At 31.7% G+C, this 72,089-nt stretch overlaps 1 protein-coding gene across 3 annotated transcripts; it reads right to left on the bottom strand.

Moving 5' to 3' along the window:
- Window positions 27,130-57,668, bottom strand: LOC109352736. Of its 3 annotated transcripts, XM_019594924.1 has the most exons (3): window positions 57,625-57,657; window positions 46,113-46,241; window positions 27,130-27,793 (listed from the first exon to the last, which is right to left on the bottom strand). In XM_019594924.1, coding segments are annotated over exons 1-3 (621 nt in total). In that variant the 5' UTR covers window positions 57,626-57,657; the 3' UTR covers window positions 27,130-27,302. The 3 variants fall into 3 exon arrangements, with proteins under 3 accessions (XP_019450469.1, XP_019450468.1, XP_019450470.1); XM_019594923.1 differs by lacking the exon at window positions 57,625-57,657 and having other exon boundaries at window positions 46,113-46,275; XM_019594925.1 differs by lacking the exons at window positions 27,130-27,793; window positions 46,113-46,241 and adding an exon at window positions 56,863-57,512 and having other exon boundaries at window positions 57,625-57,668.

Below are 72,089 nucleotides of genomic sequence, written 5' to 3'. Positions count from 1 at the left end.
TTTGTCTTCATAAGTATTCTTCTTTTTCTTCTTTTTGGTGATGTTGGTGTCTTCATCAAAACTGTGCCAAGTTTAGGAGCAAAGATCTTCTTCACAATATCGGCCCTATCATATGAAGAGTTCTTTCGGGTTTCACAATGTCAAAGTGCCAAAGAAATGTGGGACACTGTACAAGTAACTCACGAAGGCACTAGTAAAGTCAAGCGTGCCATGATGAATGCCCTGACACATGAGTACGAGCTTTTTTGTATGTTGCCAAGTGAATCTATCTGCGACATGCAAAAGAGATTAACACACATAGTTAACCATTTAGTTTCTCTAGATAAATGTTTTACGAAAGAAGAATTAACTAATAAAGTTTTGCGTTGTCATGATAGGAGATGACAACCTAAAGTAACAGCCCTAATGGAATCCAAGGATCTTGACTCCATGCCTTTGGAAACTTTATTTGGAAAGATTTAAGAGCACGATATGGAGCTTGGTCACTTGACAATGCATGAGGAATCAGATCGCAAAAAGAAAAACAAATCTCTCAAAGAAACACCGTCTCAACCTATTGAGGAGAAAGAAGATGACGAATCTGATTCAGACATTGATGATGAAACATTGATCCTTCTCGTATGAAAATTCGGGAAATTCTTAAAGAAAAGAGGCTTTAAACGTTTTTAGAATTGCATGATTAATTAAAGAAATTAGCTAGGATTAGTTTTGATAGAAATCAGTTAATCCTTCTAAATGAGCAGAAAATAGTTTTGTTACAAAAAGAATTAGATGAGCGAAAACTTGAAAATGAAACTTTAGATCTAATATTCTCTTGTAATGCATGCAATTGCTCTAATGATAATTTATGTCAATCAAATGTGTATGAATCTTGCGAGACTTTGAAAATGAGAATTTGAAGCTTAATGAAAAACTCGCAAAACTCACAGAGAGGCAAATCAATTAGACATTATGCTTAGTCAAACTAGAAATGTTGGTGACCATACTGGACTAGGGTATATTCCTCCTATGCGTAGGAGAAGACCATATAGGAGACCTGTAACTCGGCCTAATAAGAGATTTTAGAATAAGAAAGTTCCTACATGTTTCTATTGTGGCACATATGGTCACACTTCCTAGCCTTGCTATATTAGGAAGTATGGTATACCTAGTGGTGTATATGTCTTGACGAAAAAGGGAGATGACTCCCTGGTTACTAATAGAAAAGATCCCAATATAAATTGGATACCTGAAAAAAGCAAGTGATTTGTTTTGCAAGTATGTCTATGAGAACATCGACAACATTAGTATCTTGATAGTGGATGCTCAAGACATATGTCAGGAGATAGATCAAAATTCCTATATCTATCCTTGGAAGAAAAAGGGTTTGTCACGTGTGGAGACAACAACAAAGGAAAGATACTTGGTACTGGAACAATTGGCAACACAACTCAGGCAGTAATCGAGAATGTGCTATATGTTGAAGGCCTGGAGCACAACCTATTCAGTATAAGCCAACTTTGCAACAAAGGTAATCATGTATCTTTTGACTCTGATTGTTGCATAATCCGTGAAAATTTATCTAATAAGGAAAAATTTGTCGGACATCGTATTAATAACATTTATCTAGTTAACCTGGAAGATGTCACGACATTATTTTCAAAATGTTTTGTTTCTAAAGAAAATGATATCTGACTTTGGCATAGACGTGTCGCTCATATTCATGTAAAACATCTAGATAAACTTTCTAGAAATATTTTGGTTGAGGGTCTACCAAAACTTGATTTTAAAACTCATGAAACTTGTGATACTTGTAAAAAATGAAAACAAGTTAAAAAATCTTTTAGTAAAAAGAATGTAATATCCACAACAAGACCTCTGGAGTATCTCTATATGGACTTGTTTGGACCTTCTCAAATAATGAGTTTTGGTGGTAGCTTTTATGCTTTGGACCTTCTCTATTTATTTTAAATAATGGAAAAAGAGCGCTAGGAAAATTTGACTCAAAAGCTGATGAGAGTGTATTTTTAGGGTATTCATTGCATAGTAAAGCTTATCGAGTGTTTAATAAATATTCCATGCAAGTAGAAGAGTTTGTACATGTTCATTTTAATGAATCTTCTCCAAAAGAGAAGAGAAAGATATTTTCTGATGATGTTGCAGGTGTTTTAGAAGAAGCATACTCTAAGGACATGGACTAGGACAAAGAAGAACAAGCAGAGCAAATTGACCAAGATGAGCATCAGTACATGCCAATCGAATGGAAGACTAAGAAAGATCATCCACTTGACAAAGTTATAGGTGATATCTCTACGGGGGTGGTAACCCGTAGTTCTTTATGTAATTTCTGTAACTTCGTTGCTTTCGTATCTCAAATCGAGCCAAAGACCATCGATGAGGCCTTTGAGGATGTGCACTGGAGTATAGCTATGAAAGAAGAGCTAAACTAGTTCGAGCGCAATAATGTATGGGACTTGGTCCCTAAGCCAAAAGAACATCTAGTGAATGGTACTAGATGGGTCTTCCGAAATAAACTAGAGGAATCTGGATTGATCATTAGAAATAAGACAACCAGGAGGAAGGCATCGATTATGATGAGACTTACGCTCATATAGCCAGATTAGAGGCCATTAGGATGTTATTATCCTTTGCATCAATTATGAACTTTAACCTCTTTCAAATAGATGTTAAGATTGCCTTTATGAATGGCTACATTCAAGAGGAGGTGTATTTTGATCAACCTCCCGACTTTGAAAATTTTGAATATCTGAACTATGTATATAAGCTCAAGAAGGCTCTCTATGGCCTGAAACAGGCTCCCAGAGCTTGGTATGACAGATTGTGCTCTTTCCTTTTGGAAAAAAAGAGGTTCGTAAGGGGTATGGTTGATACTATCCTCTTTATCCATAGATTAGATGATCATGTATTATTAGTTCAAATATACGTTGATGATATAATTTTCGAATCTACTAATGACATTCTTTGTAAAGAATTTTCTGAGATGATGCAGGGAGAATTTGAGATGTCGATGATGGGTGAGCTGACTTTCTTCCTTGGGCTAAAAATTAAGCAAATGGAAAGTGACATCTTCATTCATCAATCAAAATATTGCAAAGAGTTACTCAAAAAGTTCGACATGAAAAAATGTAAAGAAACGTCTACACCTATGGTGTCTGCTTGCTATCTAGACAAAGACGGAAAGGGAAAGGCTATTGAGGTAACAAAGTATCGAAGGATAATTGGCTCTTTATTATACTTGAATGTGACTCACCCCAATATTATGTTTAGTGTTTGCATGTGTGCTAGATTTCAAGCATCTCCTAAAGATTCACATTATAGTGATGTTAAACGCATCATGAGATATTTAAAAGGAATAATAAATATCGGATTATGGTATCCTAGGGATGCCTCATTATCCTTGGTATGGTATTCTGATTCTGACTTTGCTAGATGTAAGCTGGATCAGAAGAGCACTAGTGGGACTTGTCACGTACTAGGTAGTTCCTTAGTTGCATGGCATAGTAAAAAGCAAGCCTATGTTGCTTTGTCCACCACTGAAACGGAATACATTGTCACTGGTGTGTGTTGCGCTCAAATCCTATGGATGAAGCAACAACTTAAGGACTTTAGTGTTAAACTAGAAAAGATCCCCATTAAATGTGATAATACAAGTGTCATAAACCTATCCAAGAATCCCGTTTTGCCTTCGAGAACCAAGCATATAGAAATTAGACATCATTTCTTGCGTGATCATGTTCAAAAAGGCGATTGTGTGCTTGAATTTATTGAAATTACTAAGCAATTAGCTGATATTTTCACCAAGCCCCTCTAACGAGATGTTTTCTATGTTCTTCGAAGAGAACTTGGAATCCTTGATAAAAATAGCTTGATTAAAATCGTCTAACTCTTTATTATGTGGTTCACATGCTAAATGTCTAATATGCTTCAAAATGAATACTTGTTGAATGCATTTCATTCCTAATACGACTCATGATCTAGTATAATTTGCTTCATATATGTTAGAAATCTTTGCATGCTTCTAACACTCAAAAATCCTCATGATTCTATAAATCTGATGCATGTTAATCGATTAACCATAATTCCTAATCGATTAAAATGAGTTCTAGGAGCCAACATTTATTTTTCACAAAATTTAATCGATTAATGTTCCATCTTAATCGATTACCTGGGCTCATCTTTCTGAAAATCTAGAATTTCAATTATGATTAATCGATTAAATATTGCTCTTAATCGATTAACGACAACAGATATAATAGAACCATAAGCGCTTTTGGCATTTTTTTCAAACCCTCTCTATCCCCTTTCTCTCAAAATCTCAGAGGCAACAACATAATCTGAGTTCTTAGCCAAAAATAAGAATAAACCTCACCCTTCACCCACATTGCACTTCATTTCATCTCTTCTCCTCTCAATATTTTCCAAAAAACCCCAATTTCCTAATTCCAAACCCTAAGGTTGGGTTTCCCAAAAATCCTTCTTCAACTTGGTGTTTACAATCAAAATGGAAAGAGGCCTGTCAAAAAGGATTAAGACAACTGCTCAACGCCCACGAAGGACTCCCATTCCTACACCACCGAATTCGAATGTGAGCCAAGACCGTGGAGACCCTTACTACTCTCTCATACTGCTGGAGAATCGATTGCCAAAGTTTCAAGGGAGGAAACCAACTTACATCAGGTATGCCGATTTAATCTAGATGGCGGAACAAAATTTTGAGTTTCCGCAAGATGTGAAAGCTCAAGGAGCTGTCACCTTTTTGGAATTAAAGGGAAATATTTACCCTCCCTTAGCTAGAGAATTTTATGCCAACTTCATATACAAGGATGGCAAGTATTGGTCTATGGTTTCTGAAAAGTTGTTTGAGCTGAGTAAAGATATTTTCATGAAAGATGGAGGTTTATCCACTAATGGTGCTAACATTAGTAATTGTGACTGGATCAAGAATTCATTCGATGCTACTAAGGTTTACAAGGCTTGTTTGAGAGGTCCCCATCTGTATATCCAAGGAGAATTGACAAAAGTTGAGTCACTATCTGTGGAAAATAGAATATTGCACTATCTGATAGCGTACATCTTAGTTCAGAGAAACACGAATCATGCACAACCCAATATGAATGATTTAAGGTTTATGTATGTTGTGAAGGAAAATGTTATGATTAATTGGCCTGGGGAGATTCTGAAGGTCACGTATAGTGTGTCAACATCACAATCTGAGATGCTTCCCTATAGCATATTCATTTCGAGGATCATCGATAATCTGCATATTGATGTGTCTGATACCATCGTCATGGAGTCTTCTGATAAAGATCTCCTGGTTGGTGAAAGTATGACCCACAAGATGGATATTTACAAGTATGGAAATACCAAGAAGATTATAACACTATTATGGATTTGGACTTATCTGTAGATGAGAATCAAGCAGAAACAGATCAGCCTAAAGCAGGAACTCAGGGGGAGTCATTTGGAACAGCACCGCAGGTACCACCCTTTGGATTAGCTCAGTTGGATACAATGGAGTAAAGGCTGAATAATAGAATGGATCTACATTTTCAGACGTTGAAGGACTCGTATCATACAGATTTGGAGCAATTTGAGGAACGTCAGGTCGCCTACATTGATAATCACTATCAGTCTATGAGGAGGTTTATTCAAAACACTGTTGAAGCGCATAATGATAGGTTTTGTGCAGAATTTGAGAAGCTGAGAGTCCTCATTCAGGGAGATAATAGTCTTACCATTCCTGATGACAGAGACCTTCCTCCGTATCCATAGATTAGAAGACCTTAGACCCTAGTTTGTCTTTGGTTTAGTTCTTCTATTGGCTCATTTTCATGTATTTTGTTGGTTTGTACTCTTGAGACATTTTGTTTCTTTGCTTTTTGTTTGAGTTGTAATAGTTTCCATCTACTCTTGTTGAACACTTATTACTTGGTACGCATGATATCATATTGCACTTTAATCGTTGTTGCTTTCATTAATTGATTAAAGATTTGATTTCATTATATAACTCTTCTTATTTTTGACTAGATTTGATTTCTTTTTTTTTTACTAGATTACTTTAACTTTGAAAGTGCAAGTGTCAAAGTGTTGCACTATTAAATTGTCTATGTTTTGATGAAGACAAGGATTCATTGAAAGCTTGAAGATGACTCAACAAATCAACATGACATGGACTCAAGAAATCTCATATCTAGACTAAGTCTTACAAAAGTCATTTTTAGAGTTTTAACATATAACTGAAAAACTGAATTCAGTTATTCTCAACAATTCTCAACAGCTCGTTAATCGATTAAAAGGGCACTTAATCGATTAATTGGGTCTCATAAAGCTTTTCTATATAAACTATATTTTTAGGTCTTGCACCATACACCATATCATTCATTTTAGAATTGCTAAGTTGCATATTTTTCGTGCTCATTTGCGTCATTTTAGGCAGAGAGAAATGCATAGTGAGATAGTGAGAGATAGTATCATGTTTAGGGTTTTATTATGATCTAAATTGCATGTGATTAATGTGTTAATATTTGCTAACTCCTTTATATGACTCTTGCATTTGTTTAGAAAAATTCTAGGATAGAAATTCTCTATTTTCTCATATCAATTAACTCATACATATTCATGCTTACTTGTGCGTCTTGTATAGGGTTTTTAGTTGAGATTTAATTGTGATATTTTGAGCTACATTGTGCTTGATAATACTTTGTTTTTGTACTGTTTTTGTGATGTAATAAGGGAAATCGTCTCTTGGTGTTGTACCACCAAAGAGACTCAGTGAGTCTTCACCAAGACTTAGAGCTCTTGAGTTTAGAACGTTTCTTGACTGGGGCTAGATTGTAAGCAAGATTTTCTTAGGCGATTAGGTGAGTCAAACCAACAAATTGGGTTTTTGGATTCAAGAAGGGAGCATCTAAGTTTGTATATTGGAAGTGTGCATGTAAAAACACATTTGTTTCAATATTAGTGAAGAAAATCTCCCGAGATCAGAATGGGAGGCCTAGATGTAGTTTGCAAGTGGACCCGCAAACGAACCAGGATAAAATTCCTTGTTGCAGGCTTTTCCTATCCTTAATCTCTTTAATTTCAAGTTGTAATTTTGCTTAATTTTAGCTTATAATTTGTATACTGTAAAATTGCCATATTAAGTTTAATTATGTTCAAGTATATTTGCTTTATCTGTATTTGATTATCTTCGAGTGGCTGAGCAATAAACCACTTTGCAACTTGCTGTTTTCTGTGAGTTAATCGATTAAGACAGAATGTTAATCGATTAACTAGGACTTTTTCCATAATAGGGTTTCGGTGCAAAAAGCGGTAATTGGTAACCCCGACATCTATTCAACTAGGGGTGTTTGCAATCCATTTGGATCAGTTTTGAAGCAAAAACTCATACAATCTAAACGCGTAATTAGTATACGGTCCGGTCCGGTCCATTTATATTAAGATGTCCGATCCAATCTGGTCCAAATATTATATGCGATTTCGGTCCGGTTTGGATCAGTCTTTTTTTAGATATTAACATATAAATCCCTTCAATTTTAGCCTACAACACCAACAAGGTTGTAACCAGAACAATGAAGCCAAGTTTGATTCTTTTAATAGCAAGATTAGAAACATCAATATAGTCTAATGATCTAATCATTTTTAACAATTCCATAATCTAGTAGAATTCATAACAGCAACAATCCAGCAGAAATAATAACAGCAGAAGTCTAGCAGAAATAATAACAGCAGAAATAGTAAGAACAACAGTAACAGTAACAACAGCCTTAACAGTAACAACAAGACAACAACAACGATATGAGCACCTGCAATATAATTTTAAACAATTAGATAGTGCTCACCAATCACCAATGATTAATAACAATAAAAATTTCAGAGCAATAAATTGATAATAATGCTCCTAATCAGAGTCGGCATCAGAATCTTCTTCATTTGGTTGTGGGATTGGTTCAAGTTCTAAAAAAATATCAAATTAATCAATATGATTTTAAAAAATAGCAACATATACATGTGTTGTAGAAAACAAATAAATAAAATACATTTCTCAAGATTTTCTAAGTCTTCTAATAATTCTTCAACATCTGTTGCAATTGAGGAGGACCGAAACCAATTTTGTGCACATACTAAAGCTTCAACTGTTTTGGGAGAAAGAGAGCTCCTATAACAATTAATAACTCTACCTCCTGTGCTAAAAGCTGACCCTGAAGTGACTGTTGACACAGGCATGGCCAATATATCTCTAGCTATTTGTGCAAGAATTAGATATTTCGTGAAGTTCATCTTCCACCAATTCAATATATCAAAATTTGGACTTTTCTTCTCCAAACCCTCCATGAGATACAAATCTACCTCGTTTTTATTCATTGTCTCATGAAGATTCATGTCTTTCTCAAATTCCATAGCGACTGAAACTTCATTGGGTGCATCAGAGTCTAACATTTCAATTTCTTGAGTGGCTTGTGCAGAATTTTCTTGGCCTTCACTAAGGAACAACTTATACTTATCAAACATCTTGTATAATGTATCCTTTATCTTTTCACACAAAACTACGGCATCATCCTTATCATGAATCCTCTCCAAACCCCACTTAACAAAGTGAAACTTGTTTCGAGGATCAAGTATGACAGCATTAAAGATCATAACATTCATCTTTTTTATGTCTCCCCAATATTTATTATATTTTGCTTTCATTTTTATAGCCATGGTACCAAGCAATGGGTCATGACTCCCAATCCATTTCTCTAGTCTCATCATTTAACACAATGCTCATTAAAATATAGATAAGAAGTCACATAAGTTGATCATGACATTTTCATAATGATATCATAAAATATTTTCAGGAATTTAGTAAAGTAATTGCCATTATTCCAATCATCATTCTTTGGGACACCGCCTTGCATCGAAGCAAAATCATTATCTCTCTCACCTAGTCTCTTAAAACCCTTTTGAAACTTTAATGCACTTTCAAGCATAGATAGGTGGAGTTCCACCTAGTAGGAACATCCAATTGCACAGAACACACATCTTGTATCCTAGTTTCTTTAATGCAGATTTTAAACCTATCCAATCGACTAGGAGATGCACGAACATATCTAACTGCACTCCTAATTTTGCTTATTGAATCATGCAAGTCTTTCAACCCATCAGTGACAACGAGATTGATAATATGTGCACAACATCTAACATGCAAATGTTCTCCCTTTAATGAATGTGAATTTCAATCCTCCATTATATCTTTCAAGTATGAGATTGCAACATCATTTGAGGAAGCATTATCTACTATTATAGTGCAAATTCTGCCTATCAACCAACTCTCTAGACATTTTTCAATTTTTCTACCAATTGTCTCTCCCTTGTGATTCTTAATTGTACAAAAATTAAGAATCCTTTTATTGAATTTCCAATTCTCATCAATGAAATGTGTAGTAAGGCATAGATAATTCAAATTTTGCACTGAAGTCCAACAATCAGTTTTTAAACTCACACCTTGGCTTGATTGACGAAACATACTTTTCACCTTATGTTTCTCATTCATGTAAAGACTCCAACATTCCCTAGCAATTGTAATCCTACCCAGAATTGACAGCTTGGGCTGCACAATACTCATAAAGTAACGAAATCCCTCCCCCTCAACAAACTTAAAAGGTAACTCATGTACAATGATCATCCTAGCTAGAGCTTTTCTACATGCATCCACATACTAGAGCTTTTCTACCTACATCCACATCAAAACCAACACCAACAAGAGTACTATCAATCTCATTATTGTCTTCTTTTTTTAATGGTTAAAGGGAAATGATCTTTTGACTAATATCAATATGGTCTTTGGGAATTTTCTTACACTGAGTTAACAAATGGTTATTAAGATTTTTTGTTCCATTTCTATGTGAATCACATGCATAAGTTTTCCCACACCAATTACATTTGGCTCTTGGTTTAAATGAATCATTATATTTTGTAAAATGATCCCAAGTCCAAGATCTTTGTCTAGAAGATTTTTTGTTACCTTCATTTTCAGCAATAGAATCATGACCGTCAAACTCAGATGTAGATTTCCTTTTATTGTTACGCCTAGAAGCCTTCTCTTTGTTCAAGTCATCTTCCCTCACATTATCAGGTTCATTAGTAGACTTATTCGAGTCAAATTTTGTCACTACCTTTTCACAACTTCCATTATTTTCATCCTACAAGAGCACAAGACATAAACACATAAATATTACCATAAATGGTTACATTCTTTTAATATAGTTCATGCACAGACCATACTTCATATTCATTGTGCTATTGCAGATATAATGATGAGTGAATATTAAACTATTAAGACATCAAGTTTTATTGAAGACACATCATAAATGGTTACAAAGTTTTATTGCAGACGCATCATAAGTTTTATTGAAAGTACCAGTAGTTAGAAATAAGCAAAATTAGGAATAATAGGCATTGCCTATTCTCACCATAAATGGTTAGAAATATAGATCAAATTTAGAGTAAATCAAGAATACATAAATATTACCATCACAATCACAATGTAGTGGCAAATTTGTCACAACAGCTAAACACATTGCACCAAAATTATTGCAATATAGTGCAACTAGTATTCTGATTGTAAATTCACTATACTGCACTTAAAACCTGTCACAAACAGAGGCTGAATCAGTTTCACACATTACACCAAATGTATCCATGTGACACAATAGTATTTAGAGTTCTATAAATAATAAACTAGCAGTTCATATGGTATTAAGACACCAAGAACATAAACTTTTATAATATTAATGTAGAATCATAACTTTAAACAGCAAATGTAGTACTCTATTAAATTCACATATAGGAAGCAAGCAAATGATGAAACAAATGAAACCAAAAAGGACCAACCTAAAAAAGAAGCATGTATAAAATTCCTATTAAGGTCATGGGCAAACATTTATCTTTATCAAGGTCATGTTAACATTCTTACTTGGAAATCCCTGTGGAAACTATCAACCAACTAAATTAAGTTCTGTTACATTGTTAATGTAACTAACAAAGATAAACATTGGTAGTTTATACATCATATTGTCCATCTTAGAGATTTCATATTTATTACTAAAGTATAAACATTGGTAGTTTAATGATTGCATAAAGTTCTTGCTTGGTTTCTGTTATTTTTTTGCTTTACTGTATTTTTCTAAGTTGTTTTGCTTTATTGCCCATAACAATAAGAAAAGAGAATCTAATAAAGACTTTGAGTAACTAATGCCCAAAGATAATGAATCCATGGACAATAAAACAACACTCATAATTAATAAGTAATATGCATGCAACTCTATAGAAGTTAGATCCTTTAACAAGGAGAACCAACCTAACAAAGAATCTTGTTTTCCCTTTTTTGTTCACTCTTTGAATTACTAATAACACACTAATTAGTAATTAATATACCATATAAAGAGTCAATCATATTTCATACAAGATTATCAAATATAAAATTGATCATATCTTCTTCATCATCACAAATAGAAAGAACAAAAGGGGGAGAGTAAAATCCAACTTGAGAGAAATGCACCTAACCAAAACGAAGAAAGTGTCGGTTTGATGGAAGAGGGCATGGTGAAGGAGGGTGTGGAGGAGAGGAGAGTGTGGAGGAGAGGAGGGTGTGGAGAAGGAGGGTGTGGAATGAGGAATTAAGGATTAGGGATTTAGGATTTTAGGGTATCTGCGTTTTGTTGTGCTTATGTGAAATACTTTAGTTAACTTAATAATATCGGTCTGGATCCTGGACGTGAAACCAAAGACCGGACCGGACCGATCGTTCCTTAAAAAATAAATCCAATACGATCCAAATACATTCGATTTTTGCGGTTTCGGTCTACTTTGGATCGATTTGTGGTTTTTGTTTTGGACCGGTCTGGATTTGAACACCCCTATATTCAATCCCCCTTCTAGGTGTGTTCTTTCCACTAATACCTAACAAAGAGAATCTTTAACAACTTGATTAACATACCAACTAACTAAATAGCACGTTTTACATGTGTTAAACATGATGAAACTCATAAGCATAATGATAACTTGGGCTGCAAGTAACAACAAGCCTACTAATCCTAAGCCTTGAATTCTGACCATAGTGTTTGGCTGATTCTTAGCCTGGACCTTGACTTGATGTGTTCTTTGTGTAGCCTTGCCCTAATGCAGACTTGAGTAGCCTAATGTGTGGTTTGATGTATGTGTGTGCCTAGTTTAGTCATGGCCTGGTGCTGATGTGCCCTGGCCTGGTGCTGATGCATCTGATGCGCCCTGACCTGGTGCTGATGCATCTGATGCACCCTGGCCTGGTGCTTGTGCTGCGCATAATCAGATTCTGCCAAGTACAAGATGTGAACCAAACTTGATGCATCAATTTTCCTATCAGTTTTGTCATTGACCCTAATCATGGACAACTTTGCTCATTGATTCCAAGCATGGCTGCTACTACCATAGGCACACCATAATTGAGGTTGAGCACATCATCATTTGTCTTGGCTAGCATAACATTGTTACTGCTCCTAACCATGCTTTGTTTGATCATTTTTGTATTTGTGTTAAGCATAGTACTTCTAGGTAAATCACTTACAATATCGTTAATAGTGTGATGAAGATAAGAATGTGTATTGTGATTATCAATTAATAATTAAATATTAATATTTAGTTTGTTGAACAATAGTCTTTTTTTAGACCAATTATTATTCACATGAAAAATATAATTTTATAATTATTACATATTTATCGTCACATGTATGTTATTATTTGGTCAAATTGTATCTTCATTTAGGTTGATTACACTTCGCATAAACAGTCACATACTAACATTTATGCAATTTTAATCAAATCAATTTCTATAGTAGAGATTACTTTGACAACATATTGTATCATTTAATTTAACCAATAAATTACTACACAAAAATGAATAATATGAGTTCATTATAAAATATATCGAGGTTAACAAATCTAATATGATAATATAAATCCAAATTATATATAAAGTAACTAAATGTACCATATATACATATAAAGCAAGTAACTAAATGTACCATATATACATATAAAGCAATATCTATATATATATATAGCTTCAGTAAAGTAGATATATTAAGAACATATGTAAATCACACTGAACCTACGATAAGAAGGCAAATTAACCATGTTGTAAAAACCGAATCGTATCGACTGGTTCGATAAGAATACCGGCGAACCGGATCTTTACCTTGTATGACATAGACATTATATCAATCAAGCACCGAAACCAGTTAAAATCAGGGCAAACTACTGAACCGGCAGAAATTTGATTTAATTAGCACGTTTATACATGTAAAAGCAATGAGCCAAAAAACAGTGATGTTTAGGACTTTAGGCAGCCTAGGTTTTGAAGTGAGAACACGGTTTCTCACCTTCTCTTCTCTTCACACTGCACTAGCTTCCTTCTCTTCCTCCAACATCTCTGTTCTTCTCCTCTAGGATCTCGGTTGCATGCTTTCTTCTTCACTTCTTATCCTCTAACATCTCTGTTCCAGTCCAGTTCTCTGCCACCGGTTGTTCCAGTCCAGTCCAGAAGCGTTCGATCTTCCAAGCGCACCTTCTTCTTTCGGTTCTAGTCTTTGTTCAGTCTAAGTGTGTCTTCTTCCGATCTCATTTAGGGGTGAAAACCTAATTTACTAATTTAGGGAATTTGAGATTTTTAGTACTAATAAAAACAGGTTTGTTTAGGTTTCTGTGAAATTTCTAGCACTAGCAAGAACATGTCTGTTGAGTGAGATTTATAGCTGTAATTTACTAGTCAAGGTAACAATGAAATATATGATTTCTTATTGTTTCTAAAACATATGAACAGAACACTAATAAGAACAGAGAAGGTTCTTAATTTGCTGACGTTGGGATCGGAAAATAGTTCTTAATTTGTAGAAAGTTTTTTATTTTTAAGGTTTATAATTTGTTTTTTAATTTGAGTTATAATTTTAATAACTAATTTATTTGATTGTTAATTTCTACAAAACTGATACATAAATATAAGCATATATATATATATATATATATATATATATAAATTAAATTATTATATCATTTTATCAGTATATTGATGGGTTTAATAACCGGTACATTATTAACAATTACCCAAATTAATAAAAATTTATGTGTGTGAGTCATCAAGAAAGGTAGACATTATATGTGTCTTATAATATATAAAAAAGAGAAAAAATGTGTACTATAACAATGTAAGAGTTCTATACACTATGAGTCAATTACACACCATTCATTTTAAATATCATTAACTATTTAGAAAATATAATACAATTATTGATGAATAATTTATTGATTGTGTATAAATCTGTATACTGAAAATACACACTTTATAAAATATTTCACCATTAAATAAAGTAAATGCAATATCTATATGCATAATACAACTTTATGAGTATACACTGATCAATAAATAATGCATCAACGAAATTCTAAATCAATCACTGGACAAACAACAAATATGATGAATGGAACATATCTACATTTTATAGCATGTAAACCGTATACATGGCAAGCGTAAAAAACTTGGAATAATAAGTTCTCATCATCACATTAACTTCATGATACAATTTCTTGTGGGTTATGAACAAAAAGCATCATCCATATGATTACATTATGTTATTATGTATATACAATTATGACACTAAAGAAAACATTATGGCGGATATAATCAATTTAAAATTCCCAATCTTTATAATTGTATAGCGGAAGCATAAAATTTACAAATTAAAATTAAGATTCATACAAAACTTGGAAAAATATTTTTTTTATGGTGAATCATAAAATTTAGAATTTATGATTTGATACCACTTATTAAATTTTCCTTACCTAGGATCATAAATCTCATGATTCTCACACATAATATAAAGTGATGTCAACTCTATGACGGATTTCATAGCAAAGACAAGTGCTCTTTCATGGTCAGGTCTTCTGGTTTGGTGTCTGCTCCTACTGGCGCGCCAGATTTATTGGTCTTTGATACTTCTTCTTAGTTTTGCTTTTACCTTTCCCCTGTACCAAAAAATATAAAACAATGATACAAAATAATACTTGAATAAATGTTTCTCAGATCTATTCATTTTGTATGCATTTGAAGAGAGTTTTGGTATGATGGTCTTCCTCAACCAAATCTTGAATTCTTTTTGGGACCTTCTTTTTCTCTCTAGTCGAGAAAGGTGAAAACAGCTTGTGATTTGGTGTCTTGGAGACCATAATCATTCCTTATGTATTAACTTATAAGGTTCTCATTATCCCTATAGGCCAACAATTTGGGTATTTATTCATTAAGTTCATATCCGTAATCAATTTTAGAAGTCTTATGAGTTGTCATAATTAAATCATTTGTTTTATAACTCAAAATAAATAACCAATTTAATTATATTAAATATATAATCACCTTAATTAGAAATTACGAATTTCTATCATCAACCTACGGAAAAAAATTGTAGCAAAGGTACCAAGATCTCCCATAAATTACTATACAATTTAGTTTATAGTCTTTTTTTGGGTATAAGTTTAATCTCGAGTAAGTTACATTGACATCCATGAGTTTTAGTGTAATTACATAAATCACTCATCCTACTTTTAAACCTACACAAACCACTCCTAGTTATATATTCCACTCAATACCCCTGTAAGATAGATAAATGTATTTTCTTAACAAAATAGTGACAAGTGTAATTAAGTCAAACAAAATATGGTATATTATGAAGACAAATCTAATTAATATAAGAGTCAATATATATTAATTAATTTTATTTCGTTACAAACTGCATCAATAATTCTAAGGAGATATTTAAATCTCTTACACTGTATGTAACTAACCAAAATAATTAATAGACATGAACTCTTATCCTATTTGGACTTGTCTTTACAATATACATATTTTGTTTAACATAATTATAATGTTACAATTTTTTGTTTAAGAAATTACATTTATATCTCATATAGAGGTAATGAGTATAATGTGTGTATATAATTTGGGTAATTTATGTATGTTTAAAAAGGGAACAGTATTTTGTATAATTTCACTAAAACTTGAAGATATTAGTGTAATTTCCTCTTCAAATCTATAGTCTATACCTACATATTGAACACTAAGACAAAATATATTATGATTTTAAATTTCTATTTAATTTTTATGATATAATTAATAGCATGAAGTATACACACATCATTACAGGAAAAATCACCTATTTCTAAAAGAAAGTCAAAGCAATGAGTATCAAACTACTTAAAATACACAATTCTTTGACAACTATAAATTTTTTTTATCATCAAAAATATTTTTATTAAATTAAGAAAGGAATACAAAAGAATGAGCAACAAAAAACAAGAGCAATTACAAGGCGATATTGAGGCAAGCTATGGGATTACCTATCCAATCAGAGTAATTAATTGAATTTTTTCCCTTATGTCCATTGATCCAAAACCATGATTTGACCCTTGTTGAATCAAGGATTTGTTGATGAGAAGGCTTTACCAAATTAAAAATATTGTCATTTCTAGATAACCAAATTGCTCAAATTGTAGCTAGCTAGATGACACTTCAAAGTTTTCAGCATTTTCTATCTTTCCCAATGCTCATGTGAATGATAAAATGGTCAATGGGTGTAAGAGCAAGAGCAATCTTGAAATCCAGTCAATTGTAGATAAGTTGCCAAACTGAATAAGTGAGATTGCACAAAGAGAAAAGATGCTCGGAGGATTTGGGGTGCTCATTACAAAAGAAACAAAGAGGTCCTCCGCTATGAGCAAGTGAGATCCCCCTCCTAATAAGTTGATCATTTGTTGCAAGTCTATCCTGGAAAAATCTCCAAGCAAGAGTAGTGACCTTCAAATGAGCTATGGATTTCCAAAGGAGATGGAAATGGTGATTGTTGAATTCATATGGTTGATGTCAATGGGTGAGAAAGTTGTAAGAAGATTTGACTGAGTACTACTTGGATTTGTCATGCCTCCACTCATAGGAATTAGGTGTGTTAACCTGAAGCTCTGAACAATTAAGTTCCTGCAAAAAGATATTAGTTACTTTATGTTCCCAAGTAAAGAGTTGTCTTCGCCAAGTTAAATTCCACTCCCATTTCCCCTCCAACCATCTACAAAACTCATTGATATTAACATCCCAAAGCGATTATAAAGCCTCCAACCCTGGTAAAAGAATTTCCAACTCCAACCAGTTATCATGCCAGAAACTAGTAGGAGACCCATCCCCAACACAACGGACGACACCCTCCCTAAACCAATGAATATTAGCAGTCCCCATTGAAGATAATAAACCTAAATCCTTAACCCAAGAAGAAGTATTAAGAGAGAAAGTTATCAATCGGTACCTTGACAAGTTATTAATACCCTAACCATACTTAGACCTCAAAACTTTGCACAAAAAATTATCCCTGTCGGTAATGAAACGCCAATTTCATTTCCCAAGAATGACAAGGTTAAAAGAGTGGATGTCTTTAACTCCTAACCCCCCTCCCATCAAATTTAGACTTGTACATATTCTCCCATTTGACCCAATTAATCATCCTTTTACTAGCATCACCTCCCCAAAGAAAGTCTCTTTGAATTTTTTGAATAGAACGAGCAACTACAAGAGGAGCCTTATAGAAGGACAAGTAGTACACAGAGAGAGCAGACAAGAAAACATTGATCAAAATAACCCGCCCACCAAAGGAAATCTGAGTCATATTACAAGAAGAAAGTTTATTGTGAATTCTATCAATGAAAGGTTTCCAAGTTTCACGACGTTTGTGGTTAACTCCCACTAGGATTCCCGATTAAGAGAAAGAGTGGGTAGAGAGCTTACAATAGATAGTATCATCCATCCTCCTCATTGTGTCCACCTCAACATTTATCCCAATCAATTTGCTCTTAGTGAAATTAATTTTCAGGCTAGAGGAGAGCTCAAACAATCTCAAAATACTTTTCATAGCCCAAACATTTTGATCAGATACGTCACCAATTAATATCGCATCATCAGCAAATTGAAGGAAAGAGACGTTAACATTGTCCAGACCCACCTTATAAGGAGTGAAAAAACCTTCCAATGTGGCTTATCTCATGAGTCCAGAAAGGCCTTCAGCCACAATTAGGAAGAGAAAATGGGATAAAGGAGTCCCTTGATGCAAACCACATTGAAGATGGATCTCCTCAGTAGCGCTACCATTGACAAGAATTGAAGTTTGGCAAAAACCTAACCGAGACATCATGTGATCAAGGAAGCTCCAAGAGACAGAGTCAAACACTTTTTCAAAATCAATTTTGAATAACCTATAAGGATGACCATTTTTCTTAGCATCATGGATGATTTCATTGAGCACAACTGCACCATCCAGAATGTGTCTGCCTTTAAGAAAAGCAGATTGAGTATTGCTAATAATCTTGCCCAAAATTTTCTGTAAGCGATTAGCGAGCAACTTCGCAAGAATTTTATAAAGGCAGCCAATTAGAAAGATCAGTCTACAGTCACCCGTACACTGAGGGCCGTCTTTTTCGGAATTAAGCATATAAAGGATGAGTTAACACCCACTATGCCAGAATTGGTATTTAACAATGACCATTCAACAACACTTATATGTTGAACGCTGTTAAATGTAATCCGTAAGAGAATTAACAATGCTTATTTAAGCAAGCGCTGTTAAATGTGTTATCTTTAATAACGCTTATAGAAAAAAGTGCTGTTAAAGACCATAATTGATATATTTAACAGCACTTCTTCAATAAGCATTGTTAAATATAACACTTTTAATAGCGCTTTCTTCAATAAGCATTGTTAAAAGTGTTATCTTTAATATCGCTTATTGAAGCAAACATTGTTAAAGGTCATACTTCATATATTTAACAACACTTCTTCGATAAGCGTTGTTAAATGTGTTATCTTTAACAATGCTTATTGAAGCAAACGATGTTAAAGTTTCATATATTTAACAGCACTTCTTCAATAAGCGTTGTTAAAAGCTTGTTTTAGTGATGGGAATCTGTTCAAATTCAAAAACAAAACCTCACACAATAATACATATCACTCAGTTTATTATTTCTCTTACCTTTCTTCTTCTCCATAAGTTACATTTTTTTCTCTTTTGTTTTTAGTTTCTCTCTTCAACCAAGTTATCGATTTTTGGTTATTCTTTTCTTCAAGCATAAGGTAAATCGTTATCTTATTTTAACTCATTTATTTTTCTCTTCACTAATAGTATGATCTTTATTTGTTGTGAAGTTATGCAGCTATTGTGAAGTTACCGATTTTTGGTTTCTCTCGTCAAGCATATGGTAAATCATTATCTTATTTTAGCTCATTTATTTCTCTCTTTACTAATAGTGTGATCTTTATTTATTGTGACGTTATACAGCTATGGTGTTCTAGGTTTTTGGCATTGGTGAATATTGGAAGAGAAAGAATGAACAATTTGCGTAAGATCCCATTACTCATATATTATTTTATAACATTGGAATCTGTTAAGGTTGAATGTAGTTGAAATCGTTGGTGATTTAACAAATCTATTGCAAATGTGGTGGAGTTGGACATGTTTGTCATGTATTTGATAGAACTTCTTGGAGATATATTGTCTTATTTAGAAAGTAGAATTTAACAGCATTTGCTTCAGTGAGCACTGTTAAATGTCTACTTTCTAGAGCGCTACAAAAAATGTTGTTGAATATAACCTTATGTACTACTACGTTCACATAGAAAGCGCCACAAAAGCGTTGTTAAATAACAATTTTAAGCGTTGTTGTTTTATTATTCTGGGGTAGTGACCTTTAGTAATTTTTTCATTAACATGGAACTCAGTGACCATAGAAATCATATTATCCTTCATAATTTTCCAAGTTTGCTGTGAGAGCAACATTGTCTGAACTACTTAATTGATTGAAAGGAACACCAAGAAGAGTTAGGCTCTTCCTGTTGGTTTCAGTGAATAAATGATGGAAGTGATTACGAACTCCTTGTTAGACTTCGTAGGCATCCTCAATCCATTGACTGTGCATCCTAAGCCCTTGCAAAGTGTTATTCATTAATAAGCTTATGAAAATACTTAGAATTAGTATCTCCTTCCTTAAACCATCTGGATCTAGATTGAAATTAACTAAGAGCAGCCAGTATTTAAATTTATATACTTTTTATCATATAACTAACAACAGCCAGTATTTACACATCATTACAGTAAAAATCACAGATTTCTAAAACCTAAAAGTCAAAGCAGTGAGTATCAAACTACTTAAAATACACAATTCTTTAACAAATATAATTATAAATTTAAGCAGTTCCAGTTATCTGAATGTCCATTTTGTTAAAAAACTTATATCAGACTTTTGCTTTTTATGAGAAAACTAATAGTTCATTATAACATGCTTACAGAATTTGCAGTGACAATTAATAAACCCATTATTTAACCCAACCAGATAATCATTTTAGTAACGCCAATAAACCTTCACAACCACGCAGAATCAAAGTTTAGAAGCAAAAAACTGAAAGCAACACACCTAAGCTTACATGCAATCACATATAATGTCATGCATGAGGGATAAATTATACATATTTTTTCAATCAGCCTTATTTATTTAATGCCTTTTCCTACCTAATTTAATAATTATCTATAAATTCTCTTACAAATTTTAATTCATTTTCTTAATTTCTTAGCAACCATGCAAGAAAGAAAAGAAGGAATTGAAAGAGCAAAAAGAGAAGAAAATATTGAACTTTCATTATTGAAATTGTATCTAACAAAGGCAAAGTGTAGAGACTTTATACAATGGAAAAATTGGTAGTTGCTTGAAACTCAAGCTACCATTTAAAGTCAAACTAATCCTAACTACCATAACCGAAAACTATCTAATAATGAATCATTTTCATCTTTAACATCCCCTCAAACTGGAGAGTGGATACCATTAACTCTCAGCTTGGATATAAGGTAGCAAACTTGAAAAGTCAGATCTGAAGTTTGGAAGAACCACCAAAGTGTTGAAAGAATGATTCTTTCTTTTCTTTAAGAATAACGTTCAAGTAGAATACCATCTTGGTTTCTTGGCATGATAAAATATGAGCAATTTTGCTCAAAAATAACAAGAGAAAAGTGAGATGAAATATGAGCATTTTTGCCAAGAATAACAAGAGAAAATTCAGATGAAATATGAGCAACTTTGCTCAAGAATAACAAGAGAATAATATGGGCAATATTTGCCTCGAGAATATTGAGAAAAATTAAGAGAAATATTGGTAAAATTTGCTCAAAAATATCAAGAAGAATATAGAGAAATAGAGAATATGAAGATCGTAAAAGATTATGATAAAGACATAATCATATTGATGAGAAGAAAAAAAGAACATAAATTGGTGAAAGAGAATCATGACCATGCTTGAAGCTTGTTAAAGATTGGTCACCATTGGATCTTGAAAGCTTGTTGCATTGCATTTTTCTTTAATCTTGATGCTACCATTGAAAAATAATAATAGAGAAAGCCCAACACCAACAATCCAGAAGGCTTTATTAAAGAGCATGATGTATTGTGAAGATGGTGAGAAAAGAAGTGGTGATGGAAACATGAAGAGGAAGAACTTCTTCTTGTCATACATAACATGAACAAGAAAGGCGTCTGTGCGGAATAGATACATTGCTCCGATACCATCTTAATTTCTTAGCAACCATGCAAGAAAGAAAAGAAGGAATTGAAAGAGCAAAAAGAGAAGAAAATATTGAACTTTCATTATTTAAATTGTATCTAACAAAGGCAAAGTGTAGAGACTTTATACAATGGAAAAATTGGTAGTTGCTTGAAACTCAAGCTACCATTTAAAGTCAAACTAATCCTAACTACCATAACCGAGAACTATCTAATAATGAGTCATCTTCATCTTTAACACATTTGTTAATATAATACTCTTTTTTATAATATTTTAATATACATATGAAATTGGGATGAAACTTTTTCTTCCCTATATTTCTCCACTTTGCAATGTAATAATCTTTCTTAACTGTTCTTAATCACTTCTATTCGAAGTTTTTTTTCATAACTTATTTGTATTTTGGGTCAACTTTATAGAGAAAAATTAATTGTAAAATATGTGAAAAATAAGAAACTTTAGTCAAATTATATTTGATTTTTACAATATTTATTAATTTTTTAAATTATGTTGATAACATTAAAGAAGGAACCTAATATCAAATATATGTACCAAGAAAATAATCACTACCCTAATCAAACACAGACATAATCTAATTATTGAAAACTGTGACCCTTCATTAAAATTGTTTTGTGATAACAATACATTAATAAGAGTACAAAAATAGAACTTATTTTTGTAACCAAAATTCAGAAAAAGAGAAACACAAACATGTTCCACATCTCTCAAACAAAAGGCAAAATGGACACACATACTGGCTATATGTTGCTTAGTGTGTTTGTTTCTTAGCAACAAATTCTGCTGCCTTTATCAAACTCTGAATCACTTTGTTGGCTTCATGAACTGGTGGAATTTCAGCATTTTTACTTGCTGATTTCAAAGAATTAACACAGAATCCAATCTTAATCTCAGCTTGTTTGAGACTCTCAATGGCTTTCTTGGTGTTGGATTCAAAGTTAATGTATGAAAGGTTCAAGTCAACAATTGCATTGTCATAATTGAACTTGCAAACTTTCACAAACCCTCTTGAAAGAATCTTAACACGGTTTGTTTTAAGTTGGGTTGACATGTATGCACCAACCCTTGATGCCATGGATGTGGCAATATCAATGGCAATCTTGGCCTCAGCGACTGGTTCTAAAGCTACCCTTTCACCTTGGACAATTTTGCGGCACAATTTGGATTTCCTTGTATCCTGGCATAGTTGTTGGATCAAAGCTTGTTCTGTTTGAATAGCAGAAGGAAAAGGTGCACTTGCTGGGGCAATGTGCTTGGCGGATTTGACCTTACGGGTCTTGTGTCCTTTCTTGGCTGCAAAAGCAGGCTCAAGAACAAGGCATAAGCACAAAGAGATCAAGACCAAACAACATGCCAGGCGAGCCATTTTTCTTTTGTTCTTTTTTTGTTGTTGTTGAAGATATAATGTTGAGAGATGGTGAATTTAGCACAAGTTTCTTCGCTTATTTATATGCTTGTTTCCAAAAGTAGTAACCTCAAAATAGATACATATTTGGATTGTGAAACAGTCAAAGATAAATTATAGGCACTTTTTAATTTGAAGCTCACAATTAACAGATTGATTTACTAAATCGGCATAGGATCTTCCATGGCTTAGAAAAAAAATATAATTTGGACAGATAAAAAGAATTGAAGAAATGAATTTTCAATGTAATGATAAATATTAATAATTAGTTTTGTCAAACAATAGTCTTTTTTAGACCGAATATTATTTAGATGAAAAATATAACTTTATAATTATTACATATTTATCATCATATAAATGTTATTATTTGGCCAAATTATATCTTCTTTTAGGCTGATCACAATTCTCATAAATAGTCACATACTAGTATATATATAATTTTAATCAAAGTAGAAATTACTTTGGCAACATATCATATCATTGAATTTAATCAAAAACATACTAGACAAAAAAATAATATGAGTACATTATAAAAAAATACAAATTAGAATTAAAATTTTAAGATTTAATCACAATATAAATCCAAACTATAAAAAGTAACTTTTTTTAAACAATCTAGGAATTAAAACACCAATTTATCTACAAAAGAAGAACACGAATACCAAGATATAACTTGAACTAAATCTAATAAAGGAAAAGAAGAGATTTTCTGGGCATTGAAGATATATATATATATATATATATATATAACTTCAGTAAAGTAGCTACATTAAAAACATGAGTAAATCACACTGAACTTGTGATAAGGAGGCAAATTAATAAAAATTTATGTGCTTGAAGTTATAACAAGGTAGACATTATATGTGCCTTATAATAGCAAAATATATATAGTATATAAAATAGAGAAAATATATTGACAGTATAAGAGTTTTATATATTATGGCTCATCATACTTCATTTATTTTAAATCATTATTGACTTTTTAGAAAAAAATAATACAAATAAATAATAGATAATTTATTGACTGTGTATAAATCTTTATACTAAAAATGCACACTCTATAATATATTTCAGCATTTAAATAAACTAAATGCATTATCTATATGAATACAACTTTATGAGTATACTACTAATCAATAAATAATGCATCAACAAAATTATAAATCAATCACTGGACAAACAACATATATAATGAATGAGATATATAATTAGAACATCATAATGTATATATGTACATTTTGTAGCATGTAAACGTATACATGGAAAGCGTAAAAAAAATTGAATTGTAAGTTCTCATCATCACATTAATTTCATGATACAATTCCTTATGGGATAAGAACAAAAAGAAAATAAAAAACATCATCCATACGATTACTTTATATCATTATGTGTGTACAATTAAGACACTCAAACGAAAACATTACAGCGGAAATAACCAACTTAAATTCTCAATCTTTATATCACGATAGCGGAAGCATAAAATCCATAAATTAAAATTAGGGTTCATATAAAAATTGGAAAGACATCTTTAAGGAGATCATAAAATTCAGAACCTACGCTCTGATACCAATTGTTAAATTTTCCTTATGATTAGTGTAATATCATTCCTAGAATCTGGAATCTCATGATTCATACACATAATATAAAGGGAACCAACTCCGTGGTGGATTTATGGCAAAGACGGGTGCTCTTTCACGCTTAGGTCTTTAGGTTTGAATGTCTTGTCGGATTTATTAGTCTTAGATAGTTCTTCTTAGTTTTGTTTTCCTTTCCCATGTAAAAAAAATATATAAAACAAGGATACAAAATCATATATGAATCCATGTTTCTTAGATCTATTTATTTTGTATGTCTTTAGAGAGATTTTTGGTATGATGGTCTTCCTCAACCAAATCTTGAATTCCATTTGGTACATTCGTTTTTTCTCTAATAGGGAAATGTGAAAACTGATTGTAATTTGTTGTCTTTAAGACCATAATCGTTCCTTATATATTAACTTATATGATTCTCATTATCCCCTATAGGTCAACCATTTGGGTACCCACACATTAAGCTTATATGTGTTATCAATTTTAGAAGTTCTATGAGTTGTCAGAATTAAATCATTTGTTTTATAACCCAAAATAAATAATCGATACAATTATATTAAATATATGATTACCTTAATTAGAAATTACTACTTTCTAACATCAACCTACTAAACAAAAATTGTAGCAAAAGGTATAGAGATCTCTCATAAATTACTTTACAGTTTAATCTATAGTCTTTTTTTTTGTATAAGTTTAATATAGACAGCCCTAAGTTTTAGTGGAATTACATAAATTATTCATTCCATTTTTAAACTTACACAAATTACTTATAGTTATATACATTACACTGACTACCACAGTCAAATAAATAAATGTAATTTCTTAAAGAAAAAATATTGACGACTATAATTAAGTCAAATAAAATATGGTATATTTTGAAGAAAAATCTAAATAGTATAAGAGTCAATATATATTAATTATTTTCAGTTCGTTACAAACTGCATTAATAATTATAAGGAAATGTTTAAATTTCTTATACTATATTAACTAACCAAAATAATAAATACACATTGACTCTTATTCTATTTGGGGTTGTCTTGATAATTTACATATTTTTTTTAACTTAATTAGAATAGTCACAATTTTTGTTTAAGAAATTTCACTTATATTTCATGCAGAGGTAATCAACATAATGTATACATATAATTAGGGTAATTTATGTACGTTTAAAAAGGGGGCGTATTTTATATAATTTTACTAAAACTCAGGAAATATCAATATAATTTACTCTTTAAATTTATAATCTATACCTACTTATTAAACACTAAGACAAAATATATTATGATTTTAACTGCATACATATTTTTATGATATAACTAATAGGAGGCAGTATATACACATCATTATAGTAAAAATCACAGATTTCTAAAAGCTAAAAGTCAAAGCAGTGAGTATCAAACTATTTAAAGTACACAATTCTTTAAAAATCACAGATTTCTAAAACCTAAAAGTCACAGCAGTGACTATCAAACTACTTAAAAATTAAAATACAGAATTCTTTGACAAATATAATTAAACTTATTCTAATTATCAATTCATCACAGGAAGACAGAAGTTATAAACATTGAATTTAAGCAGTTCCAGTTATCTGATTGTCCCTTTTGTTAAAAGAAATTATATCAAAGTTTTGCTTTTAATGGGATAACTAATAGTTCATTATAACATGGTTATGGAAATTGCAGTGACAATTTAACCCATTATTTAACACAACCAGATAATCATTTTAGTAACGCTAGTAAGCCTTCACAACTGCGCAGAATCAAAGTTTAAAAGCAAAAAACTCAAAGCAACACACCTAAGCTTACGTGCATCACTTATAATGTCATGCATGAGGGATAATATATATATATATATATATATATATATATATTCATCAACCTTATTTATTTAATGCCTTTTCCTGCCTGATTTAATAATTATTTATAAATTTTATTTCAAATTTTTATTCATTTGTAAATATAATAATACTCTTTCGAATTTTTTAATATAAGAGAATGAAGTATCTCATAGTATAAGAAGATAAATTATCTCCTCCTACCAGTGAAATCATGACATGTGTCATGTTTCATCATTATCTATAGAAATATTTTTAATAATAAACAAAATAACACACATGTCACATTTTTACTGGCTAGAGGAGATAAGTTATCTCCTCTCCTGGTATAAGAAGATACATTATCTTCCCTATTTTTCTCCACTTTGCAATGTAATAATCTTTCTTAAGCGTTCTCTTAATAATCTCTATTCCCAAATATTTTTCACTTATTTGTTGTTTGGGTTGACTTTATGATGAAAATTTATGTGTAGAAATATGTGAAAAATTAACAATACTTTAGTCAAATTATATTTTATTTTTATATTATTTATTAATTTCTTAAATTATGTTGATAACATTAAATAAGGAACTAAAACCAAATATATCTCTAAGCAAATAATCATTACCCTATGTAAACACAGACAAAATCTAATTATTGGAAATTGTGACTCTTCATTAAAATTGTTTTATGATTACAATACATTAATAAGAGTACAAAAAAGAACTTGTTTCTGTAACCAAAATTCAGAAAAGGAGAAACACAAACATGTTCTACAGCTCTCAAAACAAAAGGCAAAATGGACACACATACTGGCTATATGTTGCTTAGTGTGTTTGTTTCTTAGCAACAGATTCTGCTGCCTTTATCAAACTCTGAATCACTTTGTTAGCCTTATGAACTGGTGGAATTTCAGAATTTTTACTTCCTGATTTCAAAGAATTAACACAGTATCCAACCTTAATCTCAGCTTGTTTGAGACTCTCAATGGCTTTCTTGGTGTTGGATTCAAAGTTAATGTATGAAAGGTTCAAGTCAACAATTGCATTGTCATAATTGAACTTGCAAACTTTCACAAACCCTCTTGAAAGAACCTTAACACGGTTTGTTTTAAGCTGGGTTGACATGTATGCACCAACCCTTGATGCCATGGATGTGGCAATATCAATGGCAATCTTGGCCTCAGCGACTGATTCTAAAGCTACCCTATCACCTTGGACAATTTTGCGGCACAATTTGAACTTCCTTGTATCATGGCATAGTTGTTGGATCAAAGCTTGTTCTATTGGAATAGCAGAAGGAAAAGGTACAGTTGCTGGGGCAATGTGCTTAGTGGGTTTGACCTTAAGGGTCTTGTGTCCTTTCTTGGCTGCAAAAGCAGGCTCAAGAACACGGCATAAGCACAAAGAGATCAAGACCAAACAACATGCCAGACGAGCCATTTTTCTTTTGTTTTTTTTTTGTTTTGTTGAAGAGATATTTTTCAGAGATGGTGAATTTAATACAACTTTCTTAGTTTATTTACATAGTTTCCAAAAGTAGTAACCTATATATATATATATTTGGATTGTGAAATGGTAAAAGATGAAGAATATGAACTTTTTACTTTGGAGCTGACAATTAACAGATTGATTTACAAAACAGCATAGGATCCTTATATGCCTTACCGAAAAAAATAGAATTTGGAGAGATAAAAAGAACTTAAGGAATGAATTTGTAAAATGTATTATAAATATAATGATCAAATACTAACAAATAAACAATAGTTTTTCTTTAGACCGACTATTATTTAAATGAAAAATACAACTTTATAATTGTTACATATTTATCATTATATACGTTATTATTTGGCCTAATTATATATTTCTTTAAGCTGGTCAGAATTCACAAAAAATAGCACATACTAACATCTATACAATTTTAATCAAATTAATTTCTACAATATAGACTATTTTAGCAACATATTGCATTATCTAATTTAATATGAGTCCATTGTAAAAAGAATTACAATTTAGAATTAAATCTTTAAGTCTTGATGACTTTAATGATTAACAAATCTGATACACAATATAAATCCAAATCATATATACAATAACTAAATGTATAATAACCTTAAACAGTAAACATATATCGATACTTCTATATCTATACTATATATAAGGGGAAAACATGGTGTAACTTCCACCATGTGTAATTTTCCTGTTTTGCCCTTATTATTATTTATTTTTTACAAAAAAACCATATAATATAAGTAATCACAACCAACATATTAATTAACCACATATCTCACCTTGAATTGAACATTATCATAAAAATAAAAAATAAAATATATAAAATTGAATACGTAGTACCATACAATATTCACTGGCAAGTGCCTGTACACACTAGTTATATATAAAGGGAAAACATGAAATAACTACCTACATTGTATAATTTTCACTTACCTATTTTGCCTTATAATTAATAATTATTACAATATTTTTCATACAATAAAAAATATAAATGAAGGTTAGAGGAAGTTACATTCACTAAATATATCAAAATATCAATGCATTTTCTAATAATATCATAATTAATTTTTATATTTTTATCAAAAAATTATAATATCATGTATGAAAAGTGATATAATTCTCTAAAATGAAATATATAAAAATTAAATATTCAATATTAAAAAGTAAAAATACAGGTCGATAGACACGGAGTGATTGCCAACATGCTAGTACATATAAACTAGAAACTAAATAAATAAATAAATATATATATATATAATTAAAAACAGGTGTGTAATACAAGCTGACAAATTAATAAAAAAATTATGTGGTTGGAGTCATGGACAAAGATAGACGGTAAAAATGTGTCCTATAATACCAAAATTTATATATATAGTATATAAAATATTTTGGCATTTAAATATAGTAAATGCAATATGTTGGATGTTAACTAAAGTTTAAGAGGGGCAACAATAATATTTAATTATAACTTTTAATTAAGATTGATTGAGGAACAAAACATATAAAAATATAAATAATTATTTTAAAGATTCAGAGTAACATATTAATTCTAAATAACAATAATTAACAACTAAAGACGTTAAATAATGTACATTCGTTTAAATTGTCACTCATTGTTAAATTGCTTCAATTCAATGATGATTGAATTAAAAGTACAATTTTAAACTATTTATTTTTCAATAAAATACATCATGTTGTCTACAAGAAATTCACCTTCTATTTTGCTACATAGTTTTGTTTGATTGTCTTTGTTGCTGAAAATGATCTTCCTCTAGTAACTAAAAACCTAGAATAGTTAAAATAAGACGAATAACTCGACCAAACAAATAATATGCACTCACTTTTCTTGTATCATCAAAGTTACACTTAATTCAGATATGGTTGAGAGTTTTTCAAACATAAATATCTAACGACATCACCAACAAAACTTTCAAATTATTAACATCTCAAGTAAATATGCTATTAAACTCGCATTGAAATCCACAAGTACAATTTTAGCACAAAAATACACATGTTATCAATATTAAGTGATATATAAAATCCATAGAATCTTAGAACTTTTGCTGCAAAGTTTGACAAAGACAACCTCTAATCCTATAATATATTTCATAAGGGTAAAATAATTATGAACTCAAATTGAGTAAAATATTATAAGCATTATTAAGATCTACATATAAAAAACTTTATCTATAATTTTTAAAATGATTACACAATTTGCAGAATGTAAAAAAAAAATATTTGAAAAATGAAAAATAAAATATTTAAAGAAATTGGAAAAAAAAATATCCAAGGGCAGTTGCCCCCACCTGCTTCAACTAAGATCCACCTTTGGCAATACGTATATGCATAATACAACTATATATGGATATATTATTGATTAATGAATAACGCATCAATGAAATTCTAAATCAATCACTAAGCAAGCCACAAATATGATGGATGAGATACATAGTTAAAACATCATAATGTACGAAAATACATTTTGTAATATTGTAAATCGTATAAATGTCAAGGTAAAAAAATTGGAAGACTAAGTTCTCATCATCACATTAACTTCATCATACAATTTCTTTGAGGTATGAACAAAAATCAAACCAACAACATCATTCATATGATTACTTTATGTTATTATGTGTGTACATTTATCACACAAAATAAAATTCTCAATTTTTATAACATGATAGCATAAGCATAAAATCGCCAAATTAAAATTAGGGTTCATACAAAATTTGGAAAAACACTTTTAATAGAGAATCATAAAATTTAGGATCTACGCTCTAAAACCACTTGTCACATTTTCCTTTGGTGGAATACCTACCCTAAGATCTTAATTATCATGATTCTCAAACATAATATAAAATAAGGATACAAAACTATACATCAATCCATGTTTCTCACATCTATTCATTTTGTATGCCTTTGGAGAGAGTTTTGATATGATGATCTTCCTCAACCAAATCCTGAATTACTTTTGGGACCTTTGTTTTCTCTCTAACGGAGAAAGGTGAAAACTACTTGTGATTTGGTTTCTTGGAGACCATAATTGTTCCTTATGTATTAACAACTTATAGGGTTCACATTATCTCATTTAGGCCAATCATTTCAGTATCCACTTATTAAATTCATAACTGTTATCAGCTTTAGAAGTCCAATGGGTTGTCACAATTAGATAACATGTTTTGTAACCCAAAATAAATAGTCGATATAATTATATTAAATATATGATGATCAACTTAATTAGAAATTATGAATTTCTAACATTAACCTTTGAACAAAAATTGTAGCAAAATGCACCAAGATCTCTCATAAATTACTTTACAGTTTAATCTATAGGCTTTTTTTGGTACAAGTTCAATTTAGAGTAAATCACACTAGCATCCTATGAGTATTTAGTGAAATTACATAAATCATCAATCCTTTTTTAAACCTACATAAACCACCCCTAATTATATATATACATTGCACTGTTTATTCGAGTAGTATAAGAATCAATATATATTCATTATTCATTAATTAAGTCAAACAAAATATGATATATTAAGAAGACAAAAAAAAATAGTATAAGAGTCAATATATATTCATTATTTTCGGTTAATTACAAACTGCATCAATAATTTGAACAAAATGTTTAAATCTCTTATAGTATATGTAACTAACCAAAATAATGAAAAGACATTGACTCTTATACTATTTGGACTGGTTTTCACAATATACCATATTTTGTTTAACTTAATTACAATCATCATAATTTTTTATTTAAGAAATTATACTTATTTCCCATACAAAGATAGTTAATATAATTTATTTATATATAATTAGGGATAATTTGTGTATGTTTAAAAAATGGATTAGTGTTTTGTATAATTTCACTGAAACTCATAAGATATCAGTGTAATCTACTCTTTAGTATATAGACTATACCAACATATTAAACACTAAGACAAAATATATTTTGATTTTAAATTTATAATTTTTTATGATATAACTAATAGCAGGCAAAATATACACATCATTGCAGTAAAAATCACAGATATCTAAAACCTAAAAGTCAAAGCAATGAGTATCAAACTACTTAAAATACACAATTTTTTGACAAATTAAACTTTGGTACAAGTTCAATTTAGAGTAAATCTCACTAGCATCCTATGAGTATTTAGTGAAATTACATAAATCATCAATCCTTTTTTAAACCTACACAAACCACCATTAATTATATATATACATTGCACTGTTTATTCGAGTAGTATAAGAATCAATATATATTAATTATTCATTAATTAAGTCAAACAAAATATGATATATTATGAAGACAAAACAAAATAGTATAAGAGTCAATATATATTCATTATTTTCGGTTAATTACAAACAGCATCAATAATTTGAACAAAATGTTTAAATCTCTTATAGTATATGTAACTAACCAAAATAATGAAAAGACATTGACTCTTATACTATTTGGACTGGTTTTCACAATATACCATATTTTGTTTAACTTAATTACAATCATCATAATTTTTTATTTAAGAAATTATACTTATTTCCCATACAAAGATAGTTAATATAATTTATTTATATATAATTAGGGATAATTTGTGTATGTTTAAAAAATGGATTAGTGTTTTGTATAATTTCACTGAAACTCATGAGATATCAGCGTAATCTACTCTTTAGTATATAGACTATTCCAACATATTAAACACTAAGACAAAATATATTATGATTTTAAATTTATATTTTTTTATGATATAACTAATATCCCTTAACTCAGGTGCCAAATTCGAGGTGGGCAAGTTTGATGGAACTGGTAATTATTGATTATGGCAAAGAAGGATTAAAGATGTGTTCGCTCAACAAGGTCTATCAAATGTGTTGCGTGGGAATAAACCATATGGTATGGATCAACTGAATTTGGAAGAGTTTAAGGAGAAGGCTGTGGGAACCATATGACTTTGTCTATCAGATGCAGTGATGTCTCATGTTACGGATTTGACATCACCAATAGAGGTATAAGAGACATTAGAGAAGCGGTTCATGTCCAAGTCTCTAACAAATAAGTTGTATTTGAAGCAGAGACTTTTTGACCTGATAATGCAGGAGGGTGCTGATTTTCAACAACATTTCAGCACTTTTAATCAAGTGATTAATGACTTGTTGAAACTTGATATGAAGGTTGATGACGAGGACAAAGCAATAATATTACTATGTTCTTTGCCAAATTCCTATGAATACTTGGTGGCAACATTCACATACGAGAAAGACCCAATCAAAATAGATGAGATCACATCTATACTTTTGTCTCACTCTCAAAGAAAACAGAATGGAGGAGAAGGGTCTCAAGGTGATGTTTGTATGTGAAAAGGAGTCATGCGCGTGGGAGGAGACAAGGTAGAGGAGGTCCTGCCAAAGGAAATTCTAGGGACAGAACACTAGTATAGTGCTATAAGTGCAAACAAACTGGACATTAAAAAAAGGATTGTCCCAATGAATGGAGTCCTAACAAGCTAGTGGGGAAAGATGAAGTATCTACATTTGGAAATTTTGTACTGAAAGATGACTGTGGTTACAACAGTGAAGTTGATCTACTATCTGTATCATCAAATCAAAGTGCAAATGAGTAGATACTTGACATTGTTTATTCCCACCACATGACGCCAAGCTGAGAATGGTTCACCATATACAATGTATACAATTTTGGTTTTGTGTATCTCATAAATAGTAAAGCATATGGAATTATTGGCATGAGAGAAATCAGAATTTTGATGAATGATGGTGTAGTGAAGACGTTATGTGTGGGTAGACACATACCAGATTTGAAAACGAATTTGATTTCTTCGGGAACATTGCAGACCAACGGATTTAGCTATAGAGCATATGTGGACAATGATATTCTTCGAGTATGCAAAGGTGCTCTAACTGTGATGAAGGGTAAGAGGAATGTTGGGAACACTTATAAGATGTTAGGGAGAAAAATTGTAGGTTGAGTTGCTGGAGTGGCCGAAGAGATTTCAATATATTTAGGCCATGATACTACAAAATTATGGCACATGCGTTTGGGTCATATTAGTGTGCGTGGCATGATAGAATTATGCAAAAAAAAAAAGAATGTTTAGGAGAGTCACAAAATACAATCTAGGTTTGTGCAAGTATTGTATGCTTGGGAAATAAATACAAGTTAGTTTCAAGTAGAGGTGGCAATATTATCCACAATCCATCCAAATTAAATCTATCCAAATTCATCCGTTAGAGCAAATAGATTTAAATGGATATAATCCAATAGATACTGTTGATAATGAATGTATTCAAATTCATGCATTATATTCAATGAATATCCACAGGTATATCCATTTGGATGGATATCCAATCCACCCAAAAAAAATAAAAACAAAAATATTTTTTCCCATAAAGCAACATGCAATAATGAAATTCATCCATCCATTATGGATTGGATAATTTAGAAATGTGATTTTATGGATTTATATGGATTGGTGGATGACTTTTCATCCATCCATTATGATCCAAATCCATATTCATCCAAATCCATTCAATTGCCACCCCTAATTTCAAGGCTGACCAACATAGGACTCATGGCATTCTACACTATGTCCACACTGATGTATGGAGACCACTCAAGAACCATCCCTAGGAGGTTCTAGGTACTTTGTTAGTTTCGTTGATGACTTTTCTCATAAGATTTGGGTATATTTTCTAAAGCATAAGTCAAAAGTCTTTGTCAAGTTCGAGGTTTGGAAGACAGAGGTAGAGAACTAGACTGCTAGAAAAGTCATAAACCCAAGGTCAGACAATGGTATGAAGTACAAAGACTCACAATTTTAGAAGTTATGTGACGAACATGGCATTTAGAGGCACTTTTCAGTGAAGAAGACTCCTCATCAGAATGTTGTTATAAAGATGATGAATAGAACTCTTATAGAGAGGGCTAGATGTTTGAGACTAAATATTGGAGACACTTAGTAAAAAAAAGTTTTAAAAATTGGAAGAAAAAAATGTGAATGATATTTACAAAATATCAGAATTCACAGTTTAGTATATAAATATTGTGAACGATTTATCTATGAAGATGTCCTTTGGTTTAGTGATTGCACCTTTAGGCAATGAACTGACAGTTGTGAGTTCCATCCTTTGCTTCATCATTTTGAGTTCAAGTTTTTATTTAATGCGTAGAAATAAAAATGAAGAGATGCATCTGTTGAGATTCGAACCAAGGACACACAGCTTAAAAAGGAACAATTAACTATAATTTAACCTATAATGGACATCCTTCAGTTTTGGAAGGATATACACATGCTAGTTGGGTAACTTATGTTGAAGATCACGCTTCTACAAGTGGATGGATCTTCAACCTTGGTGGAGGTGCGGTTTCTTGGAGTTCAAAGAAACAAACTTGCATAGACGAATCCACCATGGCTGCAGAATTTATTGCTCTGAATGGCTAAGAAACTTATTGTATGAGATACCTATTTGGCCAAAGCCAATGACACCAGTATCTATACATTGTGATAGTCAGTCTACGCTATCAAAAGCATACAACCAAGTGTATAATGGAAAATCCAGACATATTGGTTTAAGACATAGCTATGTAAAGGAATAAATTGCAAACAGAGTAATCTCCATAGTGTTCGTTAGAACTGAAAAGAATCTTGGAGATCCTTTGACGAAAGGTCTGACAAAAGATATGGTGTTGAAAACATCATTGGGGATGGGACTCAAGCCCATGTCTAATTGATCACCAATAGTGTTAACTCAACTCACACTTGAGTAGCACCAAGTTTTGAGTTCAATGATGGAAAATAATATAGAGTGATTGCAAGTACTTGACTATAGACACATCCTAAGTGATAAAAGTACTTGGACCATAAGAACAAAGTTGGAAGGTTGAGTTTTACTCTTAATAGACATATAGCAAAAATTTGCTGGAATGCTTATTATCGGTGCATTCCCGATATAGTCTACCTATATGAGAATGAAGTTGGCCGCTTCATAGAGTTAAAGGGCTTTACTCTTAAATTCTCATGAAAAGGATACATGACACAAGGCCTTATCAAATGTGTAATATTTATAATTCTTTCAATAATACCGAGATTTCATGTGTGAGTTGTGCACGCTTATTCTAATGAATAGGTGGTTCAAAGCTTGTCTACCAATTTCTATTCGGAGTAAGTGGAACCCATAACTTATTAAGTAATGGTTCAAATCGTAATATACCATTATCTGAAACCATGATATTTCCAAATTTATGAGATTTCTTATATTTTGAAAATGGTGGGGGATTGTGAATGATATTTACAAAATATCAGAATTCACGGTTGAATATATAAATATTGTGAATGATTTATCTATGAAGATGTCCTTTGGTTTAGTGGTTGCACCTTTAGGCAATGAACTTAAAATGGTGGGGGATTGGGAATGATTTTGATTTCACGTTTTTATTTAATGCGTAGAAATAAAAATGAAGAGATGCATCCGTTAAGATTCGAACCAAGGACACACAACTTAACAAAGCATTGTTGCTACTGCTAGGCTATCACGCCTATTCAGTTATTTATTGAACCGTTACACTACATAACCTTTCGTTTACGCGTACAGCACTCTAAAGGCACTTCTTTCCCTCAAGTGATATGAACTTCTCTATAAATAGAGACATTTGAAATCATAATCACCATCCGAATTTTCTCATCCAAGAAATCATCCTCCATTTCTCTAATGCATGAGAGAAGTGTAGGAAACGTAAGTTTGTAAACTATTGTTGAAAGATACGCTTGTTGTGTTTGTGCAAAACATATCAAGGTTTTCCAAAGTATCCTGAAAAGGATTCACTGTTCATTCCATTTGCATCCAATATACATAAATTGGTGGGGGCGAATCGAACCTAAAGGTTAGTATGGTAACACACGCTTTGGAGATTTTACGTGCATATCCATCAATCATTTGTTTGTTCAAGTGTTGCAGCATCTTCCCAAGAATACAAGTTTTCTCACAAAAAAAAATATTCAGGGGAGTTGCCCCCACCTACTTCAACAAAGATCCGCCTCTGGTAATATGTATATGCATAATACAACTATATATGGGTATATTATTGATTAATGAATAACGCATCAATGAAATTCTAAATCAATCACTAGGCAAGCTACAAATATGATGGATAAGATATATAATTAAAACATCATAATGTACGAATATAGATTATGTAATATTGTAGATCGTATACATGTCAAGGTAAAAAAATTGGAAGAGTAAGTTCTGATCATCACATTAACTTCATGATACAATTTCTTTGATGTATGAACAAAAATCAAACTAACAACATCATTCATATGATTACATTATTTTATTATGTGTGTATATTTATCACACAAAATAAAACATTCCTAACGGAAATAATCAATTTAAAATTATCAATCTTTATAATATGATAGTGTAAGCATAAAATCTCCAAATTAAAATTAGGGTTCATACAAAATTTGGAAAGACACCCTTTATAGAGAATCATAAAATTTAGAATCTACGCTCTGATACCACTTGTCACATTTTCCTTTGGCGAAATACCTATACTAGGATTTTAATTATCATGATTCTCAAACATAATATAAAATAAGGATACAAAATCATACATCAATCCATGTTTCTCACATCTATTCATTTTGTATGCCTTTGGAGAGAGTTTTGTTATGATGATCTTCCTCAACCAAATCCTGAATTCTTTTTGGGACCTTTGTTTTCTCTCTAACGGGGAAATGTGAAAACTACTTGCGATTTAGTTTCATGGAGACCATAACTGTTCCTTATGCATTAAATTATAAGTTTCTCATTATCTCATTTAGGTCAATCATTTCAGTATCCACTTATTAAATTTATAATTGTTATCAGCTTTAGAATTCCAATGGGTTGTCACAATTAGATAACATGTTTTGTACCCAAAATAAATAGTCGATATAAGTGTATTAAATATATGATGATCAACTTAATTAGAAATTATGAATTTCTAACCTTAACCTATGAACAAAAACTGTAGCGAAAGGCACTAAGATCTCTTATAAATTACTTTACAGTTTACTCTATAGGCTTTTTTGGTACAAGATTAATTTAGAGTAAATCACACTAGTATCCCACGAGTTTTAGTGAAATTACATAAATCATTAATCATTTTTTAAACCTACACAAACCACCCCTAATTATATATATACATTGCATTGTTTATCCGGTAGTATAAGAGTCGATATATATTCATTAATTAAGTCAAACAAAATATGGTATATCATGAAGACAAAACCAAATAGTATAAGAGTCAATATAAATTCATTATTCATTAATTAAATCAAACAAAATATGGTATATCATGACGAAAAATCCAAATAGTATAAGAGTCAATATATATTCATTATTTTCGGTTAATTACAAATTGCATCAATAATTTTAATGAAAGGTTTAAATCTCTTATACTATATGTAACTAACCAAAATAATGAATAGACATTGACTCTTATACTATTTGGACTTGTCTTCACAATATACCATATTTTGTTTAACTTAATTACAATCATTACCATTTTTTGTTTAAGAAATTATACTTATATCTCATACAGAGGTAATCAATATAATGTATATATATAATTATGGATAGTTTGTGTATGTTTAAAAAATGGATTAGTGTTTTATATAATTTCAGTAAAACTCATGAGATGTCAGTGTAATTTACTTTTATGATATAACTAATAGCAGGCAATATATATACATCATTGCAGTAAAAATCACAGATTTCTCAAACCTAAAAGTCAAAGTAGTGAGTATTAAACTACTTAAAATACACAATTCTTTGACAAATTAAACTTATTCTAATTATCTATCATCACAGGAAGAGAAGTTATAAACATTGAATTTAAGCAATTCTACTTATCTGATTGTCCATTTTATTAAAAAAACTTATATCAAAATGTTTTGCAATGACTCATATTCTCTAGATAACAACAATACAAGTTATGGGTTTGGGCTGATATAAAGGGTTAGGGTAGATGACTATATATTTATGTTATGTAAACCTTATGTAACAAAGAGAAGAATTGTCAAACACAAATCTTTATTCTCTAATAACACAATATGGTAGTCTCTCAACACTCCCGAGGACGTAGCGCAACTAGCCGAACCTCGTTACTAAATCCCTTGTGTTATTCTCTTTTCTCTATACTATTTTACTATTTGATTACTCGCTGGTTTCCAATAATTGGTGTCGTATGACCCTTAACTCAGGTGCCAAATTCGAGGTGGGGAACTTTGATTGAACTGGTAATTTCTGATTGTGGCAAAGGAGGGTTAAAGATGTGTTCGCTCAACAATATCTATCAAAGGCGTTGCGTGGGAATAAACCAGATGGTATGGATCAACTGGATTTGGAAGAGTTTAAGGAGAACGATGTGGGAACCATATGGCTTTGTCTACAAGATGAGGTGGTGTATCATGTTATGGATTTGACGTCACCAATAGATGTATGTGAGACATTAGAGAAGCGATTCATGTTCAAGTATCTAACAAATAAGGTGTATTTGAAAACAGAGACTTTATGGGTTAATGATGCAGGAGTGTGCTGATTTGAAACAACATTTCAATACTTTTAATCAATTGATCAATGACTTGCTGAAACTTGATATGAAAGTTGATGATAAGGACAAAGCAATAATATTATTGTGTTATTCGCCAAATTCCTATGAACAATTGCTCACAACATTGACATATGGGAAATACTCAATCAAACTAGATGAGATCACATCTATACTTCTGTCTCACACTCAAAGAAAACAAAATGTAGGAGAAGGGTCTCAAGGTGATGGTCTGTATGTGAAAAGGAGCCATGCGCGTGGGAGGAGACAAGGAAGAGGAGGTCCTACCAAAGTGAAAAGACCAAATTCTAGGGACAGAACACTAGTAAAGTGCTATAAGTGCCAACAAATTGGACATTAAAAAAGGATTGTCCCAATGAATGTAGTCCTAACAAGCTAGTGGGGAAAGATGAAGTATCTACATTTTCAAATGTTGCACTGAAAGATGACTCTGATTACATTAGTGAAGTTGATCAACTATCTGTATCATCAAATAATAGTGCAAATGAGTAGATACTTGACACTGGTTATTCCCACCATATGACGCCAAACAGAGAATGGTTCACCATATACAGGGTATACAATTTTGGTTTTGTGTATCTCATAAATACTAAAGCATATGTAATTATTGATATGGGAGAAATTAGAATTGTGATGGATGATGGTGTAGTAAAGACGTTATGTGAGGTTAGGGACATACCAGATTTGAAAAAGAATTTGATTTCTTTGGGGACATTGCAGGTCAAAGGATTTAGCTATAGGGCATATGTGGACAATGATATTCTTCGAGTATGCAAAGGTGCTCTAACTGTGATGAAGGATAAGAGGAATGCTGGGAAAACCTACAAGGTGTTAGGGAGAACAATTGTAGGTTGAGTTGCTGGAGTGGTCGAAGAGATTTCAGTAAATTTCCACCATACTACAAAATTATGGCATATGCGTTTAGGTCATATTAGTGTGTGTGATATGATAGAATATGCAAAAATGGACTGTTTAGGACAGTCAGCGAATACAAGCTTGGTTTGTGCAAGTATTGTGTGTTTGAGAAACATATACAAGTTAGTTTCAAGTAGAGGTGGTAAAATTATCCACTATCCACAATCTATCCAAATTCATCCGTTGGAGCCAATAGATTTAAATGGATATAATCTAATAGATAATTTGATAATGGATGAATTCAAATTCGTGCATTATATCCAATGAATATCCACATGTATATCCATCCAAAACATAAAAATAATTTTTTTCCCGTAAAGCAACATGCAGACCCAACATTGCTATGCAATCCCAATGTGCAAAATATAAACCAATATTATTAATACCATACCGGTCATCAATCCGGTCAGAGTAGTGGTATATTGTATGATGGTTCAACTAGTCGTTCACTATTAAACCAGATAGATATTCATATATTTTAGACTAATATTAATGTTGAAAAATCAATAAAGAAGACAATAACTATTTTAATTTATACTACTTGTTAAAAAATCTATACTCTAGACCATGTTTTAATGTATAAAAAATATAGTTGTTGTGTGTTTGATTATCTATACAAATATTTTGGTAAAAATAAATCATTTTCTTTAAAAATAATAAGTTTAAATGAAACAGCCGATATGATCAGTACGATTTAATTGAAAATCGGTCGATATGACTGGTACTGTTCAATTGAAAATCGGTCAGTATGACCGATTTTTATCAATATAATTTTATGGCCGTTATAAATGATGTATCGTAGCGATATTGAGATCGATTCAAATCATTCTATCAAAAAGTTTCAATAAGGATATATATAACATTTTGTGTCATTATCGAGCACAAGAAAAAAATGCATGATTACATAATATAGTGTCTCTAACCTCACCTAGACTGTTGTCTTTCAGAGCTTTCACATGTAAATTTAAATATTGAGATTTTTTAAAAAGTGTTTTAAAAAGAATACATTTAAACAAACACATTTAAAAAAACATATTTTAAAAATGTTTGTAAATTGATTTTAAAAATACTATTAAATAATAATATTAAAATGACTTTTATCCTTCAAAAAATGCTTTAGTTCATATTAACAAAACTGGATTGGATACACATCCATCCAATCCATTAAAATGGATATATGGATGAATTGGAATCCATTGGATATGGATGGATTGGATAACTTAGAAATGTGATTTTATGGATTCATATGGATTGGTGGATGACTTTCCATCCATCAATTATGATCCAAATCCATATCCATCCATTATGATCCATATCCACCCAAATTCATTCAATTGTCACCCCTTGTTTCAAGGCTGACCAACACAGGACTTGGGGCATTCTAGACTATGTCCACATTGATGTATGGAGACTCACTCAAGAACCATCCCTAGGAGGTTCTAGGTACTTTGCTACCTTCGTTGATGACTTTTCTCATAAGGTTTGAGTATATTTTCTGAAGCATAAGTCAAAAGTCTTTGTCATGTTCAAGGTTTGGAAGGCAGAGGTAGAGAACTAGACTGATAGAAAAATTAAATATCTGAGGTTAGACAATGGTATGAAGTACAAAGACTCACAATTTCAGAAATTCTCTGAGGAACATGGCATTTAGAGCCACTTTTCAGCGAAGAAGACTCATCAACAGAATGGTGTTGCAAAGATGATGACTAAAACTCTTATAGAGAGGGCCAAATGTATGAGACTGAATGTTGGAATTTCCAAAGGATTTTAGGAAGAGGCACTTAGTATGACATGTTATGTTATCAATAGACACCACAAACTTCATTGCGTGGTAAAGTTTTAGAAAAAGTATGAATAGGTAATCCAGTCAATTATAATATGTTATGCATATTTGGTTGTCCTGCTTATGTACATGTACCTAGTGATGAACGATCTAATCTTGACCCCAAATCAAAGAGGTGTATTTTCATTGGATATACCAAATGTGTGAAGGGGTTTAAGTTCTGGGATCCAATTTCCAGAAAAGTGGTGTTGAGTAGAAATGTAGTGTTTGATGAAGATTTCATGCTGAAACAGTTAGTTTTAACAGAGGTGTCTAGGCCAAATGGAGAGACTTTAAGATCAAATATGACTCCAGTTAGCAATGAAATGGTTCATGTGAATAAAGGGAAGGAATCATGCACTAGTTCAAGTCAAGAACATGATGATCAGGCGGAGAGTTCAGGTGTGTAGGAGTATCTACTTGATAGAGGCAGGGATAGACGTCCTATAAAACGTCCATATAGCTATGGTTTTGAGGATATGACTCCAGTTTCTCTCTATATCAGTTCAGGAGATCCATGCAGCTTTTGATAGGCTATAAATAGCCAAGAGAAAGAACAATGGATGAGTGTCATGATGGAGTCTCTACACAAGAACCAAACTTGGGAGCTTGTCCCATTGCTCCCTAGCAAGTATGCAGTTAGGGGCAAGTGGGTGTACAAGAGGAAGCCAACAATATCATAAAAAGAAGGGGGAAAATCCAAGGCTCATCTCATAGCAAAAATATTCATAGTAGAAGGGGATCAACTACAATGTGATTTTCTCTCCAATGGTGGGCGCACTTCTATCAGGACAATGCTTGCCATGGTAGCCAGTTGGGCTATGCACTTAGAACAAATGAATGTGAAGATTGCCTTTCTCTATTGTGAATTAGAGGAGAAAATTTACATGACATAACCAGAAGGGTTTAGTGCAGTTGGACAGAAACACGTGGTTTGCAAGTTAAAGAAGTCTCTATATGGGTTGAAGCAGTCTCCCAAATAATGGTACAAGCGGTTTGGCACTTATATGTTGAAGTTTAGTAACAAACAATGTGAGTATGCTTGTTGTGTTAATGTGAGAAGCCTTGATGATGGTTCTTTTATTTTCTGCTACTTTATATTGATGATATGTTGATTGCAACTAATCATTTGAGTGATATCAATGAGCTGAAAATCATACTAGGTAAGGAGTTTGACATGAAAGATTTAGGGGCTTGTAGGAAGGTTCTCGAGATGGAGATTCACAGGGATAGGGGAGCTAGAAAACTATGGCTCTCCCAACAAAGCTATGTTGAAAAGATCATAGAAAGATTTGATATGAGCAATGTTAAAGTAGTAAGCACTCTATTGGCAAACCACTGCAGGATTTCCCTAGATCAGTGTCCAAAGAAAAATGAAGAGAAGAAGTAGATGTCAAAGGTTCCATATACCAGTGTAGTGGGTTGCTTGATGTATCCTATAGTTTGTACTAGATCGAACTTGGCACAAACAGTTAATCAAGTATGTAAGTACATGTCTAAAATAGGGAAGCAACATTGGGAAGTAGTCAAATGGACTTTCAGATATTTGAAGGGGACTACATGTATAGATATCATGTTTGGCAGTCAATAGAGTAAGCCTTCAATTATTGGTTATGTCGATTTAGACTATGTAGGAGAGTTGGATGATAGAAGGTCCACAACAGAGTTTGTCTTCACCCTTGTAGGTGGACCAATTATGTGGAGATCATCAACTCAGTATGTTGTTGCTATGTTTGCAGTTGAAGTAGAGTACATGACAGTTGGTGATGCTTCTAATGATGCCCTATGGCTTATGGAACTAGTAAATGAATTAAACATTGAGCAAGGTAGAGTTCTGCTGCATTGTGACAGTATGAGTGTTATCTTATTGGTGAAGAACCATGTCTGTGATGCTAGGGCCAAACATATTGATGTGAGATTTCACAAGATCAGAGAGTTGGTAGCTTGTGGAAATATATTATTGTAGAAGATTCACACTTGAGAAAATTCAGCTGATATATTAACCAAGTCGGTTATCGTGGACAAGTTCAGGCATTGTGTGAATTTGTTGAACATTCATTGATGTTAGACTATTGAGAACCCCCAACCCAACAACGGAAGATGGAGATTGATGATATTCGCCGAAGTGGAAATTGTTGTGCTATGACTTATATTCTCTAGATAATAGCAATACAAGTTATGCAATTGGGCTGATGTAAAAGGGATGAGGTAGAGTGTCATATATATATATATATGTTATGTAAACCTAATGTAACAAGCAGAAAAATAGTTAAACACAAATCTTTATTCTCTAATAATAATACATAGTGAAAGTCTCTCAATGTTCCCAGAGACGTAAGCACATTGGTTGAACATTGTTACCAAATCCGCTATGTTATTCTCTTTTCTCTATACTATTTCACTATTTGATTTCCCACTCATTCCGACCACAAAGTTTTGCTTTTAATGAGAAAACTAATAGTTCATTATAACATGCTTACGGAAATTGCAGTGAGAATTAATAAACCCATTATTTAACACAACCAGATAATCATTTTATTAACGCTAGTAAACCTTCACAACTGCACAGAATCAAAGTTTAAAAGCGAAAAACTCAAAGCAACACACCTAAGCTTACATGCATCACTTATAATGTCAATCACGAGGGATAAATTATATATATATTTTCAATCAACCTTATTTATTTAATGCCTTTTCCTGCCTAATTTAATAATTATTTATAAATTTTATTTCAAATTTTTATTCATTTGTAAATATAATACTCTTTAGATTTTTTTTAATATAAATAGTGAAATTGGGATGCAACTATATCTTCCCTATTTTTCTCCACTTTGCAATGTAATAATCTTTCTTCAGCGTTCTCTTAATAACTTCTATTCCAAGTTTGTTTCAATTAGTTGTAGTTTGGGTTGACTTTATGACGAAAAGTTATGTGTAGAAATATGTGAAAATTTAATAAGATACTTTAGTCAAATTATATTTTATTTTTATATTATTTATTAATTTCTTAAATTATGTTGATAAAATTAAATAAGAAACTAAAATCAAATATATCTCGAAGCAAATAATCTTTACCCTATGTAAACACAGACATAATCTAATTATTGTAAACTGTGTCCCTTCATTAAAATTGTTTTATGATAACAATACATTAATAAGAGTACAAAAAAAAGAACTTGTTTCTGTAACCAAAATTCAGAAAAAGAGAAACAAAAACATGTTCCACATCTCTCAAATAAAAGGCAAAATGGACACACATACTGGCTATATGTTGCTTAGTGTGTTTGTTTCTTAGCAACAGATTCTGCTGCCTTTATCAAACTCTGAATCACTTTGTTGGCTTCATGAACTGGTGGAATTTCAGCATTTTTACTTGCTGATTTCAAAGAATTAACACAGAATCCAATCTTAATCTCAGCTTGTTTGAGACTCTCAATGGCTTTCTTGGTGTTGGATTCAAAGTTAATGTATGAAAGGTTCAAGTCAACAATTGCATTGTCATAATTGAACTTGCAAACTTTCACAAACCCTCTTGAAAGAATCTTAACACGGTTTGTTTTAAGTTGGGTTGACATGTATGCACCAACCCTTGATGCCATGGATGTGGCAATATCAATGGCAATCTTGGCCTCAGCGACTGGTTCTAAAGCTACCCTTTCACCTTGAACAATTTTGCGGCACAATTTGGATTTCCTTGTATCCTGGCATAGTTGTTGGATCAAAGCTTGTTCTGTTTGAATAGCAGAAGGAAAAGGTGCACTTGCTGGGGCAATGTGCTTGGTGGATTTGACCTTAAGGGTCTTGTGTCCTTTCTTGGCTGCAAAAGCAGGCTCAAGAACAAGGCATAAGCACAAAGAGATCAAGACCAAACAACATGCCAGACGAGCCATTTTTCTTTTGTTCTTTTTTTTGTTGAAGATATAATGTTGAGAGATGGTGAATTGAGCACAAGTTTCTTCGCTTATTTATATGCTTGTTTCCAAAAGTAGTAACCTCAAAATAGATACATATTTGGATTGTGAAACAGTCAAAGATAAATTATAGGCACTTTTTAATTTGAAGCTCACAATTAACAGATTGATTTACTAAATCGGCATAGGATCTTCCATGGCTTAGGTAAAAAAATAGAATTTGGACTGATAAAAAGAATTGAAGAAATGAATTTTCAATGTAATGATAAATATTAATAATTAGTTTTGTCAAACAATAGTCTTTTTTAGACCGAATATTATTTAGATGAAAAATAGAACTTTATAATTATTACATATTTATCATCATATAAATGTTATTATTTGGCCAAATTATATCTTCGTTTAGGCTGATCACAATTCTCATAAATAGTCACATACTAGTATATATATAATTTTAATAAAAGTAGAAATTACTTTGGCAACATATCATATCATTGAATTTAATCAAAAACATACTAGACAAAAAAATAATATGAGTACATTATAAAAATATACAAATTAGAATTAAAATTTTAAGATTTAATCACAATATAAATCCAAACTATAAAAAGTAACTTTTTTTAAACAATCTAGGAATTAAAACACCAATTTATCTACAAAAGAAAAATACGAAGACCAAGATATAACTTGAACTAAATCTAGTAAATGAAAAGAAGAGATTTTCTGGGCATTGAATACAACTTCATTTTTCATGCCCCACAAAGACCACACCACACAAAACCATGATAATCTCCACATTTTCTTTCCTCAGGCTGTCAATAGGAATCATGAAACATCAGAAATTTTGGCATTGACTGAGGAATAATCACTAGAATCTTCAGTCACACATATTTACAAAACTAATACAAGAGATAAGCAAATGTTCTAACGATTCAAGATACTAAAGACACAACACACAATTCAAATCTATTGGTCTATGAATAATATTCCATTTAAATAACACATCTTTTGTAGCTATTCTCTACTTACCAATTTTCCAAATGAAACAACAAACCTTTAAGGAAGCAAGAGAGTTCCAACAATTCTGAATAAGATAATTACCATCCGAAAGCATAGAATTATCCGCTGGCAAGGGAGAATGGACATAAGCTAAAGACTCCGGTAATTTGTCTTGACAACAAAAGTACCAGAATCATCCAACTTCCAACTCCACCGATCCAAACCCATTGCCAAACACTGAAAGGAAGAATGTAATTATACAATATTTCTGCAAGATTGTCCTCCCTATGAAAAAGCACCCTTCTCCACTCAATCTTTTAATGCCAATCATTTCCCACTCACTTCCCACTATCAGCAACCAACGCTTGCCTATTAGAAGCCAACAAAAACAATCTAGAGAAAGATATTTTTAGATTTTGATTACCGCACCAAACATCAGCCCAAAATTTAGTTTGAGTTTCATCACTAATACTTTTGAAAATATTAGTTTCAAAATCCACACCAATGCTTCCTTAATAGTAGGATAAGCTACCAATATTTTGCCACCACAACAAATCAGTCCTAGTAGGACAAAAGTCCAACTCGGACCCATATTTAGGTGTTGAAACTTTAATCCATAACTAAATGTACCGTATATACATTTAAACCAATAACTATATGTATATATATAACTTCAGTAAAGTAGCTACATTAAAAACATGAGTAAATCACATTGAACTTGTGATAAGGAGGCAAATTAATAAAAATTTATGTGCTTGAAGTTATAACAAGGTAGACATTATATGTGCCTTATAATAGCAAAATATATATAGTATATAAAATAGATAAAATATATTGACAGTATAAGAGTTTTATATATTATGGCTCATCATATATCATTCATTTTAAATCATTATTGACTTTTTAGAAAAAATAATACAAATAAATAATTGATAATTTATTGACTGTGTATAAATCTTTATACTAAAAATGTACACTCTATAATATATTTCAGCATTTAAATAAACTAAATGCATTATCTATATGAATACAACTTTATGAGTATACTACTAATCAATAAATAATGCATCAACAAAATTATAAATCAATCACTGGACAAACAACATATATAATGAATGAGATATATAATTAGAACATCATAATGTATATATGTACATTTTGTAGCATGTAAACGTATACATGGAAAGCGTAAAAAAAATTGAATTGTAAGTTCTCATCATCACATTAATTTCATGATACAATTCCTTATGGGATAAGAACAAAAATAAAATAAAAAACATCATCCATACGATTACTTTATATCATTATGTGCGTACAATTAAGACACGGTAAAGAAAACATTACAGCGGAAATAATCAATTTAAATTCTCAATCTTTATATCACAATAGCGGAAGCATAAAATCCATAAATTAAAATTAGGGTTCATACAAAAATTGGAAAGACATCTTTAAGGAAATCATAAAATTCATAACCTACGCTCTGATACCAATTGTTAAATTTTCCTTATGATTAGTGTAATATCATTCCTAGGATCTTGAATCTCATGATTCTTACACATAATATAAAGGGAACCAACTCCGTGGTGGATTTATGGCAAAGACCGGTGCTCTTTCAGGCTTAGGTCTTTAGGTTTGAATGTCTTCTTCTGCTGGTGCGTCGGATTTATTAGTTCTTCTTAGTTTTGTTTTCATTTCCCATGTAAAAAAAAAAATATAAAACAAGGATACAAAATCATATATGAATCCATGTTTCTTAGATCTATTTATTTTGTATGTCTTTAGAGAGATTTTTGGTATGATGGTCTTCCTCAACCAAATCTTGAATTCCATTTGGTACCTTCGTTTTTTCTCTAATAGGGAAAGGTGAAAACTGATTGTAATTTGTTGTCTTTAAGATCATAATCGTTCCTTATATATTAACTTATATGATTCTCATTATCCCCTATAGGCCAACCATTTGGGTACCTACTCATTAAACTTATATGTATTATCAATTTTAGAAGTTCTATGAGTTGTCAGAATTAAATCATTTGTTTTATAACCCAAAATAAATAATCGATACAATTATATTAAATATATGATTACCTTAATTAGAAATTACTACTTTCTAACATCAACCTACTAAACAAAAATTGTAGCAAAAGGTATAGAGATCTCTCATAAATTACTTTACAGTTTAATCTATAGTCTTTTTTTTTGTATAAGTTTAATATAGACACCCCTAAGTTTTATTGGAATTACATAAATTATCCATTCCATTTTTAAACTTACACAAATTATTTATAGTTATATACATTACACTGACTACCACAGTAAAATAAATAAATGTAATTTCTTAAAGAAAAAATAGTGACGACTGTAATTAAGTCAAATAAAATATGGTATATTTTGAAGAAAAATCCAAATAGTATAAGAGTCAATATATATTAATTATTTTCAGTTCGTTACAAACTGCATCAATAATTCTAAGGAAATGTTTAAATTTCTTATACTATATTAACTAACCAAAATAATATATACACATTGACTCTTATTCTATTTGGGGTTATCTTGATAATTTACATATTTTTTTAACTTAATTAGAATAGTCACAATTTTTTGTTTAAGAAATTTCACTTATATCTCACACAGAGGTAATCAACATAATGTATATATATAATTAGGGTAATTTATGTATGTTTAAAAAAGGAGGAGTATTTTATATAATTTTACTAAAACTCAGGAAATATCAGTATAATTTACTCTTTAAATTTATAATCTATACCTACTTATTAAACACTAAGACAAAATATATTATTATTTTTTAAACAACAGTGCCAAGGCACCAAAGCAATTTATTAACCAAAGAGAGTTACAAACAAGGAAGGAGAATTAAGAGACAAATCTAAAGTTAGGCAGAGTTAAACGATTCCTATTAACTTCATCCAATATAAAGCTTGGAGCATGATTCCACGATTCTATATTTTGGATTGATAGACCAAAGTTAGTAAGTTGATCCGCACAAGTGTTTCCCTCCCTATAAATATGAGTAGCTACCCAATTCATGGATGAAAGGAACTTTTTGCAATGATTCCATTTACTTAGAAGCCTCCATGGAGGAGTTGCTTTGTCATAGAAGATGTCCACCACTATCATTGAGTCACATTCCAACCAAATATTGTACCAACCCTTATGATGAGAAAATCTTACAGCTAGAATAGCAGCTGATAGTTCCACAAATAGAGCATCATTGCAGCCATTAAAGCTAGCAAAGCAAGCAAGAGTATGACCCTCATGGTTTCTGAAAATTCCACCACCAGCTGAGGGACCAGGGCTCCCTCTAGCCGCCCCATTCGTATTAATTTTGACAGTTGCTTGGGCAGGGGGCAACCAAATTACCTATATTATTTTAGGAGCCTTGGAGTAATGAGTTTGAATTTGGAGATGTTTCAGTAAAACCAAGTCAGTAATTGAGTTGTTTGCACAGGTTTTGGAGTTTTTACCAGACAGAGAGATTGCCAACTTTATCCTAGACAAAGCTATAGGGAAACTGATCAGAGTGTTGTTGAATCTAGCTTGATTTCTGCAGAACCAAATTGTGTTGATAGCATGAATTATTGAGGCTATGATAACCTGCTTGACTTGCTCACTCCAGTTCCTTTTGCTTAGCTTCAAAAGGTTTGTGATGGAAGAAGTATCAAGATTAGTAGAAAGAGTGTAGCTCAACCAATTCCAAACAGAAATAGAGAAAGAGCATTGGAAAAACAAGTGCATAGCAGACTCCTCATCTTTCCTGCATAGGCTACAGATAGAAGCCATGACACAACCTCGTCTCTGAAGATTATCATCAGTTGGCATCTTGTTATTAATCAATCTCCAAGTTGTAAAGGATTTTGAAGGACGGATGGCATCAGACCAGATGACTTTACCCTAATTGTTCTGGACTGAACCAAGATTCATGTGCAGATAAGCAACCTTGGCAGATAGCAACCCATCAGGGGAATTCTTCCAAACTAGCTTGTCTGTATCATTGTTGATGATTATGCTGCCAATCTTTGATGTGATTTGAGGGTAATTGTTTATCAGGGTTTGAGGAATGATTCAGGCATCATTTCTGATGAAATCAGCAACAGAGGCCCTCAAATCAGAGTGGAACTGAATAGGAATGTTTAGAGTTTCCACTAATGGTTCTCCTAACCAGTTATCTAGCCAAAAGTTTGTTTTGTGCCCATCACCAATTATCCAGATTGAATTATTGTGCAAGATATGCCAAATTGCTTTGATAGCAGGCCATATTGAAGTATCTGCTTGAAGGAGTACGATTAGATCCAAACCTATTCCTAAAAAACAATGCCCAATCATGATTGGAATTGGCCATTTCCCAGGCGAGCTTGAGCATAGCATCATGATTTATCTTTTTTAGAGATCTGATACAAAATCCTCCTTCCTTCAATTGCAAGCAAACATTTTTCCAAGCCACAGTGACTAGCTTCCTCACCTCAATGTTACCAGATCACACAAAGTTTCTTATGCACTTGTCAATGTGCTTAAGAAGAGAATTAGGCCAAGCATAAATGTTGAAACTATAAAGCAACATGTTGTGGATTACAGATCTAGCTAGCTCAACTCTGCCCATGATTGATAGCAAAGCCCCTTTCTAAGTAGCCAGCTTGCTAATTATCCTATCAGCAATTTTTGTAAATGTATCCTTCTTGGTTTACCCAAGAAATAGGAACTCCAAGGTAAGTTAGAGGCAAACTGCCAGGTGAAAATCCAAGAACCTGAGCCATAGAAGCAATTTTCCTGTGAGATGAAGAAGCAGAGTAAAACTTAATTTTTGAGGCATTGACACATTGACCATATATTTCTGAGTAATTGATAAGCAATTGGTTGATTTTGCGAAGCTCAGTTTTCTTTCCTTTGCAGAATATAAAGATGTCATCAGCATAAAGCACATGGGAAGGAGTTTTAATTCCTTTTGGGCCCTCCATAGTGCTAATTTGCCCTCAACCCTCAGCTTAGATAGCCCTCTGCTAAGAACATCCTCAGCAATGCAAAAAAGGAGAGGAGAAAGAGGATCTCCTTGTCTCACACCTCTAGTGCACTTGAAAAAACCAACAATTTTGCCATTGACATTAATGGATAACCTGGCAGAATGTAAAATGATTCGAATCCAACTCCTGAACTTATGGCTAAAACCAAGCTTTTGAAGAGTAAGTAGCAAGAAATCCCAATCAATGGTATCAAAAGCTTTCTTGATGTCAATTTTAATTGCTAAGTTTCCACCAAAAACTTTGTGATCCAGCAGGTTTATTGCCTCAGATGCTAAACATATACAATCATTGATTTGCCTATCTTTGATGAAGCCTCTTTGCTGAGTTGAGACAATCCTAGGAGCAATGGTTGCCAACCTATCAGCAAGCACTTTAGAAATGATCTTGAATTGGAAATTAGCCATAGCAATTGGTCTGAAATCTTCAATTCTATCTGCTCATGTGAGTTTTGGGATTAGCAACACATTGTTAGAGTTTATGTCAGGCAGAATGTAGTCTTGAGTAAAGAATTATGTAGTAGCTTTACACACATCAGGCCCCACTATATGCCAGAAAGCCTGATAGAAGCTCCCACCAAAACCATTAGGCCCTGGGGCTCCATCCCCATTCATGTCAAAAACAGCAGACTTGATTTCATCATGAGAAGGGATGGATGAGAGCCTAGAGTTCTCAGTGTCAGTGATCATAGTAGGAACTACATTGTTAATCATGTCATTATGGACAATGTGGTTAGGAGCAGCAAATAAATTTTGGAAGTAATTCAACACCAAGTTCTCAATCTCTGTTTGATCAGTAATTAAGCACCCCCCTGATCTGAGCATATTTAAGGATTTGGTAGAGTTCCTGATCTTTGTGACTCTATGGAAGAAACTAGTGTTTCTATCTCCACTGTTATGCCAATTAATCCTTGACTTTTGCCTCCTGAATTCTTCCTCAATTGTTAAAGCCTGCATAAGGGATTGCTGAGCAGCTCTATCAGCCTCCAAATTATCATCATTAGGACCATTTAAAGCTATATTAGTCTGGATAGAATCCACTGCTTCTAAGGCCAGTTTGACATTATGTTGCACCATACCAAAGATTTCAACATTCCAGACCTTGAACTTGTTCCTTAACAGCTTTAGCTTCTGAGTCAAGATAGACATCTTACAACCAATGATGTCCTGCTTCCAGATTTCCTCCACCACTCTAGCACAGTCAGGATGGTGCAACCACATTTTTTGGAATTTGAATTGAGCTTGAACTCCTAATTGACCACTATCAGATTTCAGCAAGATAGGATGGTGATCAGAGGAAATTCTTGGTAAAGTGTAACACACCACTTGAGGCCAGGAGTCTATCCATTCATTGTTGCACAGACTTCTATCAAGTCTTTTTTCTGTTAAAGCATGTCCTCCTCGTCTGTTAGACCAAGTGAAGGGGCACCTCTGGTCTGCAAATGAATGAGATTAGAAGAATCAGAGAAATTCTTGAATTCAACACAAGGACTAGGAGGAGTTAACCTCATTCCTCTGCACTCATGATTTCCCAAGACAACATTAAAATCACCTAGACAGCACCAAGGACCCTGGTTAGCAAGCATTAACAACATGAGTTCCTCCCAAAGTGCTCTTCTAAGCATTTGGCTAGTACTACCATAAACCGCAGCAAGGAACATATCTTTCCCCTCCACTGAAATAGCCATAGAAACCTGCTGGAAGGAGTTAGAAATTACTGAAGGATCAAGGTGGAGCTTGCAGAGCCCCCAAATAGATGAAATAAGGGGCCCTCTATCATTCACAAAAAACAACTTCAGATTCAAAGTTGCCCAAAACCATTGAGGAATGCTATCCTTAACTATCATAGGTTCAGATATGAACACTAAATCTGGCTTATGAGTTAAACACAGATTTTTCAACACCAATTGAGTTTTTTGATTCCCTATACCCCTACAATTCCAATATAGCATTATCATTGGTTTGAGGTTAGGTAACTGCCCCTTCGGTTGTTGTGGACCTTTTCCAGCTTGTCTTTTTTCTTCTGTTTTTTCTTTTGAGACCTGGAAATAACAGCTGTGAATCTACTTTCATCATCCACTTCTTCATCAATACCCTCATCATCCCAAAGCCTGCCAAGCAATCTCATGTCATGGTCAACTCTAGGATTGTTCATTTCTTCAACCACATGAAATTCCACTTCTTCAATGATCTCGAGACCAACTAAGGGGTCTTTATCATTTTGCTCTAAACCAGGTAAAGAGTCCTCAACCACAGTGTCATCAATGTGAGCCATGTCCTCAACCACATTCTCATCAATGTGAGCCATGTCCTCTGCACTTTGCTCTGCCACTGGAGTATCCTAAACTCTTGTAACATTTTGAAGATTAACCTCTTCATTGTGATCTATTTCCAGATTTATTACAAAATCCTTTCCAGTGTTCTTTTTGAAAACCTTCTCAACCACCTGCTTCTTCTTTTGCGGAGGGACATTTGTAGGTATTTCCTTCATCCTTTTCCTGTAGTTAGTGACCAGGTGACCTATGGTTTGACAACCATTGCAGAACTGTGGAAGCTTTTCATACTCAAGCTCAACAAAGAAGGCATAACCTTCTCTTTCCACTAGGATTTGGTTAGGCAAATCAGTCTTCAGATCAATGTCCACTAACACCCTTGCAAAATGTCCAAATGTGCGATTGTTTGTGGCCTCATCCAGCGAGATTGGTGTTCCTATTCCCCCTGCAATGGAGAAAATGATTCTTGGGCTCCAATATTCCTGGGGTAAACCTACAATTTTTACCCAACATTGAACATGGGAGAACTTCTGCAAAGCTGGATTGAAATCTGGAGACCATAGATACAATCTAAGAAAACCTGGGCGAAGACTCCAAGCCCCTACAGCACAAACACTTCTCATGTCCTCCAGTGATGAGAATGAGAAATCATAGTAGCCCCGTCCCAAGGAGACCATGCTCCATTTCCCTATGTTACTCCATAGCGAGACCAACTTAGCTCTGATTTCCTCAAACTTGAGAGGGGTGTCTCCTTTAGAAAGGATGATTCTCCCATGTAGGTGAGATTTACACCGCCTAAGACCTTCTTGATAGTCCTCTTCAAGGATCTTTATAGCAATGGCTTCACCTTTAATGCAAGGTTGAGGCAGCTGTGAGAGTGCAATGTCACTTGAGTTTTTTAATGCTTGTGCAAATGACTTCTTCACGTGTAGTGTGGGATCTGGATTGGACTTCCTCGGTGAGGTAGCAGAGTCACCTAAGAAGTTCCAAGGAATGAGGGGTTCAGCAGTGTGCATTTTGGCCATGGGAGCGTATCCAAGAAAGTTGGAGAAGAGAAAGCAAACAGAGGAATAATTTTAGAAGTTCCAAGAAGTTTGGAGATTCCTAGTTGAAAGGAAATGGTTATGCCCTAGCAGAGACAACATTCTTCCATCAAGACAAAATATATTATGATTTTAACTGCATACATATTTTTATGATATAACTAACAGGAGGCAGTATATACACAACATTATATAGTAAAAATCACAGATTTCTAAAAGCTAAAAGTCAAACCAGTGAGTATCAAACTATTTAAAGTACACAATTCTTTAAAAATCACAGATTTCTAAAACCTAAAAGTCAAAGCAGTGACTATCAAACTACTTAAAAATTAAAATACAGAATTCTTTGACAAATATAATTAAACTTATTCTAATTATCAATTCATCACAGGAAGACAGAAGTTATAAACATTGAATTTAAGCAGTTCCAGTTATCTGATTGTCCCTTTTGTTAAAAGAAATTATATCAAAGTTTTGCTTTTAATGGGATAACTAATAGTTCATTATAACATGGTTATGGAAATTGCAGTGACAATTAATAAACCCATTATTTAACACAACCAGATAATCATTTTAGTAACGCTAGTAAGCCTTCACAACTGCGCAGAATCAAAGTTTAATTTCGAATTTTTTAATATAAGAGAATGGAGTATCTCATAGTATTAGAAGATAAATTATCTCCTCCTACCAGTGAAATCATGACATGTGTCATGTTTCATCATTATCTATAGAAATATTTTTAATAATAAACAAAATAACACACATGTCACATTTTTACTGGCTAGAGGAGATAAGTTATCTCCTCTCCTGGTATAAGAAGATACATTATCTTCCCTATTTTTCTCCACTTTGCAATGTAATAATCTTTCTTAAGCGTTCTCTTAATAATCTCTATTCCCAAATATTTTTCACTTATTTGTTGTTTGGGTTGACTTTATGATGAAAATTTATGTGTAGAAATATGTGAAAAATTAACAATACTTTAGTCAAATTATATTTTATTTTTATATTATTTATTAATTTCTTAAATTATGTTGATAACATTAAATAAGGAACTAAAACCAAATATATCTCCAAGCAAATAATCATTACTCTATGTAAACACAGACAAAATCTAATTATTGAAAATTGTGACTCTTCATTAAAATTGTTTTATGATTAGAATACATTAATAAGAGTACAAAACAGAACTTGTTTCTGTAACCAAAATTCAGAAAAGGAGAAACACAAACATGTTCTACAGCTCTCAAAACAAAAGGCAAAATGGACACACATACTGGCTATATGTTGCTTAGTGTGTTTGTTTCTTAGCAACAGATTCTGCTGCCTTTATCAAACTCTGAATCACTTTGTTAGCCTTATGAACTGGTGGAATTTCAGAATTTTTACTTCCTGATTTCAAAGAATTAACACAGTATCCAACCTTAATCTCAGCTTGTTTGAGACTCTCAATGGCTTTCTTGGTGTTGGATTCAAAGTTAATGTATGAAAGGTTCAAGTCAACAATTGCATTGCCATAATTGAACTTACAAACTTTCACAAACCCTCTTGAAAGAACCTTAACACGGTTTGTTTTAAGCTGGGTTGACACGTATGCACCAACCCTTGATGCCATGGATGTGGCAATATCAATGGCAATCTTGGCCTCAGCGACTGATTCTAAAGCTACCCTATCACCTTGGACAATTTTGCGGCACAATTTGAACTTCCTTGTATCATGGCATAGTTGTTGGATCAAAGCTTGTTCTGTTGGAATAGCAGAAGGAAAATGTGCAGTTGCTGGGGCAATGTGCTTGGTGGGTTTGACCTTAAGGGTCTTGTGTCCTTTCTTGGCTGCAAAAGCAGGCTCAAGAACACGGCATAAGCACAAAGAGATCAAGACCAAACAACATGCCAGACGAGCCATTTTTCTTTTGTTCTTTTTTGTTTTGTTGTAGTTCTTGGCTGCAAAAGCAGGCTCAAGAACACGGCATAAGCACAAAGAGATCAAGACCAAACAACATGCCAGACGAGCCATTTTTCTTTTGTTTTTTTTTTGTTTTGTTGAAGAGATATTTTTCAGAGATGGTGAATTTAATACAACTTTCTTAGTTTATTTACATAGTTTCCAAAAGTAGTAACCTATATATATATATATTTGGATTGTGAAATGGTAAAAGATGAAGAATATGAACTTTTTACTTTGGAGCTGACAATTAACAGATTGATTTACAAAACAGCATAGGATCCTTATATGCCTTACCGAAAAAAATAGAATTTGGAGAGATAAAAAGAACTTAAGGAATGAATTTGTAAAATGTATTATAAATATAATGATCAAATACTAACAAATAAACAACAGTTTTTCTTTAGACCGACTATTATTTAAATAAAAAATACAACTTTATAATTGTTACATATTTATCATCATATACGTTATTATTTGGCCTAATTATATCTTTCTTTAAGCTGGTCAGAATTCACAAAAATAATCACATACTAACATCTATATAATTTTAATCAAATTAATTTCTACAATATAGACTATTTTAGCAACATATTGCATTATCTAATTTAATATGAGTCCATTGTAAAAAGAATTACAATTTAGAATTAAATCTATAAGTTTTGATGACTTTAATGATTAACAATACACAATATAAATCCAAATCATATATACAATAACTAAATGTATAATAACCTTAAACAGTAAAGGGAAAACATGGTGTAACTTTCACCATGTGCAATTTTCCTGTTTTGCCGTTATTATTATTTATTTTTTACAAAAAACCATATAATATAAGTAATCACAACCAACATATTAATTAACCACATATCTCACCTTGAATTGAACATTATCATAAAAATAAAAAATAAAATATATAAAATTGAATACGTAGTACCATACAATATTCACTGGCAAGTGCCTGTACACACTAGTTATATATAAAGGGAAAACATGAAATAACTACCTACATTGTATAATTTTCACTTACCTATTTTGCCTTATAATTAATAATTATTACAATATTTTTCCATACAATAAAAAATATAAATGAAGGTTAGAGGAAGTTACATTCACTAAATATATCAAACTATCAATGCATTTTCTAATAATATCACAATTAATTTTTATATTTTTATCAAAAAATTATAATATCATGTATGAAAAGTGATATAATTCTATAAAATGAAATATATAAAAATTAAATATTCAATATTAAAAAGTAAAAATACAGGTCGATAGACACGGAGTGATTGCCAACATGCTAGTACATATAAACTAGAAACTAAATAAATAAATAAATATATATATATATAATTAAAAACAGGTGTGTAATACAAGCTGACAAATTAATAAAAAAATTATGTGGTTGGAGTCATGGACAAAGATAGACGGTAAAAATGTGTCCTATAATACCAAAATTTATATATATAGTATATAAAATATTTTGGCATTTAAATATAGTAAATGCAATATGTTGGATGTTAACTAAAGTTTAAGAGGGGCAACAATAATATTTAATTATAACTTTTAATTATGATTAATTGAGGAACAAAACATATAAAAATATAAATAATTATTATAAAGATTCAAAGTAACATATTAATTCTAAATAACTATAATTAACAACTAAAGACGTTAAATAATGTACATTCGTTTAAATTGTCACTCATTGTTAAATTGCTTCAATTCAATGATGATTGAATTAAAAGTACAATTTTAAACTATTTATTTTTCAATAAAATACATCATGTTGTCTACAAGAAATTCACCTTCTATTTTGCTACATAGTTTTGTTTGATTGTCTTTGTTGCTGAAAATGATCTTCCTCTAGTAACTAAAAACCTAGAATAGTTAAAATAAGACGAATAACTCGACCAAACAAATAATATGCACTCACTTTTCTTGTATCATCAAAGTTACACTTAATTCAGATATGGTTGAGAGTTTTTCAAGCATAAATAGCTAACGACATCACCAACAAAACTTTCAAATTATTAACATCTCAAGTAAATATGCTATTAAACTCGCATTGAAATCCACAAGTACAATTTTAGCACAAAAATACACATGTTATCAATATTAAGTGATATATAAAATCCATAGAATCTTAGAACTTTTGCTGCAAAGTTTGACAAAGACAACCTCTAATCCTATAATATATTTCATAAGGGTAAAATAATTATGAACTCAAATTGAGTAAAATATTATAAGCATTATTAAGATCTACACATATAAAAAACTTTATCTATAATTTTTAAAATGATTACACACTTTGCAGAATGTAAAAAAAAATATTTGAAAAATAAAAAATAAAATATTTAAAGAAATTGGAAAAAAAATTATCCAGGGGGCAGTTGCCCCCACCTGCTTCAACTAAGATCCACCTTTGGCAATACGTATATGCATAATACAACTATATATGGATATATTATTGATTAATGAATAACGCATCAATGAAATTCTAAATCAATCACTAAGCAAGCCACAAATATGATGGATGAGATACATAGTTAAAACATCATAATGTACGAAAATACATTTTGTAATATTGTAAATCGTATAAATGTCAAGGTAAAAAAATTGGAAGACTAAGTTCTCATCATCACATTAACTTCATGATACAATTTCTTTGAGGTATGAACAAAAATCAAACCAACAACATCATTCATATGATTACTTTATGTTATTATGTGTGTACATTTATCACACAAAATAAAATTCTCAATTTTTATAACATGATAGCATAAGCATAAAATCTCCAAATTAAAGTTAGGGTTCATACAAAATTTGGAAAAACACTTTTAATGGAGAATCATAAAATTTAGGATCTACGCTCTGAAACCACTTGTCACATTTTCCTTTGGTGGAATACCTACCCTAAGATCTTAATTATCATGATTCTCAAACATAATATAAAATAAGGATACAAAACTATACATCAATCCATGATTCTCACATCTATTCATTTTGTATGCCTTTGGAGAGAGTTTTGATATGATGATCTTCCTCAACCAAATCCTGAATTACTTTTGGGACCTTTGTTTTCTCTCTAACGGAGAAAGGTGAAAACTACTTGTGATTTGGTTTCTTGGAGACCATAATTGTTCCTTATGTATTAACAACTTATAGGGTTCACATTATCTCATTTAGGCCAATCATTTCAGTATCCACTTATTAAATTCATAACTGTTATCAGCTTTAGAAGTCCAATGGGTTGTCACAATTAGATAACATGTTTTGTAACCCAAAATAAATAGTCGATATAATTATATTAAATATATGATGATCAACTTAATTAGAAATTATGAATTTCTAACATTAACCTATGAATTTCTCATAAATTACTTTACAGTTTAATCTATAGGCTTTTTTTGGTACAAGTTCAATTTAGAGTAAATCACACTAGCATCCTATGAGTATTTAGTGAAATTACATAAATCATCAATCCTTTTTTAAACCTACACAAACCACCCCTAATTATATATATACATTGCACTGTTTAATCGAGTAGTATAAGAATCAATATATATTCATTATTCATTCATTAAGTCAAACAAAATATGATATATTATGAAGACAAAACAAAATAGTATAAGAGTCAATATATATTCATTATTTTCGGTTAATTACAAACTGCATCAATAATTTGAACAAAATGTTTAAATCTCTTATAGTATATGTAACTAACCAAAATAATGAAAAGACATTGACTCTTATACTATTTGGACTGGTTTTCACAATATACCATATTTTGTTTAACTTAATTACAATCATCATAATTTTTTATTTAAGAAATTATACTTATTTCCCATACAAAGATAGTTAATATAATTTATTTATATATAATTAGGGATAATTTGTGTATGTTTAAAAAATGGATTAGTGTTTTGTATAATTTCACTGAAACTCATGATATATCAGTGTAATCTACTTTTTAGTATATAGACTATATCAACATATTAAACACTAAGACAAAATATATTATGATTTTAAATTTATATTTTTGTATGATATAACTAATATCCCTTAACTCAGGTGCCAAATTCGAGGTGGGGAAGTTTGATGGAACTAGTAATTACTGATTGTGGCAAAGAAAGATTAAAGATGTGTTCGCTCAACAAGGTCTATCAAATGTGTTGCGTGGGAATAAACCATATGGTATGGATCAACTGAATTTGGAAGAGTTTAAGGAGAAGGCTGTGGGAACCATATGACTTTGTCTATCAGATGCAGTGATGTCTCATGTTACGGATTTGACATCACCAATAGAGGTATAAGAGACATTAGAGAAGCGGTTCATGTCCAAGTCTCTAACAAATAAGTTGTATTTGAAGCACATACTTTATGGCTTGATAATGCACGAGGGTGCTGATTTTCAACAACATTTCAGCACTTTTAATCAAGTGATTAATGACTTGCTGAAACTTGATAAGAAGGTTGATGACGAAGACAAAGCAATAATATTACTATGTTCTTTGCCAAATTCCTATGAGTACTTGGTGGCAACATTCACATACGAGAAAGACTCAATCAAAATAGATGAGATCACATCTATACTTTTGTCTCACTCTCAAAGAAAACAGAATGGAGGAGAAGGGTCTCTAGGTGATGTTTGTATGTGAAAAGGAGTCATGCGCGTGGGAGGAGACAAGGAAGAGGAGGTCCTGCCAAAGCAAATTCTAGGGACAGAACACTAGTATAGTGCTATAAGTGCAAACAAACTGGACATTAAAAAAAGGATTGTCCCAATGAATGGAGTCCTAACAAGCTAGTGGGGACAGATGAAGTATCTACATTTGCAAATGTTGCACTGAAAAATGACTCTGGTTACAACAGTGAAGTTGATCTACTATCTGTATCATCAAATCAAAGTACAAATGAGTAGATACTTGACATTGTTTATTCCCACCACATGACGTCAAGCTGAGAATGGTTCACCATATACAATGTATACAATTTTGGTTTTGTGTACCTCATAAATAGTATAGCATATGGAATTATTGGCATGGGAGAAATCAGAATTTTGATGAATGATGGTGTAGTGAAGACGTTATGTGTGGGTAGACAAATACCTGATTTGAAAACGAATTTGATTTCTTCGGGGACATTGCAGGCCAATGGATTTAGCTATAGAGCATATGTGGACAATGATATTCTTCGAGTATGCAAATGTGCTCTAACTGTGATGAAGGGTAATAGAAATGTTGGGAACACTTATAAGATGTCAGGGAGAAAAATTGTAGGTTGAGTTGCTGGAGTGGCCGAAGAGATTTCAATATATTTAGGCCATGATACTACAAAATTATGGCACATGCGTTTGGGTCATATTAGTGTGCGTGGCATGATAGAACTATGCACACAAAAAAAAGACTGTTTAGGAGAGTCACAAAATACAATATTGTTTTGTGCAAGTATTGTATGCTTGGGAAATAAATGCAAGTTAGTTTCATGTAGAGGTGGCAATATTATCCACAATCCATCCAAATTAAATCTATCCAAATTCATCCGTTAGAGCAAATACATTTAAATGGATATAATCCAATAGATATTGTTGATAATGAATGTATTCAAATACATGCATTATATCCAATGATTATCCACAGATATATCCATTTGAATGGATATCCAATCCACCCACACAAAAAATAAAAACAAAAATAATTTTTCCCGTAAAGCAACATGCAATAATGAAATTCATCCCTCCATTAGGGATTGGATAATTTAGAAATGTTATTTTATGGATTTATATGGATTGGTGGATGACATCTCATCCATCCATTATGATCCAAATCCATATTCATCCAAATCCATTCAATTGCCACCCCTAATTTCAAGGCTGACCAACATAGGACTCATGGCATTCTACACTATGTCCACACTGATGTATGGAGACCACTCAAGAACCATCCCTAGGAGGTTCTAGGTACTTTGTTAGTTTCGTTGATGACTTTTCTCATAAGATTTGGGTATATTTTCTAAAGCATAAGTCAAAAGTCTTTGTCAAGTTCGAGGTTTGGAAGGCAGAGGTAGAGAACTAGACTGCTAGAAAAATCATAAACCCAAGGTCAGACAATGGTATGAAGTACAAAGACTCATAATTTTAGAAGTTATGTGAGGAACATGGCATTTAGAGGCACTTTTCAGTGAAGAAGACTCCTCATCAGAATGTTGTTACAAAGATGATGAATAGAACTCTTATAGAGAGGGCTAGATGTTTGAGACTAAATGTTGGAGACACTTAGTAAAAAAAAATTTGAAAAATGTAAAAAAATATATATTTAAAAAATTGGAAGAAAAAAATGTGAATGATATTTACAAAATATCAGAATTCACGGTTTAGTATATAAATATTGTGAATGATTTATCTATGAAGATTTCCTTTGGTTTAGTGATTGCACAGGCAATGAACTTACAGTTGTGAGTTCCATCCTTTGCTTCATCATTTTGAGTTCACGTTTTTATTTAATGCATAGAAATAAAAATGAAGAGATGCATCCGTTGAGATTCGAACCAAGGACACACAGCTTAAAAAGGAACAATTAACTATAATTTAACCTATAATGGATATCCTTCAGTTTTGGAAGGATATACAGATGCTAGTTGGGTAACTTATGTTGAAGATCACGCTTCTACAAGTGGATGGATCTTCAACCTTGGTGGAGGTGCGGTTTCTTGGAGTTCAAAGAAACAAACTTGCATAGACGACTCCACCATGGCTGCATAATTTATTGCTCTGGCTGCAGGTAGTAAAGAGGCTGAATGGCTAAGAAACTTATTGTATGAGATACCTATTTGGCCAAAGCCAATGGCACCAGTATCTATACATTGTGATAGTCAGTCTACGCTATCAAAAGCATACAGCCAAGTGTATAATGGAAAATCCAGACATATTGGTTTAAGACATAGCTATGTAAAGGAATTAATTGCAAATGGAGTAATCTCCATAGTGTTCGTAAGAACTAAAAAGAATTATTCAGATCCTTTGACGAAAGGTCTGACAAAAGATATGGTGTTGAAAACATCATTGGGGATGAGACTCAAGCCCATGTCTAATTGATCACCAATAGTGTTAACTTAACTCACACTTGAGTAGCATCAAGTTTTGAGTTCAATGATGGAAAATACTATAGAGTGATTGCAAGTACTTGACTATAGACACATCCCAAGTGATAAAAGTACTTGGACCATAAGAACAAAGTTGGAAGGTTGAGTTTTACTCTTAATAGACATATAGCAAAAATTTGCTGGAATGCTTATTATCGGTGCATTCCCGATATAGTCTACCTATATGAGAATGAAGTTGGCCGCTTCATAGAGTTAAAGGGCTTTACTCTTAAATTCTCATGAAAAGGATACATGACACAAGGCCTTATCAAATGTGTAATATTTATAATTCTTTCAATAATACCGAGATTTCATGTGTGAGTTGTGCACGCTTATTCTAATGAATAGTTGGTTCAAAGCTTGTCTACCAATTTCTATTCGGAGTAAGTGGAACCCATAACTTACTAAGTAATGGTTCAAATCGTAAGATACCATTATCTGAAACCATGATATTTCCAAATTTATGAGATTTCTTATATTTTGAAAACGGTGGGGGATTGTGAATGATATTTACAAAATATCAGAATTCACGGTTTAGTATATAAATATTGTGAATGATTTATCTATGAAGATGTCCTTTGGTTTAGTGGTTGCACCTTTAGGCAATGAACTTTAAAATGGTGGGGGATTGTGAATGATTTTGATTTCACGTTGTTATTTAATGCGTAGAAATAAAAATGAAGATATGCATCCGTTGAGATTCGAACCAAGGACACACAACTTAACAAAGCATTGTTGCTACTCCTAGGCTATCACGCCTATTCAATTATTTATTGAATCGTTACACTACATAACCTTTCGTTTACGCGTACAGAACTCTAAATGCACTTCTTTCCCTCAAGTGATATGAACTTCTCTATAAATAGAGACATTTGAAATCATAATCACCATCCGAATTTTCTCATCCAAGAAATCATCCTCCATTTCTCTAATGCATGAGAGAAGTGTAGGAAACATAATTGTAAACTATTGTTGAAAGATACGCTTGTTGTGTTTGTGCAAAACATATCAAGGTTTTTCAAAGTATCCCGAAGGGGATTCGCTGTTCATTCCATTTGCATCCAATATACATAAAATGGTGGGGGCGAATCGAACCTAAAGGTTAGTGTGGTAACACACGCTTTGGAGATTTTACGTGCATATCCATCAATCATTTGTTTGTTTAAGTGTTGCAGCATCTTCCCAAGAATACAAGTTTTCTCACAAAAAAAACAAAAGATTCAGGGGAGTTGCCCCCACCTACTTCAACAATGATCCACTTCTGGCAATATGTATATGCATAATACAACTATATATTGGTATATTATTGATTAATGAATAACGAATCAATGAAATTCTAAATCAATACTAGGCAAGCTACAAATATGATGGATAAGATATATAATTAAAACATCATAATGTACGAATATAGATTATGTAATATTGTAGATCGTATACATGTCAAGGTAAAAAAATTGGAAGAGTAAGTTCTGATCATCACATTAACTTCATGATACAATTTCTTTGATGTATGAACAAAAATCAAACTAACAACATCATTCATATGATTACATTATTTTATTATGTGTGTATATTTATCACACAAAATAAAACATTCCTAACGGAAATAATCAATTTAAAATTATCAATCTTTATAATATGATAGTGTAAGCATAAAATCTCCAAATTAAAATTAGGGTTCATACAAAATTTGGAAAGACACCCTTTATAGAGAATCATAAAATTTAGAACCTACGCTCTGATACCACTTGTCACATTTTTCTTTGGCGAAATACCTATACTAGGATTTTAATTATCATGATTCTCAAACATAATATAAAATAAGGGTACAAAATCATACATCAATCCATGTTTCTCACATCTATTCATTTTGTATGCCTTTGGAGAGAGTTTTGGTATGATGATCTTCCTCAACCAAATCCTGAATTCTTTTTGGGACCTTTGTTTTCTCTCTAACGGGGAAATGTGAAAACTACTTGCGATTTAGTTTCATGGAGACCATAACTGTTCCTTATGCATTAAATTATAAGTTTCTCATTATCTCATTTAGGTCAATCATTTCAGTATCCACTTATTAAATTTATAATTGTTATCAGCTTTAGAATTCCAATGGGTTGTCACAATTAGATAACATGTTTTGTACCCAAAATAAATAGTCGATATAAGTGTATTAAATATATGATGATCAACTTAATTAGAAATTATGAATTTCTAACCTTAACCTATGAACAAAAACTGTAGCGAAAGGCACTAAGATCTCTTATAAATTACTTTACAGTTTACTCTATAGGCTTTTTTGGTACAAGATTAATTTAGAGTAAATCACACTAGTATCCCACGAGTTTTAGTGAAATTACATAAATCATCAATCATTTTTTAAACCTACACAAACCACCCCTAATTATATATGTACATTGCATTGTTTATTCCGGTAGTATAAGAGTCAATATATATTCATTAATTAAGTCAAACAAAATATGGTATATCATGAAGACAAAACCAAATAGTATAAGAGTCAATATATATTCATTAATTAAGTCAAACAAAATATGGTATATCATGAAGACAAAACCAAATAGTATAAGAGTCAATATATATTCATTATTCATTAATTAAATCAAACAAAATATGGTATATCATGACGACAAATCCAAATAGTATAAGAGTCAATATATATTCATTATTTTTGGTTAATTATAAATTGCATCAATAATTTTAATGAAAGGTTTAAATCTCTTATACTATATGTAACTAACCAAAATAATGAATAGACATTGACTCTTATACTATTTGGACTTGTCTTCACAATATATCATATTTTGTTTAACTTAATTACAATCATTACCATTTTTTGTTTTAGAAATTATACTTATATCTCATACAGAGGTAATCAATGTAATGTATATATATAATTATGGATAGTTTGTGTATGTTTAAAAAATGGATTAGTGTTTTATATAATTTCAGTAAAACTCATGAGATGTCAGTGTAATTTACTTTTATGATATAACTAATAGCAGGCAATATATATACATCATTGCAGTAAAAATCACAGATTTCTCAAACCTAAAAGTCAAAGTAGTGAGTATTAAACTACTTAAAATACACAATTCTTTGACAAATTAAACTTATTCTAATTATCTATCATCACAGGAAGAGAAGTTATAAACATTGAATTTAAGCAATTCTACTTATCTGATTGTCCATTTTATTAAAAAAACTTATATCAAAATGTTTTGCAATGACTCATATTCTCTAGATAACAACAATACAAGTTATGGGTTTGGGCTGATATAAAGGGTTAGGGTAGATGACTATATATTTATGTTATGTAAACCTTATGTAACAAAGAGAAGAATTGTCAAACACAAATATTTATTCTCTAATAATACAATGTGGTAGTCTCTCAACACTCCCGAAGACGTAGGCACAACTAGCCGAACCTCGTTACTAAATCTCTTGTATTATTCTCTTTTCTCTATACTATTTTACTATTTGATTACTCGCTTGTTTCCAATAATTGGTGTCATATGACCCTTAACTCAGGTGCCAAATTCGAGGTGAGGAACTTTGATTGAACTGGTAATTTCTGATTGTGGCAAAGGAGGGTTAAAGATGTGTTCGCTCAACAATATCTATCAAAGGCGTTGCGTGGGAATAAACCAGATGGTATGGATCAACTGGATTTGGAAGAGTTTAAGGAGAACGATGTGGGAACCATATGGCTTTGTCTACCAGATGAGGTGGTGTATCATGTTATGGATTTGACGTCACCAATAGAGGTATGTGAGACATTAGAGAAGCGGTTCATGTCCAAGTATCTAACAAATAAGGTGTATTTGAAACAGAGACTTTATGGGTTAATGATGCAGGAGTGTGCTTATTTGAAACAACATTTCAACACTTTTAATCAATTGATCAATGACTTGTTGAAACTTGATATGAAAGTTGATGATAAGGACAAAGCAATAATATTACTGTGTTCTTTGCCAAATTCCTATGAACAATTGCTGACAACATTGACATACGGGAAATACTCAATCAAACTAGATGAGATCACATCTATACTTCTGTCTCACACTCAAAGAAAACAAAATGTAGGACAAGGGTCTCAAGGTGATGGTCTGTATGTAAAAAGGAGCCCTGCACGTGGGAGGAGACAAGGAAGATGAGGTCCTACCAAATCGAAAAGACCAAATTCTAGGAACAGAACACTAGTAAAGTGCTATAAGTGCCAAAAAATTGGACATTAAAAAAGGATTGTCCCAATGAATGGAGTCCTAACAAGCTAGTGGGGAAAGATGAAGTATCTACATTTGCAAATGTTGCACTGAAAGATGACTCTGATTACAATAGTGAAGTTGATCAACTATCTGTATCATCAAATCATAGTGCAAATGAATAGATACTTGACACTGGTTGTTCCCACCATATGACGCCAAACAGAGACTGGTTCACCATATACAAGGTATACAATTTTGGTTTTGTCTATCTCATAAATACTAAAGCATATGTAATTATTGATATGGGAGAAATTAGAATTGTGATGGATGATGGTGTAGTAAAGACGTTATGTGAGGTTAGGGACATACCAGATTTGAAAAAGAATTTGATTTCTTTGGGACATTGCATGTCAAAGGATTTAGCTATAGGGCATATGTGGACAATGATATTCTTCGAGTATGCAAAGGTGTTCTAACTGTGATGAAGGATAAGAGGAATGCTGGGAAAACCTACAAGATGTTAGGGAGAACAATTGTAGGTTGAGTTGCTGAAGTGGCCGAAGAGATTTTAGTAAATTTACATCATACTACAAAATTATGGCATATGCGTTTAGGTCATATTAGTGTGTGTGATATGATAGAATATGCAAAAATGGACTGTTTAGGACAGTCAGCGAATACAAGCTTGGTTTGTGCAAGTATTGTGTGTTTGAGAAACATATACAAGTTAGTTTCAAGTAGAGGTGGTAAAATTATCTACTATCCACAATCTATCCAAATTCATCCGTTGGAGCCAATAGATTTAAATGGATATAATCTATTGGATAATTTGATAATGGATGGATTCAAATTCATGCATTATATCCAATGAATATCCACATGTATATCCATCCAAAACATAAAAATAATTTTTTTCCCGTAAAGCAACATGCAGACCCAACATTGCTATGCAATCCCAATGTGCAAAATATAAACCAATATTATTAATACCATACCGGTCATCAATCCGGTCAGAGTAGTGGTATATTGTATGATGGTTCAACTAGTCGTTCACTATTAAACCAGATAGATATTCATATATTTTAGACTAATATTAATGTTGAAAAATCAATAAAGAAGACAATAACTATTTTAATTTATACTACTTGTTAAAAAATCTATACTCTAGACCATGTTTTAATGTATAAAAAATATAGTTGTTGTGTGTTTGATTATCTATACAAATATTTTGGTAAAAATAAATCATTTTCATTAAAAATAATAAGTTTAAATGAAACAGCCGATATGATCAGTACGATTTAATTGAAAATTGGTCGATATGACTGGTACGGTTCAATTGAAAATCGGTCTGTATGACCGATTTTTATCAATATAATTTCATGGCCGTTATAAATGATGTATCATAGCGGTATTGAGATCGATTCAAATCATTCTTTCAAAAAGTTTCAATAAGGATATATATAACATTTTGTGTCATTATCGAGCACAAGAAAAAAAATGCACGATTACATAATATATTGTCTCTAACCTCACATAGATTGTTGTCTTTCAGAGCTTTCACATGTAAATTTAAATATTGAGATTTTTTCAAAAGTGTTTTTTAAAAAAATACATTTAAACAAACACATTTAAAAAAAACATATTTTAAAAATATTTGTAAATTGATTTTAAAAATACAATTAAATAATAATATTAAAATGACTTTTATCCTTCAAAAAATGCTTTAGTTCATATTAACAAAACTGGATTGGATACACATCCATCCAATCCATTAAAATGGATATATGGATGAATTGGAATCCATTGGATATGGATGGATTGGATAACTTAGAAATGTGATTTTATGGATTTATATGGATTGGTGGATGACTTTCCATCCATCAATTATGATCCAAATCCATATCCATCCATTATGATCCATATCCACCCAAATTCATTCAATTGTCACCCCTTGTTTCAAGGCTGACCAACACAGGACTTGGGGCATTCTAGACTATGTCCACATTGATGTATGGAGACTCACTCAAGAACCATCCCTAGGAGGTTCCAGGTACTTTTCTACCTTCGTTGATGACTTTTCTCATAAGGTTTGAGTATATTTTCTGAAGCATAAGTCAAAAGTCTTTGTCATGTTCAAGGTTTGGAAGGCAGAGGTAGAGAACTAGACTGATAGAAAAATTAAATATCTGAGGTTAGACAATGGTATGAAGTACAAAGACTCACAATTTCAGAAATTCTCTGAGGAACATGGCATTTAGAGGCACTTTTCAGTGAAGAAGACTCATCAACAGAATGGTGTTGCAAAGATGATGACTAAAACTCTTATAGAGAGGGCCAAATGTATGAGACTGAATGTTGAAATTTCCAAAGGATTTTGGGAAGAGGCACTTAGTATGACATGTTATGTCATCAATAGACCACCACAAACTTCATTGGATGGTAAAGTTTTAGAAAAAGTATGAATAGGTAATCCTGTCAATTATAATATGTGTGAACACTCATTTTTGTCCGGCCCAGAAAAAGCCCAATTCATTTCCAAAATAAATTTTTCAAAAAAAATGTTGTTTGGGCCATGGAAGGTCCACATGTCATCTTCCAAAACAAACAAAAAATATAATAATAATAAAAATAAAAATAATAATAAATGTTTAAATGGTGAAATATATTTTTAAAATATTTTTAGAATTTTTTAGTAATTAAGTAAAATGTCATACTTAAAATCATAAAAAATTATTATTACTATTTTTCGAATTTCAAAAAAATACCTATATAATAATAATTATCTTTCTCCTAAATATTTATTTTCGGATAAAACAAAAAAATATAATAAATAGAAAAATAAATAAATAAAAGATTTTCACAAAAAGAGTTTAAATTCGAAATAGTAAAGAATAATTTTTTTAAATTTAAAATTTTAATTCGAAATTTAAAATTTATGGTTTGAAATTTAAAATTCGAAATTCAAAATTTGAAATTCAAAATTTAAAATTCGGATTTGAAATTCAAATTTCAGATTTGAAATTCNATAAATAAAAGATTTTCACAAAAAGAGTTTAAATTCGAAATTAGTAAAGAATAATTTTTTTAAATTTAAAATTTTAATTCGAAATTTAAAATTTAAGGTTTGAAATTTAAAATTCGAAATTCAAAATTTGAAATTCAAAATTT

This window comes from Lupinus angustifolius, chromosome LG07 (genome assembly GCF_001865875.1).
Source record: "Lupinus angustifolius cultivar Tanjil chromosome LG07, LupAngTanjil_v1.0, whole genome shotgun sequence".
Taxonomy (NCBI): Eukaryota; Viridiplantae; Streptophyta; class Magnoliopsida; order Fabales; family Fabaceae; genus Lupinus; species Lupinus angustifolius.
This window is presented reverse-complemented; position numbering and strand designations above follow the sequence as displayed.

Coding starts and splice junctions, on each gene's coding strand:
- LOC109352736 (XM_019594924.1), bottom strand. Junction 27,794..46,112: donor CAAGCACATTGCCCCAGCAA/GTGCACCTTTTC, acceptor AGCACATTGCCC/CAGCAACTGTACCTTTTCCT.